Source organism: Xiphophorus hellerii, chromosome 7, assembly GCF_003331165.1.
Source record: "Xiphophorus hellerii strain 12219 chromosome 7, Xiphophorus_hellerii-4.1, whole genome shotgun sequence".
Taxonomy (NCBI): Eukaryota; Metazoa; Chordata; class Actinopteri; order Cyprinodontiformes; family Poeciliidae; genus Xiphophorus; species Xiphophorus hellerii.
The window spans coordinates 32,224,040-32,292,302 of NC_045678.1; the positions used below are offsets into that span (position 1 = coordinate 32,224,040).

The 68,263-nt window shown below is 45.6% G+C and overlaps 6 protein-coding genes and 1 non-coding gene across 14 annotated transcripts in view; 2 read left to right on the forward strand and 5 right to left on the reverse strand.

Annotated features, from left to right (window-relative positions):
- Positions 1-6,823, reverse strand: part of LOC116723131 (actin-related protein 3-B) — a 7,529-nt gene extending 706 nt beyond the window's left edge. Inside the window, exons 1-11 of the mRNA XM_032567767.1 lie at positions 6,639-6,823; positions 3,712-3,767; positions 3,475-3,599; positions 2,941-3,051; positions 2,767-2,862; positions 2,584-2,691; positions 1,631-1,774; positions 1,124-1,297; positions 925-1,017; positions 722-847; positions 518-601 (exon numbers count right to left, since the gene is read on the reverse strand). Of these exons, the coding sequence (XP_032423658.1) occupies positions 518-601; positions 722-847; positions 925-1,017; positions 1,124-1,297; positions 1,631-1,774; positions 2,584-2,691; positions 2,767-2,862; positions 2,941-3,051; positions 3,475-3,599; positions 3,712-3,767; positions 6,639-6,682 (1,161 nt within the window). The 5' untranslated portion in view covers positions 6,683-6,823. The remainder of the gene's footprint in view (positions 1-517; positions 602-721; positions 848-924; positions 1,018-1,123; positions 1,298-1,630; positions 1,775-2,583; positions 2,692-2,766; positions 2,863-2,940; positions 3,052-3,474; positions 3,600-3,711; positions 3,768-6,638) is intronic.
- A 10,610-nt stretch (positions 6,824-17,433) lies between these two features.
- On the forward strand, positions 17,434-24,017 carry ddx18 (DEAD (Asp-Glu-Ala-Asp) box polypeptide 18). 2 transcript variants are annotated; one of them, XM_032568127.1, is made up of 14 exons: positions 17,434-17,586; positions 18,954-19,124; positions 19,202-19,303; positions 19,432-19,567; positions 19,696-19,796; positions 19,875-20,074; positions 20,176-20,290; positions 20,364-20,503; positions 20,570-20,731; positions 20,804-20,956; positions 21,035-21,148; positions 21,227-21,283; positions 21,367-21,544; positions 23,776-24,017. In XM_032568127.1, exons 1-14 carry the CDS (start codon positions 17,481-17,483, stop codon positions 23,919-23,921), a joined length of 1,881 nt encoding a protein of 626 aa, XP_032424018.1. In that variant the 5' UTR covers positions 17,434-17,480; the 3' UTR covers positions 23,922-24,017. The 2 variants fall into 2 exon arrangements, with proteins under 2 accessions (XP_032424018.1, XP_032424019.1); XM_032568128.1 differs by having other exon boundaries at positions 17,440-17,588; positions 18,948-19,124.
- On the reverse strand, positions 24,013-42,644 carry LOC116723321 (glycerol kinase-like). 6 transcript variants are annotated; one of them, XM_032568129.1, is made up of 19 exons: positions 42,483-42,644; positions 40,983-41,056; positions 40,307-40,413; positions 40,161-40,238; positions 38,936-39,015; positions 38,702-38,839; positions 38,517-38,626; positions 38,120-38,186; positions 36,358-36,393; positions 36,143-36,253; positions 35,986-36,066; positions 32,097-32,175; positions 31,878-31,974; positions 31,721-31,805; positions 31,526-31,646; positions 31,116-31,259; positions 30,737-30,823; positions 30,590-30,655; positions 24,013-24,616 (listed from the first exon to the last, which is right to left on the reverse strand). In XM_032568129.1, the coding sequence occupies exons 1-18, from the start codon at positions 42,534-42,536 to the stop codon at positions 30,591-30,593; spliced, it is 1,614 nt and encodes a 537-aa protein (XP_032424020.1). In that variant the 5' UTR covers positions 42,537-42,644; the 3' UTR covers positions 24,013-24,616; position 30,590. The 6 variants fall into 6 exon arrangements, 5 of the variants coding, with proteins under 5 accessions (XP_032424020.1, XP_032424021.1, XP_032424022.1 ...); XM_032568130.1 differs by lacking the exon at positions 30,590-30,655; XM_032568131.1 differs by lacking the exon at positions 30,590-30,655 and having other exon boundaries at positions 30,737-30,867.
- A 2,668-nt stretch (positions 42,645-45,312) lies between these two features.
- LOC116723751 (U1 spliceosomal RNA) lies at positions 45,313-45,473 on the forward strand. Its single transcript, XR_004340034.1, has one exon. It is a non-coding gene; the product is annotated as a U1 spliceosomal RNA (small nuclear RNA).
- Positions 45,474-45,745: 272 nt separating this feature from the next.
- LOC116722869 (probable tRNA N6-adenosine threonylcarbamoyltransferase, mitochondrial) lies at positions 45,746-47,698 on the reverse strand. Its single transcript, XM_032567231.1, has 3 exons — positions 47,636-47,698; positions 46,227-46,488; positions 45,746-46,162 (listed from the first exon to the last, which is right to left on the reverse strand). Exons 1-3 carry the CDS (start codon positions 47,696-47,698, stop codon positions 45,918-45,920), a joined length of 570 nt encoding a protein of 189 aa, XP_032423122.1. The 3' UTR covers positions 45,746-45,917.
- Positions 47,699-49,514: 1,816 nt separating this feature from the next.
- On the reverse strand, positions 49,515-52,798 carry LOC116723741 (uncharacterized). Its single transcript, XM_032568857.1, has 2 exons — positions 49,725-52,798; positions 49,515-49,566 (listed from the first exon to the last, which is right to left on the reverse strand). Exon 1 carries the CDS (start codon positions 52,163-52,165, stop codon positions 50,006-50,008), a length of 2,160 nt encoding a protein of 719 aa, XP_032424748.1. The 5' UTR covers positions 52,166-52,798; the 3' UTR covers positions 49,515-49,566; positions 49,725-50,005.
- A 9,700-nt stretch (positions 52,799-62,498) lies between these two features.
- Positions 62,499-68,263, reverse strand: part of LOC116722540 (high affinity cGMP-specific 3',5'-cyclic phosphodiesterase 9A) — an 8,028-nt gene continuing 2,263 nt past the window's right edge. The window contains exons 2-14 of one of the 2 annotated variants that reach the window (XM_032566696.1): positions 67,973-68,134; positions 67,849-67,900; positions 67,659-67,761; positions 67,433-67,575; positions 67,005-67,064; positions 66,437-66,614; positions 66,232-66,354; positions 66,070-66,162; positions 65,916-65,983; positions 65,739-65,841; positions 65,134-65,238; positions 63,482-63,628; positions 62,499-63,374 (exon numbers count right to left, since the gene is read on the reverse strand). In XM_032566696.1, the coding sequence (XP_032422587.1) occupies positions 63,246-63,374; positions 63,482-63,628; positions 65,134-65,238; positions 65,739-65,841; positions 65,916-65,983; positions 66,070-66,162; positions 66,232-66,354; positions 66,437-66,614; positions 67,005-67,064; positions 67,433-67,575; positions 67,659-67,761; positions 67,849-67,900; positions 67,973-68,134 (1,466 nt within the window). In that variant the 3' untranslated portion in view covers positions 62,499-63,245. Of the gene's footprint in view, positions 63,375-63,481; positions 63,629-65,133; positions 65,860-65,915; positions 65,984-66,069; positions 66,163-66,231; positions 66,355-66,436; positions 66,615-67,004; positions 67,065-67,432; positions 67,576-67,658; positions 67,762-67,848; positions 67,901-67,972; positions 68,135-68,263 lie in introns of those variants that run through there. The other variant, XR_004339778.1, reaches the window with a different exon arrangement.

Below are 68,263 nucleotides of genomic sequence, written 5' to 3' on the forward strand. Positions count from 1 at the left end.
TGTTAATGTTAGCACCCACGGTAGCAGCTAACGTTAATGTTAGCACCCACGGTAGCAGCTAACGTTAATGTTAGCACCCACGGTAGCAGCTAACGTTAATGTTAGCACCCACGGTAACAGCTAACGTTAATGTTAGCACCCACGCTAGCAGCTAACGTTAATGTTAGCACCCACGGTAGCAGCTAACGTTAATGTTAGCACCCACGGTAGCAGCTAACGTTAATGTTAGCACCCACGGTAACAACCAACGTTAATGTTAGCACCCACATAACAGCTAACGTTAATGTTAGCCTCCATGGTAGCAGCTAATGTTAAGTTGTAAGTAGCTTACTGCGCATGTGTTGGATGCGAGGTAATAGGAGGCGGGGCGAGAACTGTTCATGCTGTTGTGAGAGGAACGCTGGAGCGCATGTTGTTAGCTATGTTAATGGCGACCATTAAAGTGTGGATGCTAACATCAGTAGTGTGATTATTGAGTAAACAGCTAACGCTAATGTTAGCGTCTGCAGATGCTTACCGTCGATGCCAGCATGGATCCTCCAAACCACACGGCGTATCTCTGCATGTGATGAGTGACAACCTGAACATCGATTGGTTTGGGCTGCAGAGAGAACAGAACCAGGCTGATTAATGGAAACAGAACCGGAAAGCAAAGCCTGGAAAGTTTAACAGACATCTACTGTGAAACAAGGCCTGGGAACTTTGCGGTGACGGTTCCCACCTTGAGCTTTCCTCCGCTCAGCTCCTCGCTCAGCTTCAGCCGGGCGTCCACCGTCCTCTTCAGGTCTCTCTGCAGCCGCCGCCCAAAGTCCCTGAACATGGTGGAGCCTCCGGACAGAACCACATTCTGAGGAAGGAGGAACATTTGGGTCATGGAACCGCAGAACCTGACCGGGCCGGGCCATGCCGGGACGCCGCGGTTACCTTGTAGAGCGGACGGCGAACGTCGATGGGACAGTTCTGGATGACCTCGTCCACGACCTCTGAGATGGGCTGGGTGAAGTCCGGGTTGGCGAACTGGGACCAGAGACAGCGGGTCAGAAGGTTCCGACAGTCGGGTCGGGTCGTCCTAATGCGGCCAGCCGGACCCGCTGCGTCGCTGTGCAATAATAACTAGACTGACCTCTGGGTGGAAGAAGATCTCCGGGCCCAGGAAGCGCTCGTAGCCCACGTCGATGGTGAACTCCTTCTTGCTGACGGCGTTGACCCCGGTGTACTGCTTGATCCATTTGGACCCGTCCGAGTCATACTTACTGAATTCTTTGACCAGGTCCGGACACACATAGCTGAACCGTTCCTGAGAGGGAAGGAGAGGGGGAACATCAGAGGGAACATGGAGATGAATGAGGGGAACCGGAGCTCTGGTGGATCTAAAGTCTTTGACCGGCTACAGTGAAGCTTCAGGATGTGGATTTCTACCTGAAGCTGCCTAGTTTCGTATCGGCTAATGTTCATGTCCAACTAAAACCAGTTACAGACCAACAGCACCACCTGGTGGCCACATGAAGAACAGCAGAGCCTGCACTGTCTTGATGTCAAACAGCCAGACTGATATAATCAACCTTCAGTGATATTTAGGTTAATATTCAGGGTGATATGAACGTTCATCTCCGTCCAGCTGAGGACTCACCTTGACCGCCTTGGCCGTCTCCAGGGACTGCTCCGGGGGGATGCCCACCTCCCTGTCCCTCAGCAGCTGCTGGGTGAAGTAGGTGATGTCTCTGCCTGCGATGGGGATGTGCTTGATGCAGCTGCCGATCACGTAGCCTTCAGCCTGGGACGGAGGAGGACAGAGGGGGACGGAGAGGGATGGAGGAGACGGAGGGGACAGAGGGAACGGAGGGGACAGATGAGACGGAGGAGGACGGAGGGGGACGGAGAGGGATGGAGGAGACGGAGGGGACAGAGGGGGACAGAGGGAACGGAGGGGACAGATGAGACGGAGGAGGACGGAGGGGGACGGAGGGGGATGGAGGAGACGGAGGGGACGGAGGAGAAAGAGGGGGACAGAGCAGGCGGAGGGGACAGAGGGAACGGAGGAGGACAGAGGAGACGGAGGGAACGGAGGAGGACGGAGGAGGACGGAGGGGACAGATGGGTTGGGGGAGACAGATGAGGACAAATGATCAGGAAATCGTCTCAAATATCAGGTTCTTGTTCGTTCATCTTTGAAGTGATTTAGTTTGTAAAGTTTCCATCTGGACTGTTTTCATGTTTCCAATAAATTCAGTTTTAACATTTTTATTTGAATAAAAATGTTATTACAGCAGTGGCAGCAGATTTAAAAACGTCTCTGATGCTGAACAGGAGATCCCTCAGAAAAACTGATGAACCCAACTCAGCAGTTCTGCTGGTTTAACGTTTAGAAAACTGTTGAATCATCAGAAAAGCAGAGCTGGGTTTTAAATGAGCCATCAGGTCGACCTGCAATGAGCCACAGCGACCACCAAGTGGCAGCAGCACGCCACCACACATGCAGGAGAACCAGAAGCAGCTTCCCGAGTCTGCAGCTGTTTTGGACCTCCAGGCCACCGTACAGAATCACCTGCAGGGTCCAACAGGGCGTCCCCATGGAGGACTCACCACAGGAATGACGTGAGTGACGCCGTCTCCGCTGTCGATGACGGTTCCGGTCAGGGTCCGCTCTCCGACCTGCCTGGAAGTCCAGGAGGCTGCCAGCGCCAAAACGGCCTGCAGGACACACAGAGGGGATCAGAACCATGAAACAGAACCAGGAAAAGCTGGATCAGAACCAGAACCTCTGACCTGCACGGCGATGTAGAGCCCCGGGACGTTGAAGGACTCGAACATGATCTCGGCCGTGTATTCCCGGTTCTCCGGCGTGTTCAGAGGAGGTTCCGTCTGCAAACAGGAGACCGGGTCAGACCCACCGGGCCGGTTCACGGCCGGCCCGGGTCTGGTGGCCTGTCCAGAACTCACCAGCAGGAAGTAGTGGTCCTCTGGCTCGGCCCGCAGGTACTTGAAGATGACCTGCTCCATGAAGCGCTCCATCAGGTCCCAGTCCTCCACGATCCCGTGGCGGATCGGCCACTGGGGCAGGAGAGGTCAGAGGTCAGCAACAGGACAGCACGGTCCAGAACCCAGCAGAACCTCCTGGCCCAGAGACCAGCTGGACCGACCAGAAGGTCCAACAGAACCGATCTAGCTCACAGCATCAGCAGAACTCTGGATGGAGGATCGGACCCTGACCAAATTGATGACCCTTGCTCTCTTTGGACCTCCCGAACCTGTCCTGTCCACCAGAACCACCACTTAAAGTGTACATGGACCGCAGACAGCTGAACCGGTCCAGTTGGGTAAAGTGTAAAGTAGTTTGACTGCTCTGGTTGGCCGCCAAGTGTGGATAAATAAATCAAACCGTCCAGAAGGTTCCGGACGGTTCTCTGCTGATTCACGATGGCGTGACCCTCTGAGGTTCTGCTCAAACCTGACTCCTGACCTCTGACCTCTTACCTTGGTGGAGTACGTGGGTTTGTCCACAGCTTCATCACCGATGTAGAAGTCCAGGTCGTCCACTCCCTTCATCATCCTCCGCTGGGCCTGATCGCCCACCTTCGCCGACTCCTTGATGGCAATGCCTGAAGAAACAAGTAGTGTTAGGAGGAGGACTTCCTGTCCGCAGGAGGAGGACTTCCTGTCCGCAGGAGGAGGACTTCCTGTCCGCAGGAGGAGGACTTCCTTTCTACTCACATGAGGGAACGATGAACTGCGGCTCGGTGTTTCCTGCGTAGCCCAGCTTGGTGTAACTAAGAGAAGAAAACAGTCCAGTTACTGTAAGAACCCGGCCCAGAGGTTCTGATCGGCCCAGTTATTTTAATCTGCTGATGGTTCTAGTTCTGGTTGGGCTCCAACAGGAAGTCAATGTTCTCCATGTTGTTTCAGGTTCTGGACAGCAGGAAGTTTTTTTTATCAGAACCTGGCAGCGGTTCTGGAGAACCTTCAGTCCAAGCATAGCATTGAGATCAGGCTGAGGTCTGGACTTTGACTAGGCAGTTCTGTTGAAAACTGAAGCTCCACATTACCACACCTCCACCACTTTCCTGTTGGGTCCAAATGTCCACTGGTCTGTCTGACCCAACAGAACCCGTCCAGGTCCAAACAGCAGCTCCAACAATACAGGATGTGATCCAATAACCTGATCAAAGCACTTCCTGTTTACAGACAAATATCTGGAATCTGAGGAAGAGCTCCTGAACCGGGCCAGAACAGAACCCAACATGATGCTGGTTTATTCTTCTGGTGCCCTTCATCACTATCATCATCATCATCATCATCATCACCAGAGCGCCGCCTCTAACTGTCAGAACATTTCGCTGGTTCTGCTGCGACCCGTCTGACCCGGCTCATTTCAAAGAACAGTCCCAGCATGTCGGCTGCAACCTGCCGCGACACGCTGCAAATATGCAGCGCACGCAGCCGGGGAGCCCAACCCGCAGCGCGGTTCTGATCCGGGTCGGAACCGCACAGAGGTCCACTCTGCTGCGGCGTCACCATGACGACCCGTCCGGCTGAACCCAGAACCGCTGCAGAACAGGAAGTGAAATTCTCACTTTGTGGACCACAGAACCCGCACTGGCTGCTCTGGGAAACACGGCGGCCATCTTGGAGCGGTCGTCCCTCCTGCTTGGCTAAACCAAAACGGCAGCAGGAGCCTCAGCACTGCCGGATATTTTTGTTCAGATCTACGGACTATTGACGTGAGATCTCGGGGGATAACGTTTCACAAGTAAGATGGACATATTAGTGTTTATATTTTATGAATAGAATATTACTAAACTGTAATATTTATATCCACCTGCAAAAAGCCAGCTAATATTAGCTATAGTGCTAACGGTGTAACACCGGGTTCAGCCCCGCTAAGATTTTGTAAATCTTCTCTAACATTGATTTAGATTATGCGACAGAAGGTGGAAAGACTGTTATTTATGTGTAATTCGTTCACTCTGTCTAAAGTAAGGTAGCTCCCGTTTTAGTTTTGAAGGTTTCATAAAGACAGAAATGTGTTTAAGGAGAGACGGATCCTCTGCTGATGGATCTCTTAAGCTACAGCTCCTCGGCTGGAAAACATGAATAAAACCTATGTAGATATTATGTATATAACCATGTTCATCATTATTTAATCATCTTTGTTTTTCTATGATTGTATTATTTTGTTTGTATATTTATATAAATATGTGTTGATATTACTAAATAATATATTTTAAAAATTATGACTGGTTGTATGTTTTGTAAAATGCTCATCATTCATCAATATCAAAATATTCTATTCCGAATCTATTCTGTAAATATGCTCAACCATGTATCAGTCAGTACAAAAATACTTAAAAACTAACTTTCTAGTAAATGTAGCTATGAAAGCTGTTTGAATGAGGTTGATATTAAAAAATCGTGAAAATATGTTTAGTATTTAGCGAGTTATGATCGATTAAATGCGCTGATACTTCATTGTGCCTGTCAAACACATAACGCTGAGTGGAGCGGTCGACCTCTCCAAGATGGCCGTCCTAAAACTCGTCAGCTACAATAGGCAGGAGCGGCCATGAGGCGCCTGTTCTTTATTTATGTCTATGTTGTGGACAGCAACAGCTGATGGCATCATCAGAACCTCCTGGTACCGAGCTCATCAGCAGAAACCGGTCCTGTGCTGGGTCTCACGGAGGACGGGCGTCGGTCAGTCCGTCCGCCAGTCCGTCTCCTAGGAGACGCGATCTTTCCTCCAGGTTTCTCAAAGTCTTTCCGCTTTCTTTGGCCTCGGGCACTTTTCCCCGTTGCTGCACGAACAGAAACATTTCAGAACCGGCTGAACATCAGGTCCACTGACCGAGTCTGGCCAAAAGCTTAGGAGGCCGCTGGCCCATAAGGTTCTGCTGGACCGGACCGCAAATCATCCACAATGCAAAGTCTAGAAAAATAACTGAAAATCATCCAGAAATCCAACTGATCAGAACCAACTTAAAAACCCAACAGATCTACTATTCAGGACTACCTTAAAGGAGAACAAGAATGGCCTTTTTGCACAGTACTGCATCAGTTCTAACAGAACCAGAACTTTTTTTACTTTTTTTTTTTTTTTGCAGAACCGGGTCAGAGGCTGCACACTGGTTTGCAGCCAGAGGGAAGTGTCTCCACAAGAATCGGATCCAAATGTCCAGAACCAGAACCATCCCGATTGCAGAGCAGCAGGATGAACCCACTGTCAGAACCAGAACCGGGTCCTGTACTGTCCCGGTGTAATAACCGGGTTCTGGTGCCGAGTCACAACCATATATGGACTAAAAAGGCTGAATGAGGAAGTGCAGGTTGAGTGTAGGAAGTAGCACCGCGCATGCGTAGCTGAACAGATTTATAATGTTTGGTTTAACTGGGAAATTAGAGCAGCCATCGCGTCAACCTGAAGGAAACCGACCCTTAATAACTAAACCGGTTCTGGTTGGTTCCGTTTGTTCTGTACGCTTAGAACCAGCGTACAGAACCAGCGCTGTCAGTCAAAGTTCGGTAAACAGAAACCCCGGACTGAGCCCCGGACTGAGCCCCGGACCGAGCCCAGGACCGAGCCCCGGACTGAGCCCCGGACTGAGCCCCGCTCCGCCGCTCCGTTCCCGGCTCCAAATGCTTACCCCGTCCCGCAGTCCACCACACACGCCGGTAGCCGTCCAGCCATCTCTGCCCCGGGTCTCTGCTGAAGCGCTGCTTTCTGGTGGAGGCTGGAGGACAGGCGGAACCCTGCTGAGCCCGCACACAACCGTTTCCTCTTCCGCGCTCGGCTTCTGGCATCCAGGGAGAGGCAAGATGGCGGAGGCCGGGCGGAGCGGCGGAGGCGGGGCGGCTGTCACTCAGCGGGGTTCGCTCCTCTGCAGCCAGCCGGCAGCTAGGGCGGCCCGAGAGCAGGCGGCGTCACCCAAACGATTCAGGTTCGATGTTTGGTTCAAATCCCGGAGGTTCCTAAAAAATAATCTCTTAAGCTTTTAAACAAATCCAAATAGTTTCTGGGTTCCCTTAAATGTTGAAGAATTATTCTTTGACCTTTGCTGCATGTCTTCCCTGTCTCTCTGTCAGCTCAGTTTCTGTTTGATTATTGTGAATAAAGCCACTCTAGTGTGACTAAATTGTATTCATTAACACAACAAACTTACCACAGAAGTTGCTAATTTGTAAATAAGTTGGGAAGGTTTTTGTTAACTTATCTGAAATCAGGTTAAATAAATCCAGTGAAACAAAGAAAGGTGTCTTGTGCCTTTTTTCAGGATGGATTTTGATAAAACTGGAGAAACTGAACATTTCTGATGCAGGAATGGAGCCGCGCCCAAACGGGGCTCACCAGTGTTTCCATGTTTTCATCCTGCTGCATCCCAGTGGGAGGAGTTAGTGCAGCTCCTCTAAAATCAGGACATTTTCTGTATTCTGAAGCTCTTCTATCTCCTCTGTCCTGAGGGACACCTCCGTCTGGGGTCACTTATACTTTATGTTGTAGAAACCAATTTTACTCACAGAGTAAAGCTGTTTGGGGTTCTTTGTTTTGTTTAATGTCTTGTGAAGAAGGAACAAGTTAATAACAGAACACTGTCCTCGATGCGGCTGATTTAAGAGGAAACAGAAAGTGGAAAGTGCAAATAAACCTGCAACTCTTATATTTTACATGTCAGCCATATTGAACTGGACTTCGGTTTGGTGATTTGTTGTTTTCCGTGTCAGAACTTTGGGGGCCGTTCCAGCTGGGTTTTTGTTGTGTTTTGTTGTGTTTGTTTGTTTTCAGATTTTCCCCCCATGACATCATTAACATAAATGGGCAATAGGGAGAAATAATCTGCTCATTACTGGAAATCATGAATATCATTTTCAACTAGTTTTGTGACTTCATTGTATTATGAATTTTAACATTTATTTTCATTTTTAGCATTTACATTGCAACATGATTGTTATAACTTAGAACATTAAGGAACTCCGCCCACCTGGTGCAACTCCTGCTGTGCTAGCATGCCGATGGTGCAGACCTAGATCGATCTATCTATCGATCTATCGATCTATCTATTGATCTATTGATCTATCTATCAGCCAAAATCATTAGAATAACATAAATAAACACTTTAAGTGTGTATGGAATTAATCTATATCTTAACTGAGTTTCACTTTTTGAATTGAATTATTGGGTCTCCTTGTGGATGTGAGGGTTCTCTCTGGGTACTCCAGCTTCCTCCCAGTTCAGGAACATGACAGCTATAAGTTCAGTCCATTTACCATTTAACAGGCCTCTCTACACTGACCTGAGCAAATCAAACTCTGCACCGTCAACATGTAATGGAGGTCAATCATGCTAAAAATAAACAGAGGAAGTGAATGGGAGGCAACAGGAAGTGAAGAGGAGGCAACAGGAAGTGACGAGGAGGCAACAGGAAGTGCTGACATGTTGGTGTCTAACAGACGGGCAAGATGGCGGGCTGAGCACTTCTACTAGTGCTCTTCTCTTAAAGAATTCATCAAATAATAGTTAATGAACTTTAGAACCCCCCCTCCAATTTTAAAATATAATATAGCGACATGCTACCAACAAATGGAACATGACTACGCGCAAAGAAACCGCATGGAGACCAAAAGCTCTGGCGACAAAAGAAGCTGGAATATCAGCCTGTCGGCCTCCACACCATCCACAAAAAATAGCTAAACCTAACGAAGATGAAGTCTCGTTAGGTTTAGGTTTTGAAGGGCGATCCCAGCGGCAATTAATACACTTGCTGCAAGATTTGATATGCAGGAGAAGAGATTGAGGAGCTTAGCATGCAGCTAAATCTGCTGCGATCGGCACCAAGGCCTCTGAATTCACCTCTTCAGAGGTTAAAGACGGTCAGTCCAGGGTGGCAGCGATGGAGGAAGATGTTAAACAGCTACAAGCTGAAAATGTGGAGCTAAAGGAGAAATTCAAAGAACAAGATTGATATAAAAGAAAATGGAATGTCCGACTAAAAGGCTTAAAGGAAAAACTAAGTGAAGATACCAAAGCTAAGGTAATTCACCTGCTGAGTAAAGTGGCGCCGCACAGGGAGCAGAGGATGGAGGACATGGAGGACAGGGTGCACCGCCTGGGGAACAGATGGAGTAGAAAACATCATCATCCAGTTCTCAAGACGCCGCCTCAGGGACGCGTTTGGGAAGATGAAGAGTTGAAAATCTGTCAAGATGCTGGAGTTAAATTAGCCGAGGATCTAAGGAAGGAAGATCTGGCTGCCAGGCGGCTGTTGCCTCACATCAGCCAATAGGAAAGCAGGAGAAAATCACACATCAGCCAATAGGAAAGCAGGAGAAAATCACACATCAGCCAATAGGAAAGCAGGAGAAAATCACACATCAGCCAATAGGAAAGCAGGAGAAAAAGCCTTTTCTTCATGGTTACAGAAATGGCCGCCTCATCCAGATCTGAATCCTGTTTGTAACAAACAAACTTCAGATATGTGGGATCGTATTCAAAAGAGGCATAATTTATTAAAATCAAAAAAATCAAATCAAATCAAATGTTACTTGTATAGCACATTTCAGCAGCAAGGCATTTCAAAGTGCTTTACATCATATCAAACACAGAAACACAAAGCAGAATAGAATCAACTAGTTCTACTAGAATCAATCTATTAGTTTACAACCTAAAAAAACTTTTTCTCTCGTTCGTGATTTTTAATTTACTCAGAACTGTTTCTTGTTGCTACAGGTTTAATGTTTTCTCTGAAAGCCAATTTATCTTTCATTTCTCTCAACTCCAGGGTCTTAAAGACGATGGAAAACCAAAAGCCATTTTTCTTTTTTGTTTTTCTACAGGAAACTCGGTCCTGCGCTTCAGACGCCGTCTGAGGAAAATGATTGTACCTTTTGTCAATCTGATGTAGAAACTTTGCAACATTTATTCTTTTCTTGTAGTTATGCATCTAAATTTTGGAAGGATCTTCATAATTGGTTGCTAACCAACAATTTTAATATTCCAACTTTAACTTACAACAATATTAAATTGGCCATTTATCTTTTGTACACAAAGTTGGAATTTATAGTTAATAACCAGATATTACCTACACAAATGTACATTTTTGAAAATGACCCCCAGGATTCGTAAAAAATAAAGTAAAAATAATACACTTCTGTTCAACTCTGTGAAAATGATCGAGACAAAGATGCTGCTGTGCTCTTTCACTATGTCCTGTTTGGTTTTTGACATTTATCCATTTAATGATTACGACCCCATACAATAACTCCAGCTGTTTATTACGCTTTATGTTTATTTAGTTTTCTAATAATCACCTGTTGTGTCATTTGGCTTCATGTCATTCTGTGATCCCGTTGGTTTTTTGCTACTGCTAGTCACTCAAGATGCTGTATAAGAAGTGTGTGTTTGGCTGTTTCTACAATAAAATTTGGTTAAAAAACAAATGTTGGTGTCTCACACCTCAGCAGCTTCAGCTGTCGACGACATGAACGAACCAACAGGTGAGTTAAAGCAAGCAGGTAAACGCAGCAGCAGCCCTGGAAACGTCTGGACTTTCAGATTCTGCTGAGATAAATTCCTGAAGAGGCGCCGTTAAAATGTCATGTTTAAATTTATTGTTCCATTTTCTGAGGCAACCAAAAACAGGAAGAAGTGAAGTGATGATGACTTCATCATGAGGAAGAGGAACCAGTCACCACTGTCAGTTACAGCTGAAGGTTTAACATTTGGTTATATATATATACATATATATATATATGTCATGTTCTGTGTTTTTTGTGTATTTATTTAAAGTTTTCTGTGTCCCCTAGTCTCCATGTTGTCCTGTCTTCCCCTTGATTGTTCCCAGGTGTGTCTCGTTCTGTGATTACCCGCTGTGTATTTAACTCCACCTGTGTTCCTTGTTCCTCCTCGGCTCCTTGTCAATGTGCGTGCTGCCGGTTGTTTGGACTGTGCTTTTCTTCATTAAAATCAACTATCCATCCTACCTGGGTCTACAGCGTCTGCCTCACCACCCCTCACCGCACCGTTCATGACAATATTATATATATATATATATATATATATATATATATCCATCCATCCATCCATCCATCTTCTTCCGCTTATCCGAGGTCGGGTCGCGGGGGTAGCAGCTTCAGAAGGGAGGCCCAGACTTCCCTCTCCCCAGCCACTTCTTCTAGCTCCTCCGGGGGAATCCCGAGGCGTTCCCAGGCCAGCCGAGAGACATAGTCCCTCCAGCGTGTCCTGGGTCTTCCCCGGGGCCTCCTCCCGGTGGGACGTGCCCGGAACACCTCACCAGGGAGGCGTCTAGGAGGCATCCTGACCAGATGCCCGAGCCACCTCAACTGGCTCCTCTCGATGTGAAGGAGCAGCGGCTCTACTCTGAGTCCCTCCCGGATGACTGAGCTTCTCACCCTATCTCTAAGGGAGAGCCCAGCCACCCTACGGAGAAAACCCATTTCGGCCGCTTGTATCCGCGATCTCGTTCTTTCGGTCATGACCCAAAGCTCATGACCATAGATGAGGGTGGGAACGTAGATCGACCGGTAAATCGAGAGCTTCGCTTTTTGGCTCAGCTCTCTCTTCACCACGACGGACCGGTACAGCGCCCGCTTGACAGCAGACGCTGCGCCAATCCGCCTGTCGATCTCCCGCTCCCTTCTTCCCCCATTCGTGAACAAGATCCCGAGATACTTAAACTCCTCCACTTGGGGCAGGACACCCCCCCTGACCCGGAGAAGGCACTCTACCCTTTTCCGGCTCAAGACCATGGCCTCGGATTTGGAGGCACTGATCCTCATCCCGGCCGCGTCACACTCGGCTGCGAACCGCTCCAGCGAGAGCTGCAGATCACGATCTGATGAAGCCAAAAGGACCACATCGTCTGCAAAAAGCAGAGATGAGATCCTAAGGCCACCAAATCGGATCCCCTCAACACCTTGGCTGCGCCTAGAAATTCTGTCCATGAAAGTGATGAACAGAATCGGTGACAAAGGGCAGCCCTGGCGGAGTCCAACTCTCACCGGAAACGAGCCCGACTTACTGCCGGCAATGCGGACCAGACTCTGACACCGGTCATACAGGGACCTGACAGCCCGTATCAAAGGGCCCGGTACCCCATACTCCCGGAGAACCCCCCACAGGGCTCCCCGAGGGACACGGTCGAACGCCTTCTCCAGGTCCACAAAACACATGTAGACTGGTTGGGCGAACTCCCATGCACCCTCCAGGACCCTGCCGAGGGTGTAGAGCTGGTCCAGCGTTCCACGACCAGGACGAAAACCACACTGCTCTTCCTGAATCCGAGGTTCGACTATCCGACGGACCCTCCTCTCCAGGACCCCTGAATAGACCTTGCCAGGGAGGCTTAAGAGTGTGACCCCTCTATAATTGGAGCACACCCTCCGGTCCCCCTTTTTGAACAGGGGGACCACCACCCCAGTCTGCCAATCCAGGGGAACTGCCCCCGATGTCCATGCGACATTGCAGAGTCGCGTCAACCAACACAACCCTACAACATCCAGAGCCTTAAGAAACTCCGGGCGGATCTCATCCACCCCCGGGGCCTTGCCACCGAGGAGCTTTTTAACCACCTCGGCGACCTCGTCCCCAGAGATTGGAGAGCCCAACCCAGAGTCCCCAGGCTCCGCTTCCTCAGTGGAAGGCATGTTGGTGGGATTGAGGAGGTCTTCGAAGTACTCTGCCCACCGGCCCACAACGTCCCGAGTAGAGGTCAGCAGCACACCATCCCCACTATAAACAGTGTTGGTGCTGCACCGCTTCCCCCCCCTGAGACGCCGGATGGTGGACCAGAACCGCCTCGAAGCCGTACGGAAGTCTTTCTCCATGGCCTCTCCAAACTCCTCCCACGCCCGGGTTTTTGCCTCAGCAACCGCCCGAGCCGCATGCCGCTTCGCCCGCCGGTACCCATCAGCTGCTTCCGGAGTCCCACAGGCCAAAAAGGCCCGATAGGACTCCTTCTTCAGCCTGACGGCATCCCTCACCGAAGGTGTCCACCAGCGGGTTCGAGGGTTGCCGCCGCGACAGGCACCGACAACCTTGCGGCCACAGCTCCGATCGGCCGCCTCGACAATGGAGGCACGGAACACGGTCCACTCAGACTCCATGTCCCCCACCTCCCCCGGGACGTGTTCGAAGTTTTGCCGGAGATGGGAGTTAAAGCTCCGTCTCACAGGGGATTCCGCCAGACGTTCCCAGCAGACCCTCACAACACGTTTGGGCCTGCCAGGTCTGACCGGCTTTCGCCCCCACCACCGGAGCCAACTCACCACCAGGTAGTGGTCAGTGGACAGCTCCGCACCTCTCTTCACCCGAGTGTCCAAGACATACGGCCGCAGATCCGATGAAACGATGACAAAGTCGATCATCGAACTGCGGCCTAGGGTGTCCTGGTGCCAAGTGCACATATGGACACCCTTATGCTTGAACATGGTGTTCGTTATGGACAATCCATGGCGAGCACAGAAGTCCAGCAACAGAACACCGCTCGAGTTCAGGTCGGGCGGGCCGTTCCTCCCAACCACGCCCCTCCAGGTCTCACTGTCATTGCCCACGTGAGCGTTGAAGTCCCCCAGCAGAACAAGGGAGTCCCCAGGAGGAGCACTCTCCAGTACCCCCTCTAAGGACTCCAAAAAGGGTGGGTAATCTGAACTGTCGTTCGGCCCGTAAGCACAAACGACAGTCAGAACCCGTCCCCCCACCCGTAGGCGGAGGGATGCTACCCTCTCGTTCACCGGGGTAAACCCCAACGTACAGGCGCCGAGATGGGGAGCAACAAGTATGCCCACTCCTGCCCGACGCCTCTCACCTTGGGCAACTCCAGAGTGGAAGTATGTCCAGCCCCTCTCAAGGAGACTGGTTCCAGAACCAGAGCCGTGCGTCGAGGTGAGACCGACTATTTCTAGCCGGAACCTCTCGACCTCACGCACTAGCTCCGGCTCCTTCCCCACCAGAGAGGTGACATTCCACGTCCCAAGAGCCAGTTTCTGCAACCGAGGATCGGACCGCCAGGGTCCCCTCCCTCTGCTGCCACCCATCCCACACTGCACCCGACCCCTTTGGCCCCTCCCACGGGTGGTGGGCCCATGGGAGGGGGGGCCCATGTTTCCTCTTCGGGCTGAGCCCGGCCGGGCTCCATGGGTAAAAGCCCGGCCACCAGACGCTCGCCATCGTGCCCCCCCTCCAGGCCTGGCTCCAGAGTGGGGCCCCGGTGACCCGCGTCCGGGCGAGGGAACACCAAGTCCAAAGTTTTCCTTCATCATTGGGGTCTTTGGGCTGCTCTTTGTCTGGTCCCTCACCTAGGACCTGTCTGCCTTGGGTGACCCTACCAGGGGCATGAAGCCCCAGACAGCATAGCTCCTAGGATCATTGGGACACTCAAACCCCTCCACCACGATAAGGTGGCAGCCCATGGAGGAGATATATATATATATATATATATATATATATATATATATATATATATATATATATATATATATATATATCTCGCCCATTTCGAGAGATAGAGATGAGAGATAGATGGGCGAGAGATAGCAACAGCACTGCAACATCAGGAAAAAGGAGCACGAGAAACTAGAGAAATACCAGGGCCTCAGGGAGGAACTGGAGAGGGCCTGGAAGGTGAAGACCACAGTGGTGCCTGTGGTCATCGGGGCCCTCGGGGCAGTCACCCCCAAACTGGACCAATGGCTACAACAGATCCCAGGAACAACATCAGACATCTCAGTCCAGAAATGTGCAGTCCTTGGCACAGCCAAGATACTGCGCAGAACCCTCAAGCTCCCAGGCCTCTGGTAGAGGACCCGAGCTCAGAGGATAAGAACCACCCGCGGTGGGTGAGAAGGGAATTTTTTTATTTTTATTTTTAAGTACATTGAAAAGAATTTGAAATTATTCTAAATTATTAATCTTATTAAAGCACATCTTTAGTAAATATCAAGAAATAATCATTTAGTGGAACTGCTTTATTGCCTGAAACCTCAAATGTTTTATTCAATTTTTACTCAAAAGTTAAATTTATAATTCTATTTCTGAAGATACAAGAAAAATATACCAAGAAATGAGAATAAACCTTGAGGGGAAACTGATAAAATACCTTGAAACCTTAAAAGGTTTAATAAACCAGAATTCCAGTGACTAAATTATTGTGATTTAATTTTTCTTGTTTGAAACACTTGTCATGTTTTCCTTTTGTCACAAAAGTACTTATGTTATATTTAAGCTTTGTAATTTGTTTCCTTTTTTGTACCTTATATCATTGTTCTTTATGATAACATACTAAATGCACAGTTGTCATTATTTGCAATAAAGATGAAAACAACAAAGATTAAAATTCAATTATAATAATGTTATAACCAGTTTAGGTGTTTCTATATCCAATATGGAGTACATTCTTTAACCTGTCAGCTAATATCACAATGTTATTTTATTTATTTATTTAGTTTGACACACTAAAAAAGTAAAAGTTGTATTAATAAATGCTAGTAATAACATTAATAACAGGTATTAATAATAATAATAAATAATAATTTATTTTAAAAAATTTGTGTTCCCTCACATTCACAATATGCTTAATGCAATATTTGCTGGTCTATTTTGTATACAGACACGAATGTCAATTTAACATTTTAAATATATACACATTTAAAGAGCCTAAATGAGAGCAGCACTGGGTTAACTGGGGGAATCTCATCTGTCCGGGTGTCAATCATCTCCAGGCCACGATTATCGATTTATTCCATTTTGATTATCATGCTTCAAACTTTACAAGAACTGTGACAGACTGACCAGGACAAACTATGCAGCTCCGTAAGAAAGGCTTACAGGATTCAGTTATGCAGCATGAACTCATCAGTACATTACTGCGAGGGAATGCAAAAGAAATGTTTTCCCCATGTCCTCTCCGTAATGAATAAACACCTCTTTAAATGTGTATATATTTGACATTTTAAATTGACATTTGTGACTGTATACAAAATAGACCAGCAAATATTGCAGTAAGCATATTGTGAGGGAACGCAAAAGAAAAACGTTCCCCAGTGAAATGCAACGTAAAATGTGGTTTAGAAAGTTTTTCAACCACATTCAAGCTGCAGGACCAAAAATGACTAGTAATGCACATCAAACATGTTTTATTCTCAGTAAACAGCCTGCAGAAAAATAAAACAAAAATTTAAATGTTGCTTAGATACGAGTTTTGTTCAGTCTGATCTAATCTCTGCTGCACCTTTACAAACATTTAAGGTTCTCAATAAAAAAAAAACTTTAATGAGTAACTGCTCTTAATAAAAATCCTCATAAATATTGATTTATTGAAATGGCTCCCAATACAAGTCATGGGCTATTTAAATTAAAATGTGTTAAGTTGCCTTATTTTTTAAGCCTTTTTTAGTTTTGCCATGTCCTGGATGGCTGAGAACCAACAGGTAGATAGAAATGAATATCTGGGGGGTATTATAACTTAAAGTAGCACTTAAAGCACCAGGGTTTATATAGAAAAATATTCAATTTTATTTTGTGGTTTTAAAGGCTCTACACTGAAGACAGATAGAAATTAAAGCACAGCTTTCTTTTTTCTATCTGTTCTCGGTTCCCACAGAGCTGTCTGCCTCTCCTCACCTTTCAAACTCTTCTAATGAATTAAAAGTTAAGAGTTAAATATGAATGAGATGTTTGCTACCGTTAACAAAGAAAAGCTCAAGTCTATGAAAGCAGTGTAGCAGTTTTGCTAATGAGTCAGTTTATCATAAATCAGCCAAAGTAAGAAAATAACAAACTGCAGTCTGATCTTTATTGTTAATGTGTTTCTTCTTATTGAGCAGTGAAAGTAAATAAAAGGTGTTACATGTCTTTTGCTTTAAGTATTTACTTACTGGAGGGTTTTTTGTTTGTGCTGCAGAGCTAGCAGCTAACAGCTAGCTGCTCTCTTCAGCAGCTCTGACCAGCCTGTGCCGTTCAGCTGCTGTTGCTCCTCCTACTTTGGACTGAACCATTGTTCTAATAATGGTAGTGGGGGAACTAAAAATAAATTCTTATTAATTTCTCTGAGATAAATGGTAGATTTATTTCGTTCTTTGTTTTTTTTTTTTGCCTTTTCATATTGATATTATTTAAATGCAAATGTTTCTTCGAGGATTTTTTTTGGGGGGGGGGGACAATTCTAGACTTTTCCAAGATTGGGGGAGTCCGGGTCCCCCCGAGCCACCGGGATTTACGCCTATGCTTACGGTGAATAAACAATAGCTTAATATACCAAGAAGTAAGAAACCCCCAAAAGTAATCAAATAAAAAGAAAAGAAATAAAATCGAAAAAATAAGGGGGAAACAATAGTAAGGAATTAATCGCTGAAACTCTTCCGTTATCTGGTTCATTGCTTTTTACACGTCTACTTCTGCGCCTATTTTTACTCAGGCACAGCAGCGGGTGTCCTGAGGGGTCCTGGTCGTCACATTTTTACACACGTGTTGAGGAACCATGGCGGACCTTCAGATGAAGCTGCTCCGAAAGAAAATCCAGAAAAGGACCGAAAAGAACCGGGAGAGGAAACAGAAGAGGACACAGCCGGAAGAAGAGGAGGCAGGTGAGTGATCCGGAACCGACTGACGGCTCTGAACCGAACCGGGTAGGGTAGTACCACAGGTTCAGGTCTGGCCCGAAAACTGGCTGAGAATCATAAGAACCTACGTTAAACTGACTGATTACAGAGTAAAACTAAAAGCGAGCTGTTTTAATCAGTTTATCAGTCTTATTGTGTTTTATTCAGAAATATTCTGGCCGCGGGCGGGTTCCGGTGGTCCATTAGGTCCAGGTCGGAGGTTCTTCCTGGACTCTTCAGGATGTTGTTTTTGAGGGAACCAATAAGGTGTTGTAGAGGAAACTGTCCCAACAGAACGGAGCCGTCTTGCCACAGACCACTGCGCGTAACGGAAACCCTGTAAATTCTAGACACTAATAGGAACCATAGAATTGCACAAAAATCCGTGAGGGATGGATGGAGTCCCTGCTCCAGATTCAGTGAAAGAGGTGAACGGAGCCTGGTACCAGAAGCCCATTAAAATTCTGTTTACATCGTTTTAAACTGTATGATTGTGAGTGGGAATAAAAATAGCAGCAGGTATGTTGTTCCATATAACACAGTAGGAGTGAACAGGTAAACCTTTATGGATGAAACTCCATTAAAAACCCACCTGTTTAGGATTGTATTTGAAACGTAATCAATTACAAATTTATTGATGGAACCTGAATTAATGTCGTGTTTTGATTATTGATTCTATGTTTCTTTGTATTTCTGTGTTTGATATGATGGAAAGCACTTTGAAATGCCTTGCTGCTGAAATGTGCTATACAAATAACATTTGATTGATTATTGATTGTGTGGAGGTCTGCTGATGACGTCATTATTCAGGACTGGAGTTTGACTCCTGTGATAAACCGATTGAATCGGTGCACATTTTTATTTCAAACTTGGCTGTGAACTCTAATCTGATTGCCTTGAACAAACTGATATTTTGTATAAAATGCAGAATTTTAAATATAAGGAGCTGAATGTTTCTGGCTAAAATACTTTATTTTATGACGGCGCATTAGAGCCAGGCTATGAAAACATTTCGCTTTCATTACGAGAATAAAGTCTTAATAATGCGACAAGTAATAAGAGAATAAGATCTTATCAGAGTTGTAATATTGGTAGAATTATGTAGTAATTTTATCATAACTCCATAAAAAATAACAAAGTTAATGTTGAGCATCTTCTGATGTTACATTTTGGTTTGACAAATAGGAAATAATCTTTCAGCACATCATTTTGTAATTTTATACCTCATTTTATTAATTTACATGTTGATGTTTTAAAGATAAAACTAGAAAATCTAAAATTGTTTTATTAATGATGGATTTTACCCAGACGGATGAACCCATCCTAACCTGTCGGTTCTGGTTCTGGTGCAGGGAGGTCCAACGGGCCGGATGAGGAAGGCTGGGAGGAACCGGCTGCTGCTGCTGGTCCAACAGAACCAGAGCGGAACCAGCAGAACCCGGTTGAGGAAGAGGAGGCAGAGGAAACTCCTCTGAAGAAACAGAAGAAGAAGAAGAAGAGGAAGCTAGCAGATGGAGCCGCAGGTAGCGTTAGCACCAGGAAGCAGACTGGGTTTACTGGTTTCACTGGGTTTACTGGTTTCACTGGGTTCATGTTTCAGTTTCAGCTGAGAAGAAGATCAGGACTGAGGAAGAGGATGGATTAGACATTAATGATGAAGCAGTAGAGGAAGAGGAGCCTGAACTACCCACAGGACTGACAGGTAAGCGCTCAGCTGGTCCCTGAAGGCACCACCAGGTGGCGCTGCCTTCCAGCGGTGACGTTGACTCGCAGCAGAAGAAGAGCTGTAGTCTTCATCAGGATGAAGCTGACCTGCTGCTTTCTGTTCAGGCGCATTCGAGGACACCTCATTCGCCTCTCTCACCGGCCTGGTCGGCGACCACATCCTGAGGGCGATCAAGGAGATGGGCTTCGATCACATGACCGAGATCCAGCACAAAACCATCCGTCCCCTGCTGGAGGGAAGGTGAACTGACCTGCTTCACTCACCGGCACTGTGGCAGGCTTCCTCCTGGTGACATCATCAGGTCTTCCTGGTGACATCATCGGGTCCTAATGATGACATCATCAGCTCATCCCATGGTTTCTCCTCAGAGACATCCTGGCTGCTGCTAAAACTGGCAGCGGGAAAACGTTGGCCTTCCTCATCCCGTCCATCGAGCTCATCAACAAGCTCAAGTTCATGCCCAGGAACGGTGAGTCTTCCTCCTGAGGCTCCGCCTCCTTGCTCTGCGTCCCTACTCTGAGGCTCCGCCCCCTCCGCCCTCCCTCAGGTACCGGCGTGGTGATCCTGTCTCCGACGCGGGAGCTGGCCATGCAGACGTACGGCGTGATGAAGGAGCTGATGGCGCACGACGTCCACACCTTCGGCCTCATCATGGGCGGCAGCAACCGCTCCGCCGAGGCCCAGCGGCTCGCCAACGGCGTCAACATCCTGGTGGCCACGCCCGGCCGCCTGCTGGACCACCTGCAGGTGAGACGGTGGAACTGCAGGCGAGTTCTGCACCAGAGGCTCGGTTCTGCTTTTGGTTGCCTCCCAGTTCGTCTCCCAGTTTACCTGCTGTCTCCTCCCAGAACACGCCGGGCTTCATGTTTAAGAACCTGCAGTGTCTGATCATCGATGAGGCCGATCGGATCCTGGAGGTCGGCTTCGAGGAGGAGCTGAAGCAGATCATCAAGCTGCTGCCCAGTACGTCCCACCACAGCGCCGCGTTCTGACCCCCGGTGACCCCTGTTTTACCCCGTTTGCCCCGTCTCTGCAGAGAAGAGGCAGACGATGCTGTTCTCGGCCACTCAGACGCGCAGGGTGGAAGACCTGGCCCGGATCTCCCTGAAGAAGGAGCCGCTGTACGTTGGCGTGGACGACCACAAGGACAGCGCCACCGTGGACGGCCTGGAGCAGGTAGGCCTCTGACCGACGGAGCCCCCCTGACCCATATGACCCCGGCTGACCTCCTGACCCCTGCAGGGCTACGTGGTGTGCCCGTCGGAGAAGCGCTTCCTGCTGCTGTTCACCTTCCTGAAGAAGAACCGCAGGAAGAAGCTGATGGTGTTCTTCTCCTCCTGCATGTCGGTCAAGTTCCACTACGAGCTTCTCAACTACATCGACCTCCCGGTCATGGCCATCCACGTGAGCTCCTGACCCAAACCGACCCGGCTGATCGGTTCCGCTGGGTTCTGACTGGCCCGTTTCTCCCCACAGGGCAAGCAGAAGCAGACCAAGCGGACCACCACCTTCTTCCAGTTCTGCAACGCCGACTCCGGCATCCTGCTGTGCACCGACGTGGCGGCGCGCGGCCTCGACATCCCCGAGGTCGACTGGATCGTCCAGTACGACCCACCGGACGACCCCAAGGTTGGCGCCAGGCGGGGTGGGCGGCGCCGGGTGGCTAGAACTCTGACCTCTGACCTCTCTCTTCGTTCCTGTCTGCAGGAGTACATCCACCGGGTCGGCAGAACCGCCAGAGGCATCGACGGCCGCGGCCACGCCCTGCTCATCCTGCGACCCCAGGAGCTGGGCTTCCTGCGCTTTCTGAAGCAGGCCAAGGTGATCTCTGACCCCAGCATGACCTCTGACTGACCTCTGACCCCTGGCTGACCCCCAGCTCTGCTCTCTCTGCTTCAGGTCCCGCTGAGCGAGTTCGAGTTCTCCTGGAGCAAGATCTCCGACATCCAGTCTCAGGTAAGAACCCGAACCGGTTCTGTCCTCGGTTCAGTTCTCGGTTCTGACCCGGTTTGACCCGGTTGTGCCTCTGTCCCATCCAGCTGGAGAAACTGATAGAAAAGAACTACTACCTGCACAAGTCGGCCCAGGAGGCCTACAAGTCGTACGTCCGGGCCTACGACTCTCACTCTCTGAAGCAGATCTACAGCGTCGGTACCCTGAACCTCCCCATGGTGGCGCTGTCCTTTGGATTCACCGTTCCGCCCTACGTTGACCTCAGTATCCTTTTCTCTGCTGCTAAGGGACTAGTCCGGGGGTCGGCAACGCGCGGCTCTTTAGCGCCGCCCTAGTGGCTCCCTGGAGCTTTTCCAAAAATGTTTGAAAATGCAAAAAGATGGGGGTGGGAAATATACATTTTGTTTTAATATGGTTTCTGTAGGAGGACAAACATGACAATCATTCTTAACGTTTTCCAATGCTATAAAAATGTGTAGAATAAATATTAAATTTCAACATTTCTGTCAACAAAGATTTGCGCCGTAGCCTGCGACGTTTCTTCCAGCTGGGCGGCGCCAGGCAGGTGGTAAACAAACCGGCGGCTCTGTGTGTGTTGGGTCACGGAGAGCAAAGGGGAAAAGAGAAACGTAGCTGAGGAGAGATTCTCCACTTCTTGGACCGAATCATTTGCATTTATTTCCAAAGCGGAAGAATTACCGGAATGTTGCTCTGCAGCGAGAAGTTGTCAAATATCAAAAAGAGTAAAAACAGTACCGTACTTTCCGGACTATAGAGCGCACCTTAATATAAGCCGCACCTACAAATATAAAAAAAAATTAAAATAATAATAAATTAAAAAAACTGGAAACGTAAGCTGCACCGGACTATAAGCCGCATGGTTCAAATCATGAGGACAAAGTAGCAACTTATAGTCTGAAAAATCCGGTAATATGGAAAAACATTTAGGGAAAGTTTGTTACATCAGCTGCTGCATCAAGATTAAAGTTACATGTTACAAGCCTGATGTAGAGAAACTGTCCAGAGATCAGTGAACAGAAATCACATTAAGATATACATATATTTAGTAATAAAGTGGTTGTTTTTTAAATTGATTAGTGATTTTTTTAGTATATATTTAAAATGACACTAATTGATATTGCTAAGGATGCTTGTGTGTCAGAAGAGAAGAGGAAGCTGCTCTGTTTTAAACTTGCACTGACTTGTTTGGCATTAAACTTAAACTGTATTAATTTAATTTTAGATACTTTATCTTTTCAAAAGGCTGCTGTTTTATTTTATAACTACAGGTTGCGTTTTTTGTTTGTTTGTTTTTGCACTTGGTTTGCTGGGCCACGTTATGCACGTTCCGTTTTGTTAATTTTTCAATCACATATTTAACGTGATTATTTACCAGGAGCCGTCGTTGTTACGCAAACTGCATCTGGGAGCAGATTTTTCCAGTTCCAACAGGGAAAATATCTTTCCCTGTCCATCTTCATAATAAAAATGACATCAAAAATTAGATTTCTTTATTGCATTTATTTAATTTTATCAATGCAACAAAACATAATACATTCATATTGTAACGGGAGGTAAACTTAAAGCGAAACTGTATAACAGAATAGTAATGTGGTGCGTCATTCTTTCCAGGACTCACTGCAGGGAAAATAAACATTTAATCATGAATGCTCATAAATGTATGCACTTAGTCGTTTTTTATATTAGCTAAAATAGCTAATATAAACACTTAAAGCCTATGTTGCCTTCATTATAAGCCCCATATAAGGCTTATCATTTTTTGCAGCTCCAGACAGATGTGTTTTTTGGTTTTTTTGGTCCAAAATGGCTCTTTGAACATGTTGGGTTGCCGGCCCCTGGCCTAGTCAAAACCTCAATAAAGCTGATCATCTCCGGTCCGGTTCATTTGTGGAGGTGTGAATGGGCTTCCCCTCCCGGCCTGTGGGGGCGCTGCACCAAGAACCACTGAAGGAAACGACTCTGAAAAAGAAGCTGAGCGCAACTTCCTTCTTCACCAAATGGAAACAAAATGGAGGCCTCAGATTTGAAGGATTTCTCTTTATTTCTGCTGCTAGCGCTAAGCTAGCACGTTAGCTTTGGCTGGATTTACCCAGAATGCCCTGCACTGTAGTCCACTTCCTGCTTTTGGAGCACTTGGTGTTCACATTCAAACTAAGGTTTGGAGGACCAGAGGTCAGAGGTCAACTAGCATCCACACCGAACTTTATTACAACCGGACCGGACCAGACCAGACCAGACCGGTGGGCCGTAGTAAAAGCAGATACTCTAACTGGGATCTTTATTTATTTTTATTTTTAAAATTGAATCTGATTTTTTGTTCTGATTGGAGAGAAAAACTTGCTGCTCCAAATGTTAAATCCTGAACCAATTCAGTGTGAACAGAAAATCTGATTTTAGATCCATGTTCAGAAGTGAACCTGAATAATTCAAGCTTCATGGTTTCCATGGTTCCTCCTTGACTCCGCCTCCTCCAGACGTTCACAGCAGCAAAGGCCTGAAGCTGCAGAAACGCGGCGGCGGCGGCGGCTTCGGCTACCAGAAGGCCAAGAACGTCAGGAAGTCCCGGATCTTCAAACACGTCAGCAGGGGGCCGAGCGACCGCCGGCAGTTCTCCCGCTGAGCGGAGCGGAGCGCCCCCTGCTGGGTGGAGTGGAGCGCCCCCTGCTGTAAATGTCCTGTAAAACTCAACATTTCTAATAAAGGAAACAAAGTTTTTTGTGTTTCTAAGTTTTATTTCACCGCAGACTTTGACTAGGACACTAATGATATTAAAACAAGGTTTTTATTTTGAAGACATTTCTTCTGCTCTAAAATCTTCTGCTCAGTTAATCAAGTTTCACAGGATGACAATTTGTCACAAAGTTAAAGATATAAAAACATTTTCACGTCTGATTCTGGATTCTGTTGATCGTTTCTAGATTTTATTTCCCTTTGAATATAAAAATTTCCACAGTGGGTCGGAACCGGGTTTCTGGCTGAGGTTCTGTTGCCAGAGCGAAGTTGAACCAAACCTTCACCTGACCCAGTCGGACCGGTTCTGTCAGCTGGACGGATGAACTGGGAGCGATCCCAATCGGATCCAAACTGGTTCTGGGAAGGCTGGCCAACATGGAGGTTCTGGAACAAATGAGATCTGAGACAAAAGGTTCTGGTTGGGTTGGAAAGGGTTCTGGTGGTCCCGCTCTGACATCACTGGTTTAAATGAGCAGAACTTTAACTAGGCCGGTTCTTTCAGAAGCTCCAGGGTCGGTTTCACCTCCAGAACCAGCACGGTGCCCGGTACCATGTGGACTTAGTCGGATCCCTGCTGCCAACCTGTGAGGAGAAACGGAGCGGGTTCAGAACCTCTAAACCCGGTTCTGCTGGAGGAACAACGGCTGTCTGAACCAGGTCGCTACGGCGATTCCCAACGCGTCGACTGTATGGGAATCGCTCCGATCGATTAGTTCCAACTGATCTTATTGATCAATCAGAGCACAAAGCTCAGTTTGTCATTCAGAATATTTAAAAGGTTTATTTCCAAGGAAACCAGCAGCATCACTCCTCCATCAGAACCTCCATCAGAACCCAGGGACGCTCCAATGAGGATAAAGAAACAATAAATAAATCAGAATAAACTAGAGATTTACATGAATAGACCAAAAGGTGGTTCTGTGAGGTCCAGGTGGATTCAAGGAGAAAAGAATCGGGCTTTTCTTTCTAACTTAGAGAAACCGACAGGAATATAAAGCAATTAATGGTCTTATAATTGATGGAGTTTAATGTTCTGAGACTAAGAGAATAACAAGAAGTATTTAATTTCTGTAGTAATCTTTATAAATCTTCACATACAGAACAAATTGCTTCATCATTTTTTTCATAAAGTCAGAAATCTGCTGTTCACTGTTGATCACTGACTACAAGATCTTAACCAAAGTTTTGGCAATGAGGTTAAAAACCAGCTTACCTAAAATAGTCAAACCCAATCCGGTTTTCTGAAATCCAGATCCATAATAACATCCGCCTGGTTCTGGAACTTATTGATTATAGTCACTTAATAAAATTTGATGGTTTTATGTTGTTTTTAGATTTCCACAAATCTATTTATCAATTTATTGTTAACACGTTGAGACATTTTGGATTTGGAAATAGTTTTCTTAATATGATTACCATGTTAAACACCAATATTAACATATATATATAATTGTGCGCCAGACTTTGCAGACAGGTTTTAAAATGTGTGAAGCAAGTCAGGGAGACCTGTCAGCTCAACAAATGTGTTCGCTGACTGTGGTAGACTAGCAGGTGTGTTTTTATCTTTTTATATATATATATACACACTGCTCAAAGAAATAAAGGGAACACTCAAATAACACATCCTAGATCTGAATGAAAGAAATATTCTCATTGAATACTTTGTTCTGTACAAAGTTGAATGTGCCGACAACAAAATCACACAAAAATCATCAATGGAAATCAAATTTATTAACCAATGGAGGCCTGGATTTGGAGCCACACACAAAATTAAAGTGAAATAACACTACACGCTGATCCAACTTTAATGTAATGTCCTTAAAACAAGTCAAAATGAGGCTCAGTATTGTGTGTGGCCTCCACGTGCCTGTATGACCTCCCTACAACGCCTGGGCATGCTCCTGATGAGGTGGCGGATGGTCTCCTGAGGGATCTCCTCCCAGACCTGGACTAAAGCATCCGCCAACTCCTGGACAGTCTGTGGTCCAACGTGACGTTGGTGGATGGAGCGAGACATGATGTCCCAGATGTGCTCAATCGGATTCAGGTCTGGGGAACGGGCTGGCCAGTCCATAGCTTCAATGCCTTCATCTTGCAGGAACTGCTGACACACTCCAGCCACATGAGGTCTAGCATTGTCCTGCATTAGGAGGAACCCAGGGCCAACCGCACCAGCATATGGTCTCACAAGGGGTCTGAGGATCTCATCTCGGTACCTAATGGCAGTCAGGCTACCTCTGGTGAGCACATGGAGGGCTGTGCGGCCCTCCAAAGAAATGCCACCCCACACCATTACTGACCCACTGCCAAACCGGTCATGCTGAAGGATGTTGCAGGCAGCAGACCGCTCTCCACGGCGTCTCCAGACTCTGTCACGTCTGTCACATGTGCTCAGTGTGAACCTGCTTTCATCTGTGAAGAGCACAAGGCGCCAGTGGCGAATTTGCCAATCCTGGTGTTCTCTGGCAAATGCCAAGCGTCCTGCACGGTGTTGGGCTGTGAGCACAACCCCTATCTGTGGACGTCGGGCCCTCATACCATCCTCATGGAGTCGGTTTCTAACCGTTTGTGCAGACACATGCACATTTGTGGCCTGCTGGAGGTCATTTTGCAGGGCTCTGGCAGTGCTCCTCCTGTTCCTTCTTGCACAAAGGCGGAGGTAACGGTCCTGCTGCTGGGTTGTTGCCCTCCTACGGCCTCCTCCACGTCTCCTGGTGTACTGGCCTGTCTCCTGGTAGCGCCTCCAGCCTCTGGACACTACGCTGACAGACACAGCAAACCTTCTTGCCACAGCTCGCATTGATGTGCCATCCTGGATGAGCTGCACTACCTGAGCCACTTGTGTGGGTTGTGGAGTCCGTCTCATGCTACCACGAGTGTGAAAGCACCACCAACATTCAAAACTGACCAAAACATCAGCCAGACAGCATAGGTACTGAGAAGTGGTCTGTGGTCCCAACTGCAGAACCACTCCTTTATTGAGTGTGTCTTGCTAATTGCCAATAATTTCCACCTGTTGTCTATTCCATTTGCACAACAGCAGGTGAAATTGATTGTCAATCAGTGTTGCTTCCTAAGTGGACAGTTTGATTTCACAGAAGTTTGATTTACTTGGAGTTATATTGTGTTGTTTAAGTGTTCCCTTTATTTTTTTGAGCAGTGTATATATATATATATATATATATTAATATTAAGCTGTGTGTCTCTGTCACATGCCCCAGATTCAAAGTAGAAAGGGGAATCAGACCAGGCTGCAGTATCTCGCCTCTCTTATTTATTATAGTCACAGAACTACTTGCAATAACAATTAAAAACTCTAATATTGAAGGTCTGGAAATAAATAACCAGAAAATAATCATTAGCCAATTTGCAGATGATACAACCCTCTTCCTAAAAAACAAAGAACAAATTCCTCCAGCTCTAAATAAAGTTGTTCTCTCAGCCTCAGGGCTGCAGCTAAATGTAAATAAATGTGAAATTATGAGTATCCATATTTGTTCTGATTCTTCAATTTTCAATAGTCCAGTCAAAAATGAAATTAAATACTTAGGCATGTGGATTACTAAGTGTAGAGCTACCAGTGTTAGAAAAAATTTACAAGACAACATTGATAAATGTGGCAAAACCTTAAATATTTGCTTCAAAGAGATTTCAGGCTGTTGGTTATTAACAGAAACTGAATCCTAATCCAGGCTGACGTTTCCATCCCTCCAAATCTCATAAAACAGATTAAATTTTATTTGGAAAAACAAGCACCATTACATCAGAAAAAGTGATTTGCTAAAACATTTTGAGGAAGGTGGCATCAAGGCAATCGATTTTGAAATTATGAATGTTGCTTAAAAATTAGATGGCTTCAGTCCTTTTTAAAAAACGGTGATCTTATTTGGTTTGTTAAACCGTCGTTCGTATTTCAAAAAGTTGGAGGTATTGAGCTGTTATTGAAATGTGATTTTGAATTATCTAAACTCCCTATAACTCTCTAATTTCCACCAACAGGTTTTGTTACAGTGGAAGTTAATGTTTAAATAACTTCAGCCTCATAATGTCCCACTGTGGAACAACAGAGCCATTCTATGTGTAGAAAATCTATATTTATGGAAGATTGGTGGAATAAACAAATCTGGTCAGTTACTCATTTACTGGATGGAAATGGTGAAATTCTAAGTTTGGAGGAATTTAACAGGAAATATGGAGCTGATTGTTCACTAACAATTTATTAAAAAGTTTTATATAGTTTCACTAATGTCCTCATTCAGTCACTTAAAAACTATTTACCTCATTTCTTTATTCCAAGACTCCATGAGATTCAAACTGAGCATGTGGACATTAGAGATAATAAACAGGGTTTTGAATCAATAAATAATATAATAATAATATTCAATAAATAACATAAACACAGTTCTCTTACAAAATTTTTACAAATCTATAATAGTCAAAATTAGGACTAATTATTATTATTATTGACATGTTGTGAGTTTGTCATTGTTATTCTTCTATATTCGATAAAAAAGTTAACTGTAAAACTAAAGCTGCCTTTGTTGCGCCTGACAGAAATTAATAATAATTTTAAAAAACCAGGGACGCTCCGATCCTGATCATCGATCTCTGCCGATCATTTGTCGCTTTAGGTATAAATGCTGCTATGTGATCTGGCAATAAATTCACCTAATTTAGACATAAAACATGCAAAATACTTGCAGGCACAAAACAGCAGCTATTCAGGCAAAATGACTGAAAAATAATATTTCACTGAATATTAATCAGTGAAATATTATTTAACAGTAAGGCTATCAGCCATAAATTATACGAGTCAAATTAATCTCACAACACTGGCTGAGTAATGCTGGTTCTGATTGGTTGGTTCTGACTGAGCTCAGTAATTCTGCAGCAGGCCAGGAGGCAGAGATCGATTCTTTTTTCAGAGATTATTTGTCTAACGTCAGCACAGCCAAAGTTTTAATACGTCTGTAAAATCTTTTGTTCAGTTTAAGCTACAAGCTGCAGCTCAGCTGCTGCTCGCTGTGACTGTTCAGTCTGGAGGTTCAGCGGCTCCGTCTGAAATATCACCTCCAGTAGCGGCGGTCCAACAGCGGGAGCAGAACCGGCGTCTCGCTCCGCAGCTCCAGACTTGAGTTATTGTTCATCTTTCTGACCGTGTTGGAAGCCGCGCTGCTCTACCTGCTGTCTGGATCCGGACGTCTTTGGTTCCTGCGTTGAGCCTCCATGCAGCCAAATCAATCAAGTGTTTGGTTTATAAATATCATATTAGCTTGGTTGTGTTGATGCGTTGTGACGAGCTCCGCCCCAGAGGTCATTTCCCACCGCAACACGCAAACGTCTCATCCACTCGGAGCGTTAAAGCTCCTCGCGACACGATTTGCGCCTGCGCAGTGAGAAGGCAGGATGAGACCAGCAGGCTGCGAAGTGAGATAAAGGTGATCTGTGATCGGCAACAAGAGACAATGATCGATCACCAATCATGATGCTGCATCACGGAAATCGGCCGATTATGATGGGTCGGCACACCTCTATCAGAACCAGAACCGTTCTGAGTACCAGCGGCTATCTGCTAGAGGTTCGAGAAGACAGAGCAGAAGAACTGAACCAGGAGAACGTTGTACTTTAGAGAAAAGCAAGATTTTGGCTTCATCCGGGAGACAAACAGAGAAGCTCTGAGCCGCTTTTAAAGATAAGAGAGCAGAAGGAGTCATTCAGTCCGCTGCAGCAAAAACACGCAACCAATGAGATGAAGTCAGGCTTCAGGCGTCAAAGACGTTTACAGCGACGATGAAACATCAACATGTCCGCAAGTAGAAATAAAAATGAACAAAAAGGAAAACATTCAGGCAGAATCATCTGTAACAGAGAAAGGTGTGTATGAATGTGTAAGTGAAGTTTGCCCAAAATAATAATAATAATAGTGTGTATGTGTTTGTAATGAGATGTTTGTATCCATGTGTTTGGAGCCACCTAGTGGTGTGATGAGTGACTGCAACGGGTCCTTCAGGCGCTCTCTCGGCTTCCCCACCAGGTGGAGCTCTTCGCTATATTTTTTACTTAAGGTCATATTTTCCTAATTCAACATTAACGAAATACTGTAAGATCATTTAGCAATTACAAATATGATTTATAACGTTTTCTTGTGGTTGGGCTGGACAGAAATGACCCTCTGAGTGGGAGCTGCTCCAGTTGGTGTTAGTGGCTGAGCGCTAGGTCACGATGCTAACTGTGTTTTGATTTTCAGCTGTTGGGCCACCAGTCAGTCACATTGTGAGAGTTTATTTTATATGGCACTAGGTGACAACAACCAACCAAGGCTACACTGGCGCTGTGACAAGCGAGAAGGCTTACACATGCGACCAGAACCAGAACCAGATGGAGGAACCAGAACAGGTTCATGGGGAACCTGATGTCATAAGCTCAGGTGGGTCGGTCCACCATAAAACACTGATGTGTTCAGAACCGAGCTGGTTCTGAACACATCAGAACCCTGTGTTAGACGCGCATGCAGCCCATCAGAACCAGCGACATGCAGCACGGCTACGGCCGGACCTTAGGGGTCCACTCTGATGGGGCCCAGGGACCAGCAGGGGGCGCCGTTCGTCGTCTTCCCTACACCTGTGTTCAGCCAATGAGAGAGTATCCGGCCTGAGGCCCAGTGAGACTCTGGTTCTGGTTTCAGGTGGTGCGGCGGCTTACCGTTACTGGTGCAACTGGTCTCTGACGTCTCCCAGTTCATGGATTTCTGGACGGCCTTCTTCCAGCGAGCGAAGCGCAACTCGCTCTCTGGTGGAGGACAGACGCTGGTTCAGTTGGAGCAGAAACAGCCACTAGATGGCAGCAGATCATTATTCATTATGCAAAGCAAGTCTCTGACCAAAGTCTTCATTCAGAAGCTTCTTCAGATTCACTGTAATACAGACTGCTACAGGAGATCCACATTAACTCTGAAAAATCTCAATGAATATGAGCTACAAGGTTACATTTCCCTTGGATCAATACAGTGTTTTTGAATTTGAATGACTACAGTACAGCTAAATGACCAGCAGGCGGTGTGTTGTGTGGTTCTGGTTCTGACCCTGCGTGTTGATCTGAGGCTGGTACCGCTCAGCCGTGACCTCAGGCAGCTGATCTGGGTTCAGGTTCCAGACCTCCACGCCCTCAGCGGCGCCGGCCGCCATGGCTGCACCCAGAGCCGTGGTCTCGGACATGCTGGGTCGCACTGAAAGGAGGGACAGACACAATCGGAACCAGAACCGGACCAGAACATATTACACTGTAAAAACTAAGACAAATTTACTCATTTTAATTACAATCATGGAAAATTATTTACTTGTATCCCAACTCTGTTATGTTTGGACTCAGAAGGTGATTCAGGTCGTTACCTGTGATGGTGGACAGGTCAAAGGTCAGAGGTGACTGTCTCTGACAGAACCAGAACCGGTTCTAAAACCCAGAGTCAGGCTTTGTGTGCGGTTCCGTTCTTACCGACGGGGATGCAGAGGATGTCGGCCTGCAGCTGCATCAGCAGCCGGTTCCCCGTCATGCCTCCGTCCACGCCCAGCACCGGCAGCGGGATGCAGCAGTCCTGGTTCATGGCGTCCAGGATCTGGCGCGCAGCAGGACGACCATCAGACTTTAACTGGACCTCAGCAGAACCAAAGCTTCTTTATGCCTGCTCACCTCTCTGGTCTGGAAGCAGACAGCCTCCAGGGCGGCAAACGCCAAGTGGCTTCTGTTGGTGAACTGGGTGAGGCCGCAGATGATGCTGGGAACAACCAGAGGTTAGCACAGCTTTGGACCCACAGACCAGACCAGTTAGAGGAGCAAAGAGTCTCACCCTCTGGCGCTCGGCTCCCAGTACGGAGCGTAGAGGCCGGAGAACGCTGGAACGAAGTAGCAGCCGTAGGATGTTCCTGCTTCAGCTGCTAGCTGCTCTGAAACCACAGGGTGGCGCTAAAACACTCACAAGCTTCTGAGGAGAAGCTTCTGTTGGGAAGCTTCTCCTCCCAACAGAAGCTTCCTGGTTCTGGTACCAGAACCGGGCTTCAAGAATTACCGATCTCAGAGGACGACTGCACAATGCACATGTTGTCCCTCAGCCAGCGAATCACTGCTCCGGCTATAGCCACCGAACCCTGCAGAGAAACACCAGAGCGTTTCAGTCAGTACATTATGACCAGCCTCTTCCAGGCCTCTTGAGCTGCTCAGTTGTCTGGGGGCTTGTGGGTAAATTAGAGTTAATAAATTAAACATTAACCAGGATTCTGAAGTGTGATAACGGCACTTGGAGAAATGTAATGTTTCAATTGTTGATTTTTTTTATGATGTAAAGCATTTGAACTGCCTTGTTGCTGAAATGTCCTATACCATAGGTGTCAAACTCTGGCCCGCGGGCCAAATTTGGCCCGCAGTGTAATTATATTTGGCCCGCGAGGCAATTTCAAATTAATATTAGAGCCGGCCCGCCGGTATTATACGGTGGCAACGCTGTGACGCCGCATTCACCGCTTATACTACAAATCCCATAATGCTCTGCTGTTTTTTTGGCGCGTCAATCAGGACAGAGGCAGACACGCCTCCTCCTCTGTGTCAGTAGCACTTATGGTAGCGGACATGGATGTATTAGGAAGGTGGTGATCCGTCTTCTTGCGCAGTCCTTGGGTTGAAAGCCCCGGCGCACCCCGCATCCCCGGGCCTCTCCCCCAAACCTCACTGCGACCTCAAACTACAGCCATCACTGTGTTACCCTACCAAAACATGGCGAAAGGAAAGACAGAAAATAAAACTTTTCTGGACAGGTGGGAGACAGAATATCTGTTTACATATTTCCTGTATGTGAGCAACTTTTCTCCTCAGTGAAGATGATGAAAACGTCTCACAGGAGACGTCTGACTGACGAACACCTTTGTTCGATAATGAAGGTTTCCTCAGCTCAGACCCTGAGCCCCGACATTGATGAACTGGCATCCAAGAAAAGATGCCAGATATCTGACTTGGCTGCATCAGAGTAGATCAGTGTGTCGCAAAATGAGCAATAAATAAGTTTTCTATGCACCTTTTCTTGTTACTCCAAGGCCTGAATGGTTTATTCATAGTTTATTTAATGATTTATTCATAGTTGTTATGTTATTTTATTTTCAAATTTATTAGCCTGTGTACGAAGCTCATTTTGACATTTACCTCAGAAAGGAGGCATTCAATTTTTATTTAAATTTTATTTAATATGCCATTTATATGTTTTATTATTATTATTAGCAACTCAATTTTGCACGCCTGCACTTTTAAGTTATATAAGCCTTTCTTGTTCAATATTTATTGTTAAATCAAAACTTGCTTGGGTCCATATTAAAAGATTCATTTGTCCAACCTTGGCCCGCGGCTTTGTTCAATTTAAAATTTTGGCCCACTGTGTATTTGAGTTTGACACCCCTGTCCTATACAGATAAAGTTGATTGGTTGATGAGTTGATTAATTGGTTGGTTGGTTGGTTTGTTGATTAATTGGTTGATTGGTTGGTTGGTTGATTAATTGGTTGGTTGGTTTGTTGGTTGGTTGATTAATTGGTTGGTTGGTTGGTTGGTTGATTAATTGGTTGATTGGTTGGTTGGTTGATTAATTGGTTGGTTGGTTGGTTGGTTGGTTGGTTGATTAATTGGTTGGTTGGTTGGTTGATTAATTGGTTGGTTGGTTGGTTGGTTGGTTGGTTGATTAATTGGTTGATTGGTTGGTTGGTTGGTTGGTTGGTTGATTAATTGGTTGCTTGGTTGGTTGGTTGGTTGGTTGGTTGGTTGGTTGATTAATTGGTTGCTTGGTTGGTTGGTTGGTTGGTTGGTTGATTGGTTGGTTGGTTGGTTGGTTGGTTGGTTGGTTGATTAATTGGTTGGTTGGTTGGTTGGTTGGTTGGTTGGTTGATTAATTGGTTGCTTGGTTGGTTGGTTGGTTGATTAATTGGTTGGTTGGTTGGTTGGTTGATTAATTGGTTGGTTGGTTGGTTGGTTGATTAATTGGTTGGTTGGTTGGTTGGTTGATTAATTGGTTGGTTGGTTGGTTGGTTGATTAATTGGTTGGTTGGTTAGTTGGTTGATTAATTGGTTGGTTGGTTGGTTGATTAATTGGTTGGTTGGTTGATTAATTGGTTGGTTGGTTGGTTGATTGATTAATTGGTTGGTTGGTTGGTTGGTTGGTTGATTAATTGGTTGGTTGGTTGGTTGGTTGGTTGGTTGGTTGGTTGATTAATTGGTTGCTTGGTTGGTTGGTTGGTTGGTTGGTTGATTGGTTGATTAATTGGTTGCTTGGTTGGTTGGTTGATTAATTGGTTGGTTGGTTGATTAATTGGTTGGTTGGTTGGTTGGTTGGTTGGTTGATTAATTGGTTGGTTGGTTGGTTGGTTGGTTGATTAATTGGTTGGTTGGTTGGTTGGTTGATTAATTGGTTGATTGGTTGGTTGGTTGGTTGGTTGGTTGATTAATTGGTTGCTTGGTTGGTTGGTTGGTTGGTTGGTTGATTAATTGGTTGGTTGGTTGGTTGGTTGGTTGGTTGGTTGGTTGATTGGTTGGTTGGTTGGTTGGTTGATTAATTGGTTGGTTGGTTGGTTGGTTGGTTGATTAATTGGTTGCTTGGTTGGTTGGTTGATTAATTGGTTGGTTGGTTGGTTGATTAATTGGTTGGTTGGTTGGTTGGTTGGTTGATTAATTGGTTGGTTGGTTGGTTGGTTGATTAATTGGTTGGTTGGTTGGTTGGTTGATTAATTGGTTGGTTGGTTAGTTGGTTGATTAATTGGTTGGTTGATTAATTGGTTGGTTGGTTGGTTGATTAATTGGTTGGTTGGTTGGTTGATTGATTAATTGGTTGGTTGGTTGGTTGGTTGATTAATTGGTTGGTTGGTTGGTTGATTAATTGGTTGGTTGGTTGGTTGGTTGATTAATTGGTTGCTTGGTTGGTTGGTTGATTAATTGGTTGCTTGGTTGGTTGGTTGGTTGGTTGGTTGATTGGTTGGTTGGTTGGTTGGTTGGTTGGTTGGTTGGTTGATTAATTGGTTGGTTGGTTGGTTGGTTGGTTGATTAATTGGTTGCTTGGTTGGTTGGTTGATTAATTGGTTGGTTGGTTGGTTGGTTGATTAATTGGTTGGTTGGTTGGTTGGTTGATTAATTGGTTGGTTGGTTGGTTGGTTGATTAATTGGTTGGTTGGTTAGTTGGTTGATTAATTGGTTGGTTGGTTGGTTGATTAATTGGTTGGTTGGTTGGTTGGTTGGTTGATTGATTAATTGGTTGGTTGGTTGGTTGGTTGGTTGATTAATTGGTTGCTTGGTTGGTTGGTTGATTAATTGGTTGGTTGGTTGGTTGGTTGATTAATTGGTTGGTTGGTTGGTTGGTTGGTTGATTAATGGTGGTTGGTTGGTTGGTTGATTAATTGGTTGGTTGGTTGGTTGGTTGTTTGGTTGGTTGGTTGGTTGGTTGGTTGATTAATTGGTTGGTTGGTTGGTTGGTTGATTAATTGGTTGGTTGGTTGGTTGATTAATTGGTTGGTTGGTTAGTTGGTTGATTAATTGGTTGGTTGGTTGGTTGATTAATTGGTTGGTTGGTTGGTTGGTTGATTAATTGGTTGCTTGGTTGGTTGGTTGGTTGATTGATTAATTGGTTGGTTGGTTGGTTGGTTGGTTGATTAATTGGTTGCTTGGTTCCCTAGCTCACTGCCCTGCATGTTTTAGGCATTTTCTGAAGTGCAGCTGAATCAGACTCAGTGAAGCAGGGAAACGTCTAAAACATTAGCGGCGTCTCGGAAAAGACGACATGACTGATCAAATGGTCCCACTGCCCTCCAGTTTACTGATCAGGAACTTCCACTGGACCTGGCAGTCCTCACCCTGCAGGGCAGGATGTCCCCTGGTCCCGACCCGTTGGTCGGAAGATTCAGACAAACCTAGTGAAGAACTAACAAGTCTCACCTCCAGCGCGTAGCAGGCTGGCTTGTCCCTCCCCAGCTTGTAGGCGATTGTAGTGATCAGGCCGTGTTCGGACATCACCGGCTGCCAGAATCACCAGAAGACAACGAACTCAGTTTGGATCACAAGAAACGGTTCTGACGGTTCTGAAGCGTCTTACCTTGGTTCCTGTGTTCCTGAGCAGGAAGCATCCCGTCCCGTACGTGTTTTTGGCCTGGCCTTCCTCAAAGCACATCTGACCGACCAGAGCTGCCGACTGGTCCCCGAGACACTGACAGAGATAACGACACCGTCAGGTTCTGGAGGAACCGGTCCAAGATGGAGGACCGGCAGAACCTTGACTGGACTCCTGACAGTACAGCAGAAGGCCCTTACCCCCGAGATGGGAACCCCTGCCAGCGAGCCAGACCTCTGGAAAAACAGGAAGAAGGTTCATTTGGACGCCATCATCGACATCGACTGTCTGATTGAAATGCATCACTGTGCAAAAGTCTTAGGTCGTCTTTAAACAATTCTTTGGGCTTTGGCTGCAGTCCAGTTCTGAGCATTGTAAAAGCAAATGGTTTTGGTTTTTGGAGATTAAAACGAAATCTCACCGAAGTGGATCATAAACCAGGATGGGTTGTTCTGTAGAACCTGGACAAAGGTCCAATAAAGTGAACCAGTCATGCATTCCTCTGATCTTTGGTTAATATCTTTACCCAACAACAGAGCTTCACCGCAGAGACCAAAGTGTAACGATCTGAAGCTGTTATCAGATCAGATTTACAGGGAAGTTCAATAAAACGTCCCACAGCAGAATGAAGAGCCGCCACTGACCAGAACCGGGTCGTCTGGTACCAAGCCCACATGTTGCTCAGTTCTGGAAAATAAAACCAGCGACTGTTTAGAGGATCAAAACGTCAAAAAGAAGCTAAAAGCAGTAAAAATGTTCTGGACCAAAGCAGTGAGGCGTGCAGCTGACCTCTGGACTGCAGATCGGGTCGGGTCGGGTCCGGAAGATAAGATATGAGACAAACACTGACAGGACATTCAGTTGGACCTGAACAAACAGCGTGCAGCAACCGCGTTGTGATCAGAACCAGACCGGTTCTGATCCAGACCAACAAGCAGCTTCACACATTCATTACAACAAATCATTCCTAAAAATCATCTACCAGAACCTGGTAGGCTGGTAAAGCCACCGGTTCCAACAGGTCGTCACGGCAACTCAAACCCGGTTGAAAAATGTGAACTTTCTCTACTGAGGCTTAAAGGGACGGTTTCGTACTCATGGATGTTGGATTGCTCAACGGTAGCAACGTGTTGCCGCTGCTGGTCCGAGTGAAGACGGTCCATCAGGACGGAAACGCCGCCATCAGTCCTGATGAGCGCAAACAGGAAATGACTCGTATTCACTGAGCGGCCATGTTTTAATGACGTTCGCTGTCATGACATGATGGAGTTTGGATGTTCACTGAATCAAACTGGAAACCAGAGGTCTGGACTGGTGAAGCACCAGTAATCCCACTGGACTTCCTGGAGTCGCTGGCAGGAGGCGGAGCCTCAGTGCAACCCTTCAGACGTGATTCCATGTTTTATTGATTCATGACTAAAATACAGAAAAGAATCATTTCTGCTGCAGTTCATTCAGTTTAATATTTTCAAACCTGGAAAAATCCGGGTTCTGTTCCGACCCAACAGAACCTCCAGTTATTCTGACTGACGCTTTCTGAAAGGTTTCAGTTCTACGTTAGCGGTTCTGACCCGGTTCCATCAGAACCTCTTCATTCATAAAGAACTTATTTTAAGCAGAAAGTTCAGATTTTTAGCCAATGGGCACATAAAGTACCATGGTTCTAGAGTGGCCCAGTTAAAGTCCAGACTTCAGGAAAATAGCACCAAAAATGTGTAACGGTGTAACTTCTTTCAATAAGTAATGGGTCAGAACCAGAACATAGACGTTAGAAAAAAATCATCAAAATCTTTTAGTTTCACAGATTGTTTCTTCTTCTTATGATTAATTATCATCGTAATGATTAATTATCGTTATGATTAATTATCGTTATGATTAATTAACATCGTTATGATTAATTATCATCATAATGATTAATTATCGTTATGATTAATTCTCGTCGGCGTGGCGTTCAGGGCTCACCATGCGGCCGTAGATCTCAGAGGAGCTTCTGACGGCGGGGAGGATTTCCATCGGGACGTCAAAGAAACTGGAAACACAACCGAGTCCATCAAACCGAAGCTTTAAATGACTGGTCAACTGGTCAGAACCGGTCAGAATGAGCCAGAACTGGAACCGGCCAGAACCGGTCGTAAATGAATAGTAGCCTGGGTGAGAAATGATCCAAGCTCCAACTTAAGAAGGATAAATTCAGTTTGCAAACTCTTGTGGGAAAATATTCCCAGCACCTGAAGCACCAAAACATTCCTGGGAAACCGATAAGCTCTGGATCTGAGTCCAGACCCAGACGGAACGGCTTTGAGATCCGGTTCCCGAGAGCCGGTTTCTCCTGCTAGTGAGACGGACTGGTCCAGGTCACCTGCAGAGCTCGGGGTCCCAGTCCAGGCTGTGGATGTCGAACAGCAAGGTGCGGCTGGCGTTGGACACGTCCGTGACGTGGACTCCTCCGTCTCGGCCGCCCGTCAGACTCTGGAGGAGAGAGAGAGCTCTATAACCGGTGGGAATAAAAACCTGGAGCTGGAACCGGCGGCCTGCTGCTCCTACCCAGATGATCCAGGAGTCCACGGTCCCAAACAAGGCCCGCTTACTCAGAACCGCCTGCCGCACCGCCTCCACATTGTCCAGCAACCAACGGAGTTTCACAGCACTGAAGTAAGTGCTGATGGGGAGTCCGGTCTTATGCTGCCAGGCGAGTCCAGTAGAACCCACGGGAGAACCAACAACAGGTTGACCTCAGTGGCTCCCTGACCTCTCAAGATTTAGGGTTAACGGTCCTACCTTCAGGTGGTTCTTGCTCCTGCCGGGAGTTTTGCTGATGAGTCTCTCCACAGTGGACTGCGTCCTCAGGTCCAGCCAGACTGCAGAGCAGGACAGAACACAGAGATTAGAACGTCCACATGATCAGAGTCCGACTGCTTCTGAGAGGAGGTCAGCTAACCGTCCGCCACTTGGAAAAGTCTGGAGGCCTTAGCAGGAGAAGAGTCCAATTTGGTACAGTATAACGAGTCCTGTTCGATCTTTTAAAGAGTTCAGTTATGGTAAAAACTGGTGGACTCTGTCAGTCAACTGAACCAAACCTACTGGAATCTCCATGTTTTCCTTGCAGCTCTTGTTCTTTTGTTCTTGTGAAGGGTCTGAAATAAACCTATCCATCCATCCACCCCCTTGTATTGAACTTAATCCAGGGTCAGACCGTGGGGGAATCAGTCTAACGTGGGAGGCCCAGATTTCCTTCCAGCCTCCTGGTCCAACTCTACCAGGAGAATCCCACAGTGTTCCCAGAGAAAAGATCGTCTCTCCATGCAGAGGAAACTCATTCCAGTTGCTTGTATCCATGTCCTCGTTCTTTCGGTCTCTACCCAAAGCTCATGACCATAGATCCGACTCAGCTCTCTCTTCACCATGACAAATCGGTACAGCGCTCGCTTCGCTGCAGAGTCCACCAATCCGCCTTCATGAGCTCAGAGATACTTAAACTCCTCCATCCTTAGGCCACCAAAACAGATCCCCTCAACACATTGGCTGGTCTACAAACACTATGAACAGAATCGGTGGCAAAGGGCAGCCTGGACGGAGTCCAGCTCTCACCGGAGTCCGATTTGCTGCCAATAATGAGGACCAAGCTCTGGTAGCGGTCACCAGCACCAGGGACCAGCAGCCCATATCAAAAGGTCTGGTACCCCTGCAAGACTTTCTGAGGAACATAGTCCAACACCTTCCCCAGGTCTACAAAATGGACATGTAGACTGGTTGGGTGAACTCCCAGGACTCTCCAGGACTCTGCTGAGAGTGTAGAGTTGGTCCATTGATCCATGACCAGGATGAAAACCTGGTTTAGTAACTTAATGAACCTAAGACATAAACCTAACCTAGATGAACCCAACCTAAGCTGGCTGCAGAGCTGCTGACTACCTCCATTGCGGAGTAATGGAGAAGCTTCCTTCCAAGCCTCTGCAGGTTTTACTGGAACCAGTCCTTACTGGTTTCATGTGGCTGGACTCACCGATGGCGTTGTAGAGCGGCTCTCCGGTCTCCTTGTCCCAGACCAGGGTGGTTTCTCTCTGGTTGGTCACCCCCACCGCTGCAGAGCAACAACAACAATGTGAATGTGGATGAAGCTGCAGAAACAGAACCGCGGCAGCGTTCAACCTTTGATGCGGGACACGTCCACGCTGAGCTGCGCCAGCTTCTGGCAGGTCTTCTCCAGACACTCGTGGACAGTGTCCATGATCTCCCTGGGGTCCGCCTCCACCCACCTGAGGAGATGATTGGTCCACACATGTTCAGCATCTCTTTGCACTAAGTCCAGGTTCTGCCTCCTAACAGATGACTGAATGGAACTGGTTGAGGCCTAGTCCAAACATAGCCGATATCTGGGAAAACCGACATATTTTTATGTGCTTTGGCCTTTCATCCACACAAAAACATCTAATGTCACTAAAAACGATTATTTATAAAAACTATGACCAAAGGGGAGATGTGAGAAACCTCTGTATTGAGTGTGTTGGTGGAAAACGTCGCATTCCAGTCAAATAATGCACCAATATTTCCAGTTACATCGTCTTGAGTTTTAATAACCCTATTTTCTAATGCGTAGAAAATAGTTCTACCTACAGATGAACCGCCTGGCGCCATGTTTGATTCCTAACAGGAAGTCGTGGATGTTTTGAAGGATTCTGATTGGCTGACAGGTTTTGCCTTAGCTCTACACTGCCCCCTCTGGCTTAGAATGTTTAAACAACGCTCAGACGCAGATTTATTTGGGTTCATGTGGATTAAAACTTTTGTGAAAGTGATCCCGTGTGTACGATGTCCAGAGTCTCACCCTTCTTTGGGGAAATGTTGCTTGAGCTCCACCTGGTGGTGGCTGATCAGCTGGGCTGTTTTAGTGTTGAACACCTGCAGAGAAAAGCAGCCAATCAGAGAGCAGGACAGAAGGGATGTCGATCGGTTCAGCTCCACCTCTGACATGATAGAGCAGGGGTCTCAAACTCCAGTCCTCGAGGGCCACAGTCCTGCAACTTTTAGATGAGCCTCTGCTGAACCACCTGAATAGAATAATTAGGTCATTAAGGTTCTGGAGAACTGATCTACACAAGGAGGAGGTCATTAAGCCATTTCATTCCAGGGTTTTGTACCTGTGGCACATCTAAAAACTGCAGGACTGCGGCCCTCCAGGCCTGGAGTTTGAGACCCCTGTGATAGAGACACCCAGCAGGGGCTATTAAAGGCTATCCTGGGCTATTCTGTACTCCTCTGTCCAGCTCCTGTTGAGCCATCAGGAAGGCGGCTCCCCGGGCAGAAACCCGCCTGACTCCAACAGGAAGTGAGTCGCTTCAGGCTGCAGGAAGCTGAAGCGGTGAGCGACTGCAGCCAATCATCCTCCTCCGTCCCTGACACTTCCTGTTGTCAGATCACAGTGCTAACACCGCAACCCTCCGCTTCATCAGCCGGACCTCGGCTGCAGACCAGCTGACGTCACAAACTGGACCCATGATGTCACCCGCACACCTCGCCACTGTCTCACTGTGCAAACGAGGAGGGCGGGGCCTTAAGACGTCTGCCTCATTACACTGCATACGGATGGATGATGGGAATCGACCCGACGAACACCATCCATCCATCTGGTTCTGGTCCGTTTCCAAGGAAACTGGGAGTTAACCAGGTCCAAGTTTGTTCCCAGTTTAGGATTCTAGCTGAGCTCCAGGAGAATGATATAAAATAATTTAGCATTTCATTTTTCTCTCCATAGAAGCTCCACCTGGTCTGCATTCTGATTGGCTGGTTCCTTCCTGGAGGCGGGGCATCAGCTGATCGTTCTCCTCTCCTGCTGCCAAACGTTTTACGTTCAGTTCTGCTGTGACCTCCAGACGGCGGCTGGTAAAGATCCGGTTCTGGTTCTGGTGGAGGTTTCTTCCTGTGAACGGGGAGTTCTCCTCTCCACTGCCGCCCCCTGCTGGTCAGGAGGAATGATGCTCTGCTGGGTTTCATTCCATAGAAACGTTTTAAACTAGTTGAAATAAAGATGATATTGGATGTGAATCAGCTGCAGAAATAAATATGCTGACTTCATATTGCTGATATCTAACAACGCATTTTTATTTCAAACGTGGTTTTATAATTACTATGAGTTTTCTGACCCGGTTCTGGTTCTGTTGGTTCCGAGGAGCGGATTGGACCAGGAATGATTAACCAGCAGCAGCAGCGATCACTACTGACGTCATGAACAGTAAATGAATGAAAACAGAAACTTTAAAAGCAGCAGAAGTTGCTGTAAAACCTTTCCAGAATGAAACCACAGTTCGGTTCGGTTCGGTCCACTCACCAGGAACCTGGTGGAGCTGGTTCCCTGGTCAATGGCAGCCGCCAGCGGGTCCATGTTTGCAGCTCGCCTCCCGGGACTCGAGTCCTTCTGGGCTTCCTTCGGCGCAGGGGGCGGGGCCGCCGGAACCGGCCGGAGTTTACCGAACCAGAGGTCTTGTGCGAAATTCTGTACCCTGTGAAAATCTGTTCCTCCTGCGTCGGGAGCGCGCATCGCAGCCAGAGAGGCGGGTCTGGAGCCGAGTGAAGCTGACACCCCACCCACGTCAAAAAATTCAGCAAATAGTCTGAGTGGTTAGTGCTCCGTTTGTGCTGCTTTGGTTTCTGAAATATTAAAAATTATTTTTTAGGTCATCCAGAGTTCACCATCCCCCCACGTTGCTCCAAACATCAACATTTTTGCTTTACAAAATAATTTTCAGTAATGCATTGTTACTAGTCTTGTGAATTGGCAATTTAAGTACTTGTTAAATTTTTATTTCCCTTTAGAATAAATTATCTATGTTTCAACAGGTTTAAAAATTCTGGACTTCAAATATAAGTTGTGAATTTAAATAAATGCATATGTAATCTATCCATGCATACATCCTCTCTGCTTTTATGGGGATGGATTGCATCGAGTCAACATTTTATATGAAACCTGAGCATTAATTTACTTACTTTGTTCAAAAATCAAAATCAGGGTTGGAAAAATTCCAAAGATGACTCTTTCAAAACGATTTCTTTCAGACTGCTAGAATAATTTTAAGGAGAGGTTGGAGCCAATCACAGTTGACGTTGTGTGAGAACTTTGTCAAAGTTGGCAAAACATTTTACGTGCTTTTAAAAATCCACGCACATACATTTAATGTCAGAAATTGGATGAAATGAAACTCGTTGCATTTAAAATATATTTACTAAATATTAAGTACATTACTTGGATGAACTTTGTTGAACCAATGACGCTGCCGTGCACTTCCGGTTTTACTCTGCAAAAACTTTATTTGCTCAAGCAACTAGCATGTTAGCTATGGATTTTTTGTTGTTGTCGTTTTTTACCCTTTTGCTGCATAATCAGCAGAAAGTAAGTCAACAATGTGAATATAATTGTTGAAACCACCTCATACAAATACACACATTACGTTACGTTACTTTACGGTCCATGTCTTGTCTTGACAGGATTCAATTATTGTGGAGAAAGTTATATTGGTGAGAAAACATTACTATCTAAAAACATTTCTTGAAATGAGACAAATTTCTTCTTGTTCTAAATCTTTATTGAAGTTGAAAACAAAAGAAGGTACACATTGTACAACAGCTGAAAATCTGCAGAATTTAACTTACACAATAACATCCAAAATTAATAACTGCTTGCTTTGTGGTTATGTCCAGAGCAGGACACAGTCATCAATTTAGGGGAAGTCAGTTGGCATATGAAAGAAAATTATGTAATATCTCATAATGAGCAGTAGCCCAGTTTGGTTTGTTTTGGAGCAACGTGGGGGGATGGTGAACTCTGGATGACCTAAAAAATAATTTGTAATATCTTGAAAACCAAAGCTGCATAAACAACCGTTTCAACGGCACAAAGCAGCACAAACGGAGCACTAACCACTCAGACTATTTGCTGAATTTTTTGACGTGGGTGGGGTGTCAGCTTCACTCAGCTCGGGTCTGGCGGTTCTGACCGTTTCCACGGCGCTTCTGGTCGATTTCTCGGTAAAACAACTCAGATAATCATGTCAAGGTTGTAACTTTCAGTTTAATCAGCTGCTGTTTAAAAAAGAAACAATAACAAAATTGTAAAATAAAAAAATTAACCAGGTTTTCTTACCCTGTTTTTATTGTTTTAAACGCCAAGAGATTCTGTCTTTTTCCTACTTTTGTCTCTCCAGTAAAAATAAACGTCAGTCACTAAACACAGTTTCCCAACAAATAGTGTGAATTTATAATTTTTCATTGCTGATATAAGAAGATGGAAGCTGCTGATGGCAGGACAGGAAGATTAGACTTGACAGTGTTTCTGGAAAACCTTCTAGTGTTAAATATGACAATCATTGAGAATTTGGAAACAGTTGCTCTTTATTTGCCAAAGCAATGAGGGAACTGGGGGGATTATTCCAGCCGTCTGAAATAATCTGTTCCCTCTCCATCTCATTGGAACAAATGAATTGGGCCTGTGCCCCAGGGCTCACCAGTGTCTGATCAGTGCCCACCTGACTGTCCTCTGGTAGCATCATTCTGCACCACACGGCTCCAGACTTCCCTTCTCTTCCTTTGATGCTGCAGTCTTCCGAAGATGTGCTTTGTGCCCAAACTCGGTCAACTTATGGATCTTCAGTCTCTGCAAGTGTCACTGGAAATGTCTTATGAAATAGAGGCCAGAACAAGAGAGCAGTCCAGATGTCCTGCATGGGTACATCTTCGACAGCCAAGACTCACTGCTAGCCGTTTCCCTGATGCTTGCAGAGGAGGAGTCTGCTGCCGCAGCACTGGCATCTCGGATGATCAGGGGTCACTAGACAACCTGCCGCCATGAAGCTTGGTCTGCAGATGGAGTCTGAGCTGCTGGCAAACTCTGCTGAGACATTGAGGGTCAACGTGCTCCCTGTGGGATTCATTGTTGGCCCTGACACATCAGATCTTGGTGCAACTCCGGATGGCGAGGCGTGTGACCCGTCAGAATCAGCCCCGTTTGGACTGGTTGAGGTGAAAAGCAGCATGAAGAATGATGTGTCTCAGGTTGCTCAGCTCAAGGTTCAGGATGGCCAGGCTGTCTTCACACGCAGGTACAGGGTCAGCTGGAAACCAGCGGATTGGAATGGTGCCACTTTGTCACGGACAAGCTAACAACAGTAACTGTGTGGCGTGACGAGTCTTTCATTGATCAAATGATCCTGTAGGTGGATCTCCAGGGTGAGGATCAGCCATTGCACTGTGGCGATCTGACCTCTGTGAATTCTCCACATGGGAGAATCTCAGCTGCACAATTTATGGTAGTTGGGGACGACTGCAGTCAAAAGTTTGTTCACACAACGAATCATTAAAATCCTCATCCTACTTCCTGTCGTCGTCTTTGTCGCTTCTGCCAGCAGTAACATCCTGTTGTTGATCATGTGACTTGTGTGATGTGAAAAATGTTTCTATGGTAGTTTTGTGAATTTTGGTACAGCTGAAAAACATCTCATCTTAGAGCAAAAACTTTCTGTTGAAAAACGAGTTTTTCTGAAATGATCTTGTTTCATTTAAGTTAATTAATTTATTTTTTTATTCCAATTTGCATAATTGTACGGTGAATGGAAACGCAGGTATTGATGGCTGCTGGACTGAGCCGGTGGTGGTTCTGGTTCTGCTGGAGGATTCTTCCTGTTAAAGGGAAGTTTCTCTCTCTGCTGTCGCCCCCTGCTGGTCAGGAGGAGTGATCGCTGCGTGTCAAAGACTGGAAGCCCAGCTGGCTTCCTCAGAAACTTTTGATGATCTTGATGCTCTGGTTGGCGGCTAACTGAACTGAATGTGATGGAATAGAAACAATCGGATCCAGTGGACGGTTTCTCACCAGCGTCGGGTTTTGTGACGGCAGCAGTCGGTTGGCTCTGCAGAACAGGACGGCCCGGTGCGTCCTCTTCGCCAGGTGTGAGGCCACGGTGTGCTGCGTGGCGGCGGCGATGTCGTTCACACACGACAGCACCGTTCCTTCCTCTACGCCTGCAAAGGGATCGCTGTGGTCAGGAAGGCTAAAGCTGCACAGGAAGTCCACAAACCGTCCTACCTTCCTCGACTTCCTGCTTCTGGATCAGCAAGGTGACCTGGTTCCGCAGCCCGGCGAAGGAGAAGCAGCAGTCGGGCGTTTGTCCCATCGGCGTCCTGAAGCGGAACCTCTTCCTGTCACCGTCCTGCGCCAGCAGCTCGATGGCCTGGCCGCCGCTCAGCGTGGCGCAGCGCGGCAGTTTCCTGAGGGACAGACGGCGCGCCACCTGTGGGGCCAAACAGCTGATGGTCGGTTCAGAACCACAGCAACAGAACCACGACACCTAATCTGCCCAGTGCGTGTTAATGAACGTACAGTGTTGTCGGATTTAGATAAATGCTCATTTCCAAAAACAAACACTAAATACAAACATTTTGATAATCTCAACATTTCTGATTGTGTCTAGCAAATGTTTTATCATTCTGAGCTCTGAAATGTTTCCCTGATGAAGTTTCAGCTTCAGTAATTCATAATAGTCCAAGTTATTTGCAAATAAAAGCAAATCTGTTTTAAAAACACCCAAATCCTTTCTGTGCATTTTTGAAACATATTTTTGTCTGTTAGATTTTGCCGTAATAAAGAAGTTTTTGTGTGAATTTTCTAATACTTTATGATAGAGACATGGTAAAAATGTCTGCTAAGAGACTTTCTGCTGCAAATCTGTTAACAGTCTTTGTCATTACTGGACATAATATTTCACATAATCAAAACTCATAGAAATAAAAATGTAGAACATCAAGTGCAAGGAATCCATATGGGGGTCAAGTTTTACTATTATTGAAATAAATCAGCTTTTTGATTTACTCATTAGAGATGTGGACATTTACAATTATTTAAATCAAGTTCTGAATAACTTGTTTTAAAATAGCAAATCTGAATGTGTTTTATTTTGCCAGTAAGTTTGACGTCCTTCTGGTTTGACACACCAGTTAGTACTGCACTTTGTTTTGACTTTTTATGTGTATTTTGTCTGTTACAAGTAACTTTTACACACAACAGAGGAGATTGTTTTAAGTTAATAATTCCTTAGCATTGATTTTAAATAGTTTGACTGGCAGATTATTTCACTTATGGGAAAAATATCTTGTTAAAAGGATGACCTGTCAGTGGAACTAGTACTTTTTAAAATTAATATTAAGGAATTATTTACTTTAAAAAGCTCATATCTTGCTGAAAAGTTACTTGTAACTTAGTTTTGTCTTACTTCATGTACTAAAAAAAACTAGAACAAATCTACTTGGTCAGAGTTTGTGTTTTTGCAGTGCATTTATTACGTGTTAACAGATCAAGAAATAAAAAAGCAATTGGCTGAGTTTTATTTTGGAATATCAGAATGCCACACTTTTCAAATATTTATAATGAAAATTTGTTTTAAAAAATCTTTCTGCTTAAACTTTACAATTATGTTAATTAAAATTCAAACAAAATACGCTGAAGTTTGTGTTTATAAGTGTAGCCGGGGCATCTTGTCCCAGAAGTATGGTGCTGTGCATTCTTCCTCTTGCCCATTTATGGAAGATGCTGTGACAGAGCAGCTGGTTCGTTAGCCAGACAGGTAATCACAGGTAATCAGCAGTTCCATTTAAAAGCAGGTAGATCGCTGAGGAGATCAGATCCCAGGCTGATGACTCCTGCAGAGGCCAGAGAGACGTACAGAGCGCCGCTGACTGGTTTCACTTTACAGAAGGTGAAGGCAGTTTCTCAAGGTGCTTGTCTAACTTGGTCTCTTGTGTGTAGGTTGGCCTGCTACTGTTTCAGTTTAGAACTTATTTTGTTGGGGGGGATAGTTATTATTGATCAAAAGTATTTTCTTTTTGCTGGTTTTGTTGAAGGAAGGGGAGTTTTTATTGTCCAGCCCTCTGGCTTGTTTTAAACAATAAAAGGATCTCTGCTGTCTCTGGGTCCCAGGCTGTTTTATTCAGACTGAGGAGACTAATGGAAGGGGAGATTCTCTTTCCTTTGCTGTTTCACCAGGGCTTTTTGTATGAGTGTGTTTTTGTTGGGGATCACTTGGTGCATTTAGTTGTATTTGTGTTTTCTTTATTATTATTCCTCCCCCCAAAAAAGTCTAACTTTATTTAATTGGGTTTTAACGATGTCTCAGCTACAAGGTTTCCAGGGCCAGCATAGACTCAATTCAACAAGAATGGATCCTGGATCAAACCGTATGCAGGTGAAAGGATCTAACATGATCGTTGTAGGAGCCATATATACATTTTTGGAGCTTAATACAAAATGTTATTTGTGTTTATGCGTATTTACTCTGTTATTTGAAAAAGATAAGCGTCTTAATTGTATTGTCTTTGAGCTTATGACATGGTGCCTTTTGATTGTGTAACACAGTAGAGAAGGGTATTACATATATTTTGGATAAATGGGCCAATAGGTTCGGCTATCGGAGCACAGTGGAGTGTTTAAATGACACACAAGGGCAGTTGGGTGTATTTAAAGAACTGGTTTTAGTGACAGAAAACACACAATTAACAGTTGCACAAAACACACAATTATGAAAATAAAATTACACACAATAAAATAAAAAAAAGAAATAACAATAATACTTGGCCAAGTGCTAATTCTTAATTTCAAATAATTCGGGTGCACCCTGGTAATCTGCACTCCAAATTGTATTAGTCAGCAGATTAATCAAATTAATCCCAATTTGGTTTGATTCAACTTCATTCACAGGAGAATTTCCACCACAGCTGTGCGTCACAATGTCCGAAATAAAACAATCCAAACAGTATTGTCCAAAAATCAATAAATAAAAAAAACAATAATAATGGAGAATGTCAGTTGTAGGTTTCACACATAACCGTGTGTGAAGATGTATGTTGCTCTCCTACCACACCGCAGGGTGCAGCATGACTCCAAATGGGATAGACAAAATCTGGTTCTCTCTTTAGGTCCAGGTGGGAAGGCTCGCCATCAATATCAAAGGAGGGATCCACTTCAGGAATGATCCAGTATAAAAAAAAACCTGACCTGTCAACAGACAGGACCAGCAGAAATACAGGACTTTACCAAGCCGTTCTAGCTTTAATCCTTCTTTCCAACACAGTAACAAAACATTACCTAGTTACTAAAACAACGGATATTTTTTTAACAACAATGTAACAAACGACAAAAACACAAATAAAAGGCTCCGAATATGCTCACCGATCTCAGTGCGACACACTTCAGACAACCGTATAGTGGGTCTCAATCCGGATGCGTGGGGCACTAAACGATGTAACAAGGCATATTTGATCTAAATAATATAAACTTAATAAAATAAAATTATGTTAAAGCCTAAATTTTACCTTTTACCTACGAAGAACACGCTGAAATAACTGCCAGAAAGAGCCAACGATTCCTAACGGCTCTAACGGTAAAAAACTGAAGTTCAGTTTGTATTCATTTAATAAATAATTTCCAGCACAAAAGCTGGACAATCAACATAAAATCTATTTACAAAAGAGTTTATCCACAATACAGTTAATACAGCACGTAAAAAATACTTTTAACTGTCGGGATACATACTCTGGCGCTGCCCCGCTCAGCAGTCTCACCGCGTCGGATCTCTAGAGCAAAACCAACGGTACTGCAGACCCGGGGGAGAAGGGCGGGATCCACAACGGCAGCCTGCACCCTGATTGGTCCAGACGCTCTGGAAACCAAACTTCTCATTGGCCAGGCAGACCACCCAGCTTCCTTAACCTCTTCTCTTAAAGTGGCATACCCACTTTATGTGGGTTACACCCTCCCCTCTGAAGGGTATGCCCGTCCCTGGGCATCTGCAATGTGACATGGAGTCACACAGCTTAAGGATGCCTGACGGAATTATGGGATACATTCTCAAAACCATTCAAGGAGCTAGTCAATGCATCACTTAGACCCTGGAACAGAGAATTCACCACCATCATCAGAGGATTTCCTAGTGTTACATAATCTAATCTGTTAGGCTTTGTGTGCACTCTTTGAGATCGACGGAGAGATGTTTCAGTATCTTGAAGTCCATCAGTCTGAAACTTTAAAGGTTCAGGCTGGTCAGTGACAGGTTCATTTACTTCACAAAACCCATCATTGCATGCTGCATCTGAGCTCATCTCATTATCTGGAGGAGTTTCTTCAGATTGCTGCAAATCGAAACACTGAGGGGATCTGTTTACTGAGTTCAGTTCAGGTGAAACGTTTGCTTCGGATAATCTGTCTTGTTCAGGTGAGTTGACATTTTCAGGTGAGTTGACACTTGATGCACCCTGAATATCTCCAGTACTTCCATCTCTTACAAGGGATTGAGTTGTTGGAGCATCAGGTGAGAGGGAATTTTCAGACTCCTCTGTTTCTGCTGAGTGTCGGACTGCACAAGGAGGCTCACTCAACTTGTGAGTTTCAGGCACCACGACATGTGCATCATGTTTTGACATAACATGAGGGAAGAATGTCCAATCAGGTACATCATCCAAATCTGAGATGATCTCCTCTTCACTCTCGACGACTGGACGTTGTCTTGTTCTGGGCCTCCTGTTTCGACAAGGCTTGACTGTTTCAGTTTCTGCAGCTACTGACAGGAATCCACATGGCAGAAGCAAGTCTCTGTGCAGAGTTCGCACTGGTCCATCTTTACTTTCTGGTTTAACTGTGTAAACTGGCATTTCTCCAGCTCGCTTGAGGACAATATAAACATCCTCCTCCCACTTGTCTGCCAATTTATGTTTTCCACGCAGCTTCACATTTCGTATGAGAACTCGGTCTCCTGTCTGCAAGGTTGATTCAATCACTCGCCGGTCAAATCTGGCTTTATTGCGACTTGCGTTCTTTCCTGCCTTGCTAGTAGCAATACGGTAACTTTCTTCCAACCGAGATTTTAAATTGCCAACATACTGAGAATGAGTCTGCTTAGCAGCATTGGTGGGCAATCTGAAAATCAAATCAATGGGTAATCTGGGCTGTCTCCCGAACATTAATTCGTACGGGGAGAATCCAGTCACATCACTCTTTGTACAATTATAAGCATGTACCAGAGGTTTGACAAAGTCTTTCCAGCGGAGTTTATCTGACTTATCAAGTGTTCCGAGCATTTGAAGAAGAGTGTGGTTGAATCTTTCAACCGGATTTCCCCTAGGATGGTAAGGGGTTGTGCGCACTTTCCTCATGCCAATGAGTTCACAGAGTTCTTTTATGGTTTTTGATTCGAAATCAGCACCCTGATCACTAAGGAGCTTTTCAGGAAAACCATAATGAACAATGAAGTTTTCCCAGAGGCACTTTGCTATGGTCTGTGCCCGCTGGTTTGGAGTTGGTATAGCCACTGCATATTTTGTAAAATGATCAGTAATTACTAGAATGTCTTTAGTGTTTGAGCGATCTGGCTCTATTGATAAAAAATCAATGCACACCAGTTCGAGAGGTCGGTAGGTTTTAATGTTCATAAGTGGAGCAGCTTTTTCTGGATGTGTTTTTCGACGAACACATCTCTCACAGGCTTTAACCATTTTATCTATGGTCATGTACATTTTCGGCCAGTAAAATCTGGTTCTTGCCAAATCTACTGTTCGTTCGACTCCAAGGTGGCCCATATCATGATGAAGACTCCTAAGTGCTGTAGCTCTTAGCGCCTCAGGAAGCACAAGCTGATATGAGACATTTGGACCGTCTTTTCGCTTACGATAGAGAATTCCATTCTGGATCTCTAACCGCGACAACTCTCTGAGTAACAAAGGTAGTTCTGGTAGCTCCAACCTGAGGCTGGGACATGGAGTTTCACCAGTCTCCAAGAGTACAATGACTGCATTGATAGCAGGATCTAATGTTTGTTTTTGCCTCAACTCTTCTTCTGAAAATGAATGAACAAGAGGAGACCCATCCACTTGTTCCTGCTGGAAGCAGTCGGGAATGGCTGTGGACTGGTGAGTGAGGGATTCAACTAATGTCAACCCAGGAGAGGTGGCTTGAACACCAGCTACAGATGAAGTAACCATATGACGTTCACAAATTGCCTTTATCACTTCCTTGGGAACAGTTTCTGGATTGTCAGGATTGCTCAGATGGTACAGTGTGAACTGCCGGATTCTCTCACTCTCCTTCTTGGATGCATAATCATCCTTTGGTGGATCGTGAGGTCGGCGAGAGAGTGCGTCAGCATCTAGATTTTGCTTTCCGGCTCTGTACTGAAGATTGAATGAGTAAGTAGAAAGACTGGACAACCACCTGTACCCTGTCGCATCAAGCTTTGCGGATGTTAAAATATATGTCAGTGGGTTGCTGTCAGTCACTACTGTGAAGTCTGTACCATATAGGTAATCAGAAAATTTTTCTGTGACTGCCCACTTAAGGGCCAAGAATTCGAGCTTATGAGCCGGGTACTTCCTCTCGCTCTTTGAAAGTCCTCGACTCGCAAAAGCTATGACTCGAGATTGACCATCTTGAACCTGATATAATGCAGCCCCAAGGCCAACAGTGCTGGCATCTGTATGTAGGACATACGGAAGTTGGGGGTCTGCAAATCCTAAGACTGGAGCTGATGTTAGCTTTCCTATTATGTCATCAAAGGCTTTCTGACATTGGGATCCACCGCTCACCAAAGGATTCCTTTGGGTTGCGATACTCTGGACTTGGATTTATCTTCTGCTTCTTGTTCAGCTTTCTGAGTGGTGGATAACCAGACGTTAGTTCATTAAGTGGTTTTACAATAGTAGAGTACCCTTTAATGAACCGTCGGTAGTATCCAGCAAATCCTAAAAAGGATTGAAGTTCTTTAAGATTTGCGGGGATTGGCCAGGTATTTAAGGCCGCAACTTTTTCAGGATCAGTTTCAACTCCTCTCTCAGAAACAATGTGACCAAGGTATTTCACTGATGTTTGAAAGAACTTGCACTTCTCTGGTGCCAGTTTCAAACCATATGTCATCAATCGTCCAAGAACACGCTGCAAGCGCTGTTCATGTTCTTCCAGGGATGATGAGAAAATAATCAGGTCGTCAATGAACACTAAAACTTCTTTTAGGTTCATATCACCAACACACTTTTCCATCAGTCTTTGGAAAGTTGAAGGTGCATTCGTTATTCCTTGGGGCATCCTGTTAAATTCCCAGAATCCAACTGGACACACAAATGCAGTCTTATGCTTGTCTGCTTCTTCCATTTCGACCTGATAGTAGCCTGACTTGAGGTCTAAAACAGAGAACCACTTAGAACCAGCAAGTGCAGTGAAAGCATCTTCCAGTTTTGGAAGAGCGTAGGCGTCTTTAATGGTCTGCATATTCAGCTTTCTGTAATCCACACACAGACGAACAGAACCATTCTTTTTGCGAACCACAACGATTGGGGAAGCAAATGGGGATTCAGATTCCCGTATGACTCCAGATTCAAGGAGTTCCTGTAGATGTTGTCTCACAGCATCCACATCGTTGGGGTGTATCGGACGTGCTCTTTGCTTAAAAGGCGTCTCATCGCTGAGCTTGATTCTGTGTTTCACCTTATCAGTATGGCCAAAATCTAGGTCATTCTGAGAGAAAACGTTTGGCATGGTGTTTAACATTTTTGTTATTCGCCTTTTCCATTCAGTGGATAAAGGTGAATCTCCAAAATCAAAGCTCAGTTCTGGGGAAGACTTTGCTTGAAATTGAGAACCATCTGGTTCATTGACAGTGTGTTCTTTGTGTAACACCTGTACTATAGCATTAACATCTGCCACAATGGTTTTGGGAGGAATGACTATATCATGATTGGTGTCATTTCTTAGTACGACAGGAATATGACATGAGCGTTTGCTTGGTAGAGTTACTGCAATCGCTGAAACGAGTAAGCCATTCGGTAGAGAAGAAGCTGATGGTTGCTCAAGAATGACATCTCTCTGAATGTTCAATTGATCAACATGAACAGAAGCTTCAACAACAGTGGTCTGTCTTGCAGGAACAACTCTAGGCAACTTGCCCGTTAGTTCTGCACAACCAAGACTGCTGTAGTTAAGCTCCCTTTGTCGTATCTCAAGTATTTTGAGAACAGCCTGATATCCATTCATCAAAGGCTGAAAAGATGAACGTTTCCGGTAATCAGCATAAAGAACGTCTAGTGTGTTTGTGCCTATAAGCACTTGTTCATGGGCTGCAGAGCGGAGGTGAGGAATAACCAAGGCCAAAGTGTTAATTTCAATATCAGAACCAACAAACTCTTTTGGAAAGGTGATGGTAAGCTCGACATATCCTAAATAGGGAACAAACTGGCCATTAGCACTCTCCACTTCAAGCAAATCATTTAAAGAATGAATGGTCAGATCAGAAAGGTGTTCTTCATAAAAGGACTGGGGCACAGTTGTGACTTGCGAACCTGTGTCCAGAAGACAGTTTGTTTCTTTCCCTACAATGTATACTTGAGCTGTGGTTTTAGTTCCCACAAGGCCATGTGGCAATTTTAATCCTTCTACCTCAACACTCTTGACAATAGACTTCATGGTTTCGGGACTGGAGTTTTGTAACTTCGCTCCCATATGTCCCTCTATGAGAGCAGACACTAGTTTAAATGTGTCTCACTTTGAGAAGCATTAGAGGCTTCCCAAGCAGCCTGCTTTTCTTTCAGTTGTTTTTTCTTAGCTGCTACAAGGGAAGGATTTGGTGCTTTATCACAGACTGACACAACATGACCATCCTCTCCACAGTGGAAACAGTACCAGGGACGTGGTCTGCCATTTGCTTTAAATGTGGAAGGATAGCTTGTTTTTGGTTTCACCACATGGGCTTCATGTGTGACACTTAGAGGAACAGACTTTGCTTTTTGTTGCTTAGGTTGTTTTGGCTTTTGACTCCCTGACACAATGCTCTTTACCTGAATGCTGAGGTCAGCAATTTGTTGCGTGAGCATCTCAAGATCAGTCTTATTTATCAAATCATTTGTGTCATGTGCAAAATGCACATGTGACATGGCACACTGCTTGCAAGCACCAGACTTAGTATGGCTGAAATGCTGTCGCATGCGAGTCATTTTTGCAGCCTGTTTATCTTCTTCTGTCCTAAGAAGGAGCAACAATTCTGCAAAGGTAGGAGGTTTTTCTTTCTTTTGTTCTAACTGAAGATCGACTATTAAAGTGTTCTCCCAACAGCCTCTACAGAACTGCTTTAAAAGCTGTTGGTCAAACTCTGGAGCGGACACACCACCACGTCTCATTGTTTTGCTTAAAGCAGTGTGCAATCTCTGCAGGAAAACAGAAGGTAATTCTCCATCATTCTGGAACGTGCTAATGAACCTAGCATAAAGCTCGTCACCGTCTTCAACCGTTCCGTAGGCGGAGTCAAGCAACTTGAGGTAAGTTGAGGGACTAGACTGTGGGCTCAAATGTTTGATCATTTCAGAAGCAGGAGGAAGAAGACTGTCCAATACACGATGTGTGCAATGCAAGTCTGACACAGATGGATCTCTGATAAGAATTTCGACACTTGCACGCCATGTATCATAATCTGCTTCATGGCTTGGTCGTGGACTCTTGCCTGAAAAAGCTCTGAGTCTACTCGGTGAAGCAAACTGGGGTGAGTTATCATTACTGCGCACCACATGCTCAACCACCACTCGCTGAACTGCAGGTGGATTGACATCGATTAGGGGCGTAGCAGTGGATTCAGATGAGACAGAGAAAGTCTGCGAGGGATTGAGATCAATCAGGTTTTTTCTGAAAATGGAAGGGATGAGAGGCTTACTTGGATCATTTGCTGATGTCAAAGTCATGGGATCTGTAGGCATCACTGACTGAGGGGTTTCAGAAGATGGGACATTTCTTTTGATGGTTGAATTTTTTTGTGGGGTCGGACTCTGCGGAGCTGAGGATTCTGGATCAGTCTGAAGTGATTGGGAAAAGGCACATTCTGCAGATGAAACCAGATTTTTAAGTTCTTCTTTCAACATTTCTCCTAATGAATTTCCACTCAGCCTGGCAATTTCAGAGAGCTGTTCCATGTACATCTTAGTAGCTTTGCTTCTGGCATCTATGCTGTAGACACTTCCTAAAGCCTTTAACTCATACACAATGCCTGCTTGAGTCATGCTTGGAAACTGAAGAGGCAACAATGGTTCCAATGTCTGCATGGCAGTTTCATGTGCAAACTCAACGATCATGTTTTTATGGTAATCTGACTTAGGATCATCTAAGCAAATGTAACGGTTAATGGAACCATACTTCTGGAGAAAGGTTGACACTTCCTCATCTGTCTCTGACCCTGTTAAACCACTAACAACCACAGAATGGGGAATTTGGATGGACTCCCGGAGTACCACATCCATATTTGGTTTTTTATTTTTTTTGTTTTTAAGGAGAAGTACTTGGCACGTTCTAACAATATGTGTAAGATGTCTGACACTTAAACACACACACTCATGCTCCTGGCTGGCTCGCCATAGCTTCCTCTGTAACACAGTAGAGAAGGGTATTACATATATTTTGGATAAATGGGCCAATAGGTTCGGCTATCGGAGCACAGTGGAGTGTTTAAATGACACACAAGGGCAGTTGGGTGTATTTAAAGAACTGGTTTTAGTGACAGAAAACACACAATTAACAGTTGCACAAAACACACAATTATGAAAATAAAATTACACACAATAAAATAAAAAAAAGAAATAACAATAATACTTGGCCAAGTGCTAATTCTTAATTTCAAACAATTTGGAGTGCAGATTACCAGGGTGCACCCGAATTATTTGAAATTAAGAATTAGCACTTGGCCAAGTATTATTGTTATTTCTTTTTTTATTTTATTGTGTGTAATTTTATTTTCATAATTGTGTGTTTTGTGCAACTGTTAATTGTGTGTTTTCTGTCACTAAAACCAGTTCTTTAAATACACCCAACTGCCCTTGTGTGTCATTTAAACACTCCACTGTGCTCCGATAGCCGAACCTATTGGCCCATTTATCCAAAATATATGTAATACCCTTCTCTACTGTGTTACAATTGGTTAGTGACTAATTAGTTTATCCAAGATGAAAGTACCTGCTCTTTGTAGAAGTCTGGCACCTGGAGAGTAACACAGTCTTTTGACCGTCACTTTCTATTTGTTTTGAATCTGTTTGTTATTTTTATGTTCTTTTAAGTTAAGTAAAGACTGAAAGATGACCGTCGGATTCAAGACCTCTTTTTTCTAGAAGAAACGTGTCGCGTATGAAAGAGCTTTAAGGGGCCAGACTAATGAGAGCTTGCCGCACTTACAATCGTTGTTCTGACCACCTGCTGCCTCGTCGTTTCCTACCGTAGCTCAGATAAAAAGCTGAGTCGGTGTAAGTGGGTAGCTGTCGGCGCTACGTGTCTAAAACTTTTACTGTGATGTTTACAAACCGAAAACTATAGCAGGCTGAGTTAATGTTAAATATGATCATTTCTTATCACTCATTTCTTTATATGACGAGACTGAAGTGGAAGCTTAGAGGTTGTGCTTAGCATAGCACTGGAACAATTTACACGACAAAAACACTAAAATATCACTTCATCAGAATATCCGACCCGTTTAAAATGAAAAGCTTTCGCAGATGTTTGCACTAATCCTTTTATGAGAACTTTATATTCAACAAAGAATTTGATGTAAATTGTACGTTTTGTGATTCATATCCTTAAACTGCTGTCCACTTGTTTTGGCCCTTTGGTGCTTTTTGGCAGAATCGGTGTGACTTTATCCACAACAACAAAGAAGCTCAATTTATGCTGTTATAGGAAGATTAGACTTAGACTGACTTTATTATCATTTTGCATGCACAGGGTGAATACAGAACGAAATTTCGTTGCATACGGCTCAGGACAGTGTTTTGAGGTTCCAATGTTGTGAGGTTACTCCAGAATAAAATAAAATACAGTATAAAATATAAATATAAGTATAAAATATAAAGTGCAGGACTGACAGTAAAATAGAAGTTATTTAGCTCTGTACATGTGCAAGGTATAAAGTGGAGACCAGTTTTTGAGTGCAGTCCAGTTAAGAGTTCAGCAGTCTGATGGCAAGTGGGAAAAAGCTGTTTCGGAACCTGGTGGACCTGCACCGGATGCTGCAGAACCTCTTTCCAGAGGGCAGCAGGGAGAACAGTTCATGGTGGGGGTGTGAGGGGTCACTGACGATGTTTGGGCCTCGGGACACGCAGCGCTGGGATGAAATGTCCTGAATGGACGGAAAGGGGGGCCCCGATGATCCTCTCTGCTGTCCGCACCACTCTCCTCACGTTCTTCCAGTCGGAGGCGCTGCAGCCTCCACACCACACAGAGAGGCAGCTGGTCAGAATGCTCTCTATGGTGCTTCTGTAGAACGTCTTGAGGATGGGCGGGGGCAGGTGTGCTCTTCTCATCCTCCGAAGGAAATACAAGCGTTTCTGTGCCCTCTTGACCAGAGACGTGGTGTTCCCAGTCCAGGTGAGGTTGTTAGTGATGTGCACCCCCAGGAATTTGGTGCTGCTGACCACCTCCACAGCCGAGCTGCTGATGAGCAGTGGAGCGTGGCTGGGCCGGTTCTTCCATAAGTCGACGATCATCTCCTTCGTCTTGTCAACGTTCAGGATCAGGCTGTTGTCTCTGCACCAGTCCACCAGCTGCTCCACCTCCTCTCTGTAGTCCAGGTCGTTGTCGTCTCTGATGAGGCCCACCACCGTTGTGTCGTCCGCGAACTTCACGATGTGGTTGGTGGCGAACCTGGGGGCGCAGTCGTGTGTCATCAGAGTGAACAGCAGAGGGCTCAGGACGCAGCCCTGAGGGGAGCCTGTGCTGAGGGTGATGACATCGGAGGTGTGTTGTCCGATCCGGACTGACTGAGGTCTGTCGGTGAGGAAGTCTAGCAGCCAGTTGCGCAGGGGGGTGCTGAAGCCCAGGTGTCCCAGTTTTCCTGCCAGATGCTGTGGGATGATTGTGTTGAACGCTGAGCTGAAGTCCAGGAACAACATCCGCACATGAGTGTTCTTCTCCTCCAGGTGAGCCAGGCTCAGGTGTAGGGCGGAGGAGATGGCGTCCTCAGTGGAGCGGTTTCGGCGGTAGGCAAACTGGAACGGGTCGAATGTGGAGGGGAGTCTGGAGACGATGTGTTCTTTTACCAGCCTTTCAAAGCACTTCATCATGATGGGAGTCAGTGCCACAGGCCGGTAATCGTTGAAAGAGGTGACTTGAGGTTTCTTTGGCACCGGAATGATGGAGGCAGTTTTGAGACAGGCTGGCACTGTGGCTTGGTCCAGTGAGGTGTTAAAAATGTCTGTTAGGACACCAGCCAGCTGACCTGCGCATTCCCTGAACACCCGCCCAGGTATGTTGTCGGGGCCTGGGGCCTTCTGTGGGTTGACTCTTTTCAGAGTCTTCAACACATCGGCTGTGTCCAGGCAGAGTGCCTCCTCTTCCTGGTGGGGAACAGTTTTCTTTGCCGGAGTACTGTTCAGTGCCTCGAACCTCCCAAAGAAGTTATTGAGTCCATTGAGAAAGTCAGCATCAACTTCGCCCACTGGGGGGGAGGATGGATTGTAATCTGTGATCGCCTTTATGCCTTGCCACATACTCCTGGTGTTGCTGGTGTCGTGGAAGAACTCCTGTATTTTCTGACTGTGGGTTCGCTTTGCTAACCTGATAGCACGGTTCAAGTTGGCTCTCGCTGTCCTCAGTGCCTCCTTGTCGCCAGACTTGAAGGCTGAGTCCCGTGCTTTTAGCATTTCCCGTACCTCCTTAGTCATCCAGGGTTGTTGGTTGGCCCGGGTGATAATGTTCTTAGTGATGCTGACGTCCTCTGTGCACTTGTTGATGTAGGCTGACACAGTCATGGCGTACTCATCGATGTTGATCTGGTCGTTGTAAGTGGCTGCTGCCTTGAACATCTCCCAGTCAGAGCACTCAAAACAGTCCTGAAGTGCCTCCATGGCCCCCTCAGTCCACACCCTCACCTGCTTCACTGTAGGTTTTGTTCTGATCAGCAGGGGCTTGTATGCAGGAATTAGCATAACAGATAGGTGGTCTGAAGAGCCAAGGTGGGGGCGGGGGGCTGCTCTGAATGCTTCTTTGATGTTGGTGTAGGCCAAGTCTAGAGTATTTCCTCCCCTGGTTGGAAAATCCACATACTAGTTGAAATATGGTAAATGGTATGATCCGTTAATTTGTCTTTTAAAATGCTGAACTGACACCCGAAACAACAATCCATGAACTCAATATGTTCAACAGTAAAGATGATCATTTGCATCTTCCTTCGTAACACATTAAATTTTAATAAAAATAATAATTTTGAAACAGGAAGTTACCCGCTGTTTTGAAATGGATCTGTCGACTTTTCAAAATAAAAGCCGCCGGTGCTTATATAATTTCCTACCGGATTAGTTTCCCACTTTACAATGGGCTCTTTGCACCGCAGCTTCCGCGTTCAGGGAAAAGTGGCTCAATCGTTTCCGATCATTGAAAAAGGCTCTTCACCCTGGGTGTTTGCAGGGCTTGTCCAAGGTAACAGTTAATGATGAACATCGATCCGAAGCCCCGACAATAAGCTGGAGAAAGGTTTTAACATGTTCGCCTCGTTATACACAGATACGAAGGTGAGTTTTACTTTCTTTAAACTTTGTGGCTAACATTAGCTTTAGCTTATGCTAGACATTTTTCTTGTAAAAATGTGCTATTTAAGTATCTAAACATTTTTCATCCATTCTAACGGACAATGTTTTTACCTTGTGTTCAAGTATATTACGTGGTTTATTGTCGTTAGTGTCAGAGACCAAGTAACGGGGATTTTACAGTTCAGGCTTTTTGCTTCTGAAGCCTGAGGAACAACAAGCCCATAGCTTAACAGTAGAGCAGCTCTGGTGTCGGAGTTCTAGTTCAGCTGATGGTTCAGGTTCAGAGTTGGTGCTTTTAGAAAAATATGGCCGTGTTCCTTAAGGTCTCTGTGTTACTTCGCTTTATTAGTTTTGCATGTTCTTGTGAAGCAGGACGGTGTTTACAGCAGTGTGTACAGGCGGGTCAGTAGCTCGGCTGTCTGGCTCTGGTCTGCTCTCTGGTTCCCATAAACTCTTTCAGGCTGAATACAGAAGTGATTCCATGGAAATAACACAGGAGGCTCCTTTACCTTCTGCTTTAGGCTGAAGAAGTTGATCCAGAGTGAAGTGAAGGCTGTAAACTTTGCTGTGTGGTGTTAACTTTAACTGGTAGCGACGAATATTTACAAGCCACCGTCTTCTTAATTCAGGATCGCTTGGAAATCCATGAAAACTTAAAAGCCCATTATATTAGGAAGACAGCAATGTTCATAGTATTGTTTTATTTGCGTCTGAAATAAGACTTTGTCTTTTCTAGCTGTCATGGTAACTCAAAGCGGAAAAAAGAGAGCCGCATTTGCGCATGCGGTTGTGACGTCAGCGCGGCAGGTGCAAAGAGCCCATCTAGTGTAATAACATCACACTGCTACATTTGCTTTACGGGGGTATTGTAATCCATAGGGGGACCCAGAAAAATCTTTGGGAACCACTGGGATAGTTAGTTATGTGGATCGCCTCGACACCAGTTAAATCCTCAAGATTATTAGAGAAGTGTTGGGAACCGGGGTTTTGGCTCTTTGTGGGGATTTTCTGTTTGCCTGCTGCTTCCCTCTTCGGCCACTAGATGGTGGTAGAGGCTGCTACACCTTGGAGGGCGTGCCTGCTGACTCAGGTCAGCACACCTGTGATTCATCACCTAATCATCCAGGAGTATATGAGGAGCAGGCTGCCAGCACTGAGTGTTTGCCAGTTATGGTACTCTGCGCCCCTCTGAGCTCGCTCTCTGTGTTTCTCTGAAATTACTTTTGGTAATTAATCCTTGTTTCCTCTCTCTCTCTCAGGTGTTTCCTTGTGACGCCTTGGAAATTCCCCTGTGAAGCCCCAGTCCTGACTTTCTGGATCTCTCCCCTCGTGACGCGGTGGATTGTTACCCACTGGTTGCCCGAGTTCCTTCCTGGCCTCTGCAGATCTTCAATAAACCATTCCTGGATTCTCAGCTGGCAGTCGGTTCGCTCCTCGCTCCTCCACACCTGAACTTACCTGTCCGCCCTCCACCGCAGCCTCTACATCTACCTGCAAAGAACTCACTCAGTCAAGATCTGACGCTGGAACCCGGATCACTTCAAGGACACCCACAAAGAGACCAAACCACGGCATCGGCCCCCTGGAGGAAGTCCATCTTCATCTCAAGTAAGATCAGTCTAATTCTTCCTGAATTTCCACTTTCCAATTACCTCAAACTCACCACCTGTTTCTCACTGCTCTTCAGAATAGATAGATAGATAGATAAATCTTTATTGTCATTGTCACAAGAACAACAAAATTTTAAAAAGTGCCATCAGTCAGTGCATAAGCTTAAAAACAACAACAAAAAAACTGTCTCACAATTCACACACAATGTAAGAAATACAGACGACCCTGGTTGCCAACCCCAAGGACAAGAACTATACAGTCTCACTTTTCCTCATTGTTAAAATAAACTTTATTTATCTGATCATCTTCTGTATGTGGGAAAAGAAACTAGGACCCATCATGACAAGAAGTCGTTTACAGAGATAATACGGATCATATCCTAAATATACGCGTATTTTTTCGAGATGTCTCGTCTGTTTCAGCCGATTTAGGGCATTAGTTACTCGTGATCAATTTTGCTTTGTTTTGAACCAGAGAAATCCCCTTCCAGGCCTCCATCTGAATTTCGGGTCATCTGGGTCACGTGTCTGAAGCCCACCAATAAAGACATTTTAAAGTCCTGCTTCTCGCTCCCTCCACTATTTGAGAAGTTCTGGTTTATTCTGACGAGATCAAGACACAGAAAACAAGGAGGGCCTGCACAAAACTAAAGGTGACTTCTGCTTTACAATCGTTACTTAAATATTCCCATTATGGAAGAGATTTATTTATTACAATAGTGAAGAAAACAGAAACTAACTAACTTAGTAAAAATATAAATAAACGGGACATATTGAGAAATGAACAGCAGCACCAGGAGCAAAGGAGAGAGGCGCAAACAGTCTAACTACAATACCACAGAAGAAGAAATAAAGCATCACATTCACATCCACGTGCCGAAACTCGGAGGGGTTCGGTTCTTCAGGCCAGGCCGTCACGGCGTCTCTGGTTTACTGGGTTCTGGTCTGGTTCTGGCTGCAGTCTTGGGTTGCTCCCTGTCCAGAGCTTTGTCCATCTCGGTGTAATAGTCCAGGGCTTTCCTCACCGGGTCGATGATGTGCTGCTGCGGACAGACAGACAGATGGACCGCCAGACGGACCGCCCAGCGTTTGGCTGAAGGAGGATTTCTTCATATCTGTTTTTCATAATTTCTTTTCTGTGTCTGCTCACCTCCAGGCAGGGGAAGAGGTTGGCGAGCTCCATGAAGAGTGGCAGCAGGACGAACCTGATGAAGCCGATCTGAGATGAAGGTTTGGTCACTTTGTCTCTGTCCATGAAGGGACTGACTGGAAGACCCTCCAACTTCTCCACGTCACTCTGAGGACAGAAACTCCTGGATTCAGTTTACATCTCGGCCCAGCGGCCAAGTTCTCTGAAGCGTGGAGCAAAAGCAGAACTTGTCCAAGGCTACAAACTAATCACAGCTCAGGGTGTCTGATTTTAGTTCATGTAATCTACCTGAGATAAAGGAAAAACTGTAGTGTACCTCCCCTAATCTACACAGATCTAATCTACAGACCTTCCTCCTCCTCCTCTTCCTGAATATTGAATATTCAGCCGTTCCTTTGATCTGCAGCTCTATTCATATTCAGATGAATGTGATGCTGAGCATCCAAACTCTCTCTGACGCCGTCACACTGGATATTAGTTTTCCATGTGCAGTGGCCATGTTGGATCGTGAACCTGGGTGTGGCTCCTGCCTCCAAATTACTTCAGGTGGCGCTCTTTCTATTTTGCTGACTAGTTTAGCCTAGCGTAGCCTGCCTGAGCTAAGTTTATTTGTTAGTCTGCTAAAAGTGGCCTTATCTCAGCTCAGTCTATCTAAACGTGCCATGGATTATGCGAGAGTATCATACTTTATTTTTGCTTAGTCAAACTAAAGCTATTTAATTTATTTTATCGAATTTTAGTTTTGATTAGCATAGTGTAGCCCATCTTTTAGCATGTTTTTATGTTTATTTTAATGGGATAACTTTAGTTTACTCTTTTTTTTTTTTTTTTTTTCTTTTTTTTTTAACCCCTCCAGGGGGTCTTTTTGTGGGCTCTAGAGTCCCTTTTCATGAAGTAGGCTGACAGGAAAGGGGGAAGGAGAGGGGGGAAGACATGCGGTAAACGTCGCCGGGTCCGGGAATCGAACCCGCGACAGCCGCGTCGAGGACTTGAGGCCTCCAAATGTGGGCCGTGCTAACCCCTACGCCACCACGGCACGCCCAGTTTATTCTTTTTTTAATAATTTGTCTCAGATTTTCTCAGTTTAGTTTAATGTAGCTACAATATGCTGGTGTAGTTTTAGATTAGATAATCTAGGTTAGTCTAAATTAGCTAGGCTAACCTAGCTTATTCTAGGTTCGCTAAGCCTGGTTTATCCCATGTTAGCTTTGTGAACTAGACCTAAACTTAGTTTGGTTTAGTTTACTTTAGCTGACCTAAGATTTTCTTTCAACTTTGTTGTATTAATTTATTATTTTCTATTCAATTTACTTAAATAGAGTCAATTCATGACAAATGTCATAACTTTAACACAGCTATTTTTGCTAGCTTGGCTGGCTTTAGCTAACCATATTGTTGCCTAGCTAAACTAGGACAGCTGCCTGTCCTCAGATTGTTTTAGTGCAGCTAAACTTTATTCAGCAGGATTCATTTTATGTCTTATTTGCTTCAGAAATCAAATATGGAGAACCAAAGCTGTAGTGTCAGTATCTTTTAGATGGCAATAATATACAGCTGAAAGATATTTTATAGAGAGAAGTGAAGATAATTTCACGCAGCCTTTTGTTTCTGTTTACATTTAATCCAGAAGTTGAAGCCGGATTATGTGGTACCTGGTTGAAGAACTCCTGTAACAGGCAGTCCAGCCAGGGCTCGGCCACCTCCATGGGCCGCGCTTCGTTGGAAATGTCGCTCACTTTGATCAGGATCATCATGAGCTGCTCAGAGAAGCACATGGGAATTTGGGGGAAAATGAAATATCTTTGAAAGTTTTAATGTATTTTTAGATGCTTTCTGTTAACTTTGACTTGTTTGACTAGGACTTTATGAAAGATGGGTTTGTTTACAATAAAACCATCATTTTGAGTATACAGAAGTCTCAGATCGCAGATTTTATTTCTGAAATGAAATTTGGAAGCATTTGATGTAGTTCTAGCTGAGTCTGACTCTGTGTCTGTTTCTGAAGATTTCTTAAAAACAAAAATTAATTTTCCATCAACTTGTAAAGGCTCATTCATGTTTGCTTGTTTCTCAGCATATTAAATGTTTCTATGACTAATGGAGCTGCTAGTCAGAATTAAAGTAGAGAAACTTTCCCCTGAATGACAACATTTCTCATTTATCCCCCAGCAGAATCCGTGTCGCTTGGATATCATGACCATCCGGGTTTATCTCCCTCTTGGTGGTGTCGGGTCGCTCGGTGCTGCGCCGCCCTCACCAGGTCTTTGTGTTCCTTGTTGGTGAAGTCGAAAGCAGGCAGGATGGACTTGAACTTGTTCAGAATCTCGTTGTGTCTCGTCATGTCGGTGGCCAGGATGCATCTGCAGTTAGAACACATTCTGAACCAGGAAGTGCAATAAGAATCACACTGAGCTCCTGAAGGAGATGATCTCACTTGATGATTCCCTCTCTGATCCGTTTGTACTGATCCGAGGACAGATTCCTGAAGATGTTGCTCTCTCTCTGTGACACAAGGAAGAACCTGGTTACTGACTCTGGTCAGCTGATTCCAGCAGGAAGCAGAGGGAAGCAGAGGACGGTGGTCTCACCCTCTGCAGGATCTGAAAGGCCACGGCACAGTGGTGGTTCTCCAGGGGAGAGATGTCGTTGTACCGCAGAGCCAGTTCGGTCCGCGCGTTTATCTGCAAACGAAAGGAAAGCATTCAGCTGAAGGTGTCAGTCGAGCCGCTGCCGGACAGAGACGCCTCCACCTGGTAGGCGTTGTTGTATCCGGTGTGGTCAAGGTCGTGGCAGACCGCAGAGGTCATCATGATGAGCAGGTCGATGTTCTCCAGTTTATTCCTCAGGTCGGTCAGCCAGATCAGCCCGTACATCTGAACAGAGAGACGACCGTGAACCCGCTGGTCCGGGGACCGCTGTCGCCATGGAAACGGTCCTTGGACCGCAGGGTCTCACCATCTGGGTGACGCAGAAGCAGTGCTGGAAGTTGTGAAACGGGATGTTGTTGTATCTTCTGTAGACCTCGAACAGGAAGTGCTGCAGAGCTTCAGGCTCGATGTTGAAGGAGGAGATGAAATCTAAATCTGTGAACATGACCTGCAGGAGAACCATGATCTCTGCGTCCTCCCACTGCCTGGAGACACGAGCGGGACAGACAGGAAGACATGGAGTCTGAAGCCCAGCAGGTTTTCCTGTTCTCTGAATGCTCAGCCTACTTCATGCTGTCAGACAGGCTCTGTTCAGGTGATTAATGTACTGGTCAGGTGGTAATCATGCTGGGGAGCGGCTGTTCTTCCTTTTCCTTGAACCTCCAGAGCCCTGGCTCTGCAGACCTTCCTCCTCCTCCTCTTCCTCTTCAGGCTCAATGAATATTCAGCCGTTCCTTTGATCTGCAGCTCTATTCATATTGAGATGAATGTGATGCTGAGCAGCAAAGGATCTGCTCTTCAACAGCAAAAACAGCTGAACCTCGTTGTCCTTGATCTCACCATCATTATGACTACAGCTTTGATCCAACACTCACCAGTTATCGAAGGTGGGGGTCTTCAGGTACTGCCTCAGTTCCTCTGAGACCTCCAGGGAGCTGCAGCAGGACAGCAGAGACGTCTTTCAGACGTCAGAGAGACAGCAGAGACGTCTTTTAGACGTCAGAGAGACAGCAGAGAGACGTCAGAGAGACATCAGAGAGACGTCTTTCAGACGTCAGAGAGACATCAGAGATGTCTTTCAGACGTCAGAGAGACATCAGAGATGTCTTTCAGACGTCAGAGAGACATCAGAGATGTCTTTCAGACGTCAGAGAGACATCAGAGATGTCTTTCAGACGTCAGAGAGACAGCAAAGATGTCTTTTAGACGTCAGAGAGACATCAGAGAGACAGCAGAGAGACGTCAGAGAGTCCTAGAGCCAGAGTCTGTGTAGAGAAGCAGCTCCCTGTCCAGGAAGACTCACCTCATCTGCAGGACTTTCTCGCGGACGTGCTCCACCTCCTCTCTGGTCTTGTGCAGACTCCTCTTGTGATAAAACGGTGACGGCTGGTGCGGTCCCTCTGAGAGGTCTTTGTAGAAGCCCAGCCAGCTGAGATGCTCGACACTCTAGAACCGAGGGAACGGATCAACCAGCCCAACATCAAACCATCGGTCAGGGTCAGAGGTCAGGAAACGGCATGAGCCGATACCTCCAGCTTCTGCCGGAAACAGTCCACCTGTTTCTTCATCTCCAGCACGACGGCAGGCGTCTCTCCAGCCGCAAACAGGACCTTCTTCTCCAGGCCCTGCAGTCTGGGACAGATCAGCACATTAGCGCCTGTAGCTGCCATCCAGCCAGGATCCCAGATCACTCAGGAAGTTTCCTACTGGACCATCTACCTTTTCTCCATGGATGACAGATCGAATCCGAGCGCACCAGCAAGCTCGGCGCCTGCAGCGAGAAGGAAACAGATGACCACCAGGTGGCGCCGAGAGCAGCCGGAGCCTCACGGTGCTAGCTTACCTAGCGGCTCGCTGTTGCAGTCGGCAGCTACCACCTCCAGCCTGTAGCAGGAGGCGGGGCTGTTGGGCTCCAGGCCGGGGCAGATGTTGATGATGTTCCCTTTGGGGTTGTAGAGTTTCAGGATGTCGTGAGGCCCGGCCTCGGCTGCAGAGCGAAACAAATCTGAAACGGCAAGTCATCCGTCCATCTGTCACTCACTTCTCACAACAACTCACTAAAGTACCTCCTTCTGAGCCAACGTTTGGTCAAACATGGTGGGAGTGGAGCTTCCAGCTGTCATAGAGGTGAAAG

Excerpts from the sequence above, each read along its gene's own strand:
- ddx18 (XM_032568127.1), top strand. The coding sequence starts at position 17,481 with ATGGCGGACCTTCAGATGAAGCTGCTCCGAAAGAAAATCCAGAAAAGG. Across the intron at positions 17,587-18,953 it reads GCCGGAAGAAGAGGAGGCAG|GGAGGTCCAACGGGCCGGAT; the intron begins GTGAGTGATCCG and ends GTTCTGGTGCAG. Across the intron at positions 19,304-19,431 it reads ACTACCCACAGGACTGACAG|GCGCATTCGAGGACACCTCA; the intron begins GTAAGCGCTCAG and ends CTTTCTGTTCAG.
- LOC116723321 (XM_032568129.1), bottom strand. The coding sequence starts at position 42,536 with ATGGACCCGCTGGCGGCTGCCATTGACCAGGGAACCAGCTCCACCAGG. Across the intron at positions 38,187-38,516 it reads TGGGACCCCGAGCTCTGCAG|TTTCTTTGACGTCCCGATGG; the intron begins GTGACCTGGACC and ends TTGTGTTTCCAG. Across the intron at positions 31,647-31,720 it reads TCTGCTTCCAGACCAGAGAG|ATCCTGGACGCCATGAACCA; the intron begins GTGAGCAGGCAT and ends GCTGCGCGCCAG.
- LOC116722869 (XM_032567231.1), bottom strand. The coding sequence starts at position 47,698 with ATGCACAGCACCATACTTCTGGGACAAGATGCCCCGGCTACACTTATA. Across the intron at positions 46,489-47,635 it reads TTATAAACACAAACTTCAGC|GTGTCGTGGTTCTGTTGCTG; the intron begins GTATTTTGTTTG and ends TGGGCAGATTAG. Across the intron at positions 46,163-46,226 it reads GAAGCAGGAAGTCGAGGAAG|GCGTAGAGGAAGGAACGGTG; the intron begins GTAGGACGGTTT and ends ATCCCTTTGCAG.
- LOC116723741 (XM_032568857.1), bottom strand. The coding sequence starts at position 52,165 with ATGGTTACTTCATCTGTAGCTGGTGTTCAAGCCACCTCTCCTGGGTTG.